Source organism: Mus musculus, chromosome 4 (assembly GCF_000001635.26).
Source record: "Mus musculus strain C57BL/6J chromosome 4, GRCm38.p6 C57BL/6J".
Taxonomy (NCBI): domain Eukaryota; kingdom Metazoa; phylum Chordata; class Mammalia; order Rodentia; family Muridae; genus Mus; species Mus musculus.
Genome location: NC_000070.6, coordinates 118,453,735 through 118,511,234, shown reverse-complemented (window position 1 = coordinate 118,511,234; position 57,500 = coordinate 118,453,735). Strand labels below are relative to the sequence as shown.

Sequence of the window (57,500 nt, the reverse complement as noted above, 5' to 3'; positions counted from 1 at the left end):
TACAGACTTGGTTTCAGAAGCTTGCTTGCTTTCTACTTTTTCTAACGAGGAAAACCACAATGGATTCAAATAATCTACAGTCCTTATCACAGCTTGTCATAAACACCTGCCTCATCTTTTCAGACCAGATGAACACAGCACACACACACACACACATTCACATATTCACACACACATATTCACACATTCACACACACATTCACACATTTACACACACACATTCACACACACACACATTCACACCCACGCATCCACACACACATTCACACATACACACATTCACACACACACATTCACACATTTATACTCACACACATTTACACCTTCACACACATACATTCACACACACACATTCACACATTTACACATTCACACACACACACACACACACACACACACACACACACACACACACACACTTTCTAACCTCAGAACACAGCCTCAGTCTGGAGTCCGGGGAATGTTTGCTGGCAAGCTTCCTCTCTCTACAGTTATTTCCTGGAAGAAAAACAAAACTAATTTTTAAAGTGATGCTACACCTCCAGATGCTGCTGAGATCAAGGAAAAGTCCCACTGTTACCAACTATTAACCTTAAAGAGAAAAGAAAGCTTTTTTTGAAAGTGCGTTCTTTTTCTTCTCATTTGACAAGAACGGTTGTGTTTTCCCTTTCTTTGTTGATCAACAAGGAAGGGTGGTTTATTGAAAAAGCTGATTTTCAGGCAAAGAGAGCACTTAGTCAACACGTTGTTTATTGTAACCTTAAAGTTGTCTGGGCAACATTTACCTTGCTTTGCTTTTCTTTCCTTTCTCTCTTTCTTTTTTTTTTTAAAGATTTATTTATTAATTTTACTTATATGAGTACACTGTAGCTGTCTTCAGACACACCAGAAGAGGGCGTCAGATCCCACTACAGATGGTTGTGAGCCACCACGTGGTTGCTGGGATTTGAACTCAGGACCTCTGGAAGAGCAGTCAGTGCTCTTAACCGCTGAACCTTCTCTCCAGCCCTATGTTGCTTTTCAAAATGAAGTTGTGAACTGGGCATGGTGACCTTCCATCCTAGCTCTTGAGAGGCAGAGGCAGGCAGATTTTGGCTAGTTCAGGGCCAGCCTGGTCTACAGAGTGAGTTCCAGGACAGCCAGGGCTACACAGAGATGTGTCTTTGCTTCGGGGAGAAGCTAGGGTGCGTCAACTCTGTTAAGTCAGCACGGGAAGCTGGATGCTGTTTTCTTCTGTTCCATGCTTTAAAGGACACACAAAGCTCCCAAGGTCCGTCGTCCCGTCCCGCGCCCCCCCCCCCCCCCCCCGCTCTCTCCAATTCCCCCTCTCCGTGTCTCAAACAACAAAGCAATTATGTAACTGGGCATGTTGCTTGGTGACAGAGCACTCACATAACATATATGAAGTACTGGGAGCACACACACACACACACACACACACTAGTTGTGGCAATCTGTATACAGAGTTAATACAAGGATGGAATATTCAAAAACATCAGCAGCTTTGGGTTTGTACACAACAAACAAATATCTTAAATACTTTTCTTTTCTTTTTTTTTTTTTGGTTTTTCGAGACAGGATTTCTCTGTGCAGTCCTGGCTGTCCTGGAACTCACTCTGTAGACCAGGCTGGCCTTGAACTCAGAAATCCGCCTGCCTCTGCCTCCGGAGTGCTGGAATTAAAGGTGTGTGCCACCACACCCGGTTTAAATATTTTTCAAAAGGCTCTAGAAATTGAAACACAAGGGCGTGCTTTAGGAAAAGATAAGAATGTAATTATATAATTGGAGAGGGGGGGGAAGGACCTTGGGAGCTTTGTGTGTCCTTTAAAACATGGAACAGAAGAAAACGGCATCCAGCTTCCTGTGCTGATTTAACAGAGTTGACGCAACCTAGCTTCTCCCCAAGCAAAGACACATCTCTTGCTCCATTTCTTTTGTAAAATGAATCCCACAGATGCCTGGGTGATCCGCCCCAGCCTGCCAGGTTTGCCTGGGAGGAGTCTCAGTTACACAGAAGAGATCTAATCTGACTCCAGCTCAGGCAAGGCTTTGATGTCAATCTTGCTTTGTTTTGGTGGTGCTGTGGATGCTGAGAGCCAGACTCTCACCCCATTCTGAGCTCATACGGAGCGGAGCCTCGAGTCCCCAGCCCTTTGATACCAATTAAGGAAGATCCCTTCCCTCCCCCTCCCCCCACATAGTCTCTTAACCCAGCTCAAAATTTCAACAACTTTTTTTTTTCTGCATTGTTTGCATAACAATTTCACCCAAAGGGCTCTCAGTTCAACCAGGAGCAAAACTTCATGCCTTCTCTACATGGAAAGTTAAATCAAATTCACAGACATTTTCCAAAATATTCGGTTGTATTTTAACAAGCGGTTTAAGGTCCAAGAAGGTACACAACAGATTGGAGAGATGGCCCAGAAGTTAAGAGCTCTTGAAGCCCTTTCTTGGGGCCACAGTTCAGTTCCCAGTATTCACATCTATAGCTACAAGGGACCTAAACCAATATGCTCTCAGACCTCCATGGGCACCTGCGTGCGTATACACACACATTAAAGAAAGAAATCTAAACACCATAACAAAAAGAAGGCACACAACAGACTATGTATCACTCTATCACTCATGTGTGTTCTCTAAGAATGGAATTCCATCTTTGGGTGCTCTCTGTTCCTACAAACGCTAAAGTCACTTGGGAAACAGTGGACTCAGACAATGGGCTTTTGCTGTTTTAAACTAGAAGAAAAAAAAATTAAGAAAATAATGTTCCGAAGTAACTAAATCCATCAGCATGCCTCGGTGTTCTCATGTGAAGTGAATACTTCTTGCCTTTTTTCAAGAAAATAAACATGGAAAGTGGAGTTGCCTTGTGAGTTTTACTTAGAAAGGTCTGCCCAGCCTGACGTCATAAGAGAACTGATCCGTGTTTTCTTCTAGCTCTTTTGTTGGATTTACTTTTATTTGTTTAAATTTCCAAAGTATTTGGGCTTTATCTTGCTAGGTGATATAAAGATTAAAAAAAAAAAAAAAGCAGAGACTTGAAAGGGTGTTGTGACACCTTTGTTAAAATGTCCAGCTTTGGGCCCTGTACCTCACCTGAGTAGAACTGCCCTGGGGTGGTGGTAGGGGGTGTGCAGGTAGGTGCACCAGCCCCAAGGCCTGAACAGGAGAGAGCTGGCTCCGCCCCTCATCTGGGGTGGATGGGTGAGGGAGAGATGCCCCAGCTCCTTCTGCAGTAGGGCAGTGGAAAGCTGGCTCAGTCCCTCACTGGCTGCAGCACTCTGGAGAGTGGCCCCTGCACCTCCCCTGGTGTCTTAATTAGGGTTTTACTGCTGTGAACAGACACCATGACCAAGGCAAGCAAAGTTTTTTTTTTTTTTTTTTGGTTTTTTGAGACAGGGTTTCTCTGTATAGCCCTGGCTGTCCTGGAGCTCACTTTGAAGACCAGGCTGGCCTCGAACTCAGAAATCTGCCTGCCTCTGCCTCCCGAGTGCTGGGATTAAAGGCGTGTGCCACCACGCCCGCCTTTTTTTTTTTTTTTTTTTTGGTTTTACGAGACAGGGTTTCTCTGTAGCCCTGGCTGTCCTGAAACTCACTTTGTAGACCAGGCTGGCCTCAAACTCAGAAATCTGCAAGGCAACTCTTATAAGGACAACATTTATTTGGGGCTGGTTTACAGGTTCAGAGGTTCAGCCCATTATCATCAAGGCAGGAGCATGGCAGCATCCAGGCAGGCATGGTGCAGGAGGAGCTGAGAGTTCTACATCTTCACCTGAAGGCTGCTAGAATACTGACTTCCAGACAGCTAACATGAGAGTCTTACAGCCCACTCCCACAGTGACACACCTACTCCAACAAAGCCACACCTACTCCAACAAAAGCCACAGCTACTCCAACAAAGCCACACCTACTCCAGCAAGGCCACACCTCCAAATAGTGCCACTCCCTGGGCCAAGCGTATACAAACCATCACACCTGAGCAGCACAATAGAACATTTTATGAACATTGAGTTTTTGCCTTTAATGCTGCTCACTTTTGTATTTTCTCTTTGGCTCTCTCCACCTGTGTATGTGTGTGCCAGTATCAAGTTATCCTAATTATTAAGACTTTAGATATCTTTTATGTTCTGGCAAGCACTGATGAGAAATACCTCAGAAACTAGTTACTTAGACTCAGAACAACCATTGTTTGGCTAGCCTGGAAATGTATATAGACCAGGCTGGACTTAAACTTATTGCAATCCCCCTGCCTCTGCCCTCTAAGTGCTGAGATTATAAGCATGAACTACCAAGCCAAGCAATTGTTTTGTTTCTTTGGTTTCTTTGGTTTGGTTTTGGATTTTTTTTTGTAATGCTGGTGATAGAAAACAAGGTATTGCATATGTTGTGTGAGGGCCTTACCCCTACACCCCAGCATTAAAAAAAAAATTCAGATTTTCGATACAGGGTTCCTTTACCCTTGGCATGGACCAAGTTGACCTTTAGCTCTCTCCACAGCTCAGGAAGGTCTTGGATTTACAAAGCTCAGTCTCTTAAGTATCTGGGACTGTGGGTCTGCGCCACCAGGCTTCACTATAGCAATTGTCTTATAATGTCTTAGTGTTTGGAAGGTCTGGGATGGTTCAGAGTCATTCTGTACCACTCTCATGGGACCACTGTCAGAAAACAACTGGGAGTGAAACATTATTACAAGGTCTCTCTTTCTCTTTCTTTCTCACTCTCTCCCTCTCCTCTCTCTCTCTCTCTCTCTCTCTCTCTCTCTCTCTCTCTCTCTCTGGGCTTCCTCACAGCATGGTAGCTTCAGACTGTAGAAATAGCAGTCCAACGTTCCAGTGAAGTGCTTCTCTGATCAAAAGATACCTTGCCTTTCTGAAATACATCACACTGTCTTCACTGATGTGTGCACATGCTTATGGGTTCTGTGTGTGCACATGTGCCTGTGCGTGCACATGAAGGCTAGAACTGACATCACACATCTTCCTTAGAAGCCCCCCACTTTATTTTCTAAAGTTCCTTTTGAGATTGTCACTGATTTTAAAAAAAAAAGAAAGACTTATTTACTATTTTATGTGTATGTATTCTTTGCCTGCATGTATGCATAAACCCCGAATACATGCCCGGTGCCCTTAGAGGCTAGAAGAAGGAATGGGATACAAGAAGCTAGAGTTACAGGTGGCTATGAGTACCATGTGGGTGGCAAGAACCTCAACTCCAAGTCCTCTGCAAGAACAGTAACCACTCTTAACTGCTGAGCCATCTCTCTAGCCCCTTCATCTTAATTTTGGAGACAGGGTCCCTCACTGAACCTGGTGTCTGCTGAGTGGACTAGGCTGGCTGGACTCCAGGGCTCTGCCTGTTTTCACCTCTTTAGTGCTGGAACCACAACACATCTGCCCAGAGGTTTACCCGGGGGCTGGAGCGTCTCACTTCCTCAGGCCTCTGTAGCAAGTGCTTTGCCAGATGAACCTCCTCCTAGCCACTGTTTATATTCTTTTGATTTTAAGTGAGTCATAATCTCATCCAAACCCAAGAAGAGGCATGATTCCAGCTTAGTGGGACAAAGGTCAAGATTATGTTGTGAAAGAAACAGTTGTCAGGCGAGTAAGATCTGCCATATACATCTTACTTTCTGATGGTGACAGAACACACATATACTGTCTCTCTTAGTTACTGTCTCTCTCAGTTTTCTGACTAGTCTCCTTCTCCTCCTCCTTCTTCTTTTTGATATCTCTAAAAAAATCACACATATATGTGTGCTATCTCTGCATGTGTGCGTGTGAATACAGGTGCCCATGGAAGTCAGAGAAGGACACTGGATCCCCTGGAACTGGAGTTACAGCTCACAACCACCCAATAGGATGCAGGGAATTGGACTCCTATCCTCTCCAAGGCAGGTCATGCTCCTTTTGTTAGTTGGTTGGTTGGTTGGTTGATTTGTTTCGTTTTGAGACAGGGTTTCTCTGTGTAATCTTGTCTGTCCTGGAACTCACTCTGTAGACCAGGCTGTCATTGAACTCAGACATCCACCTGCCTCTGCCTCCTGAGTGCTGGGATTAAAGGTTTGCGCCAGGGCAGCCTCCCAAGAAGTCACGCTCTTAAACTCTAAACCATCTAAGCCAAGAAGAACAAGCACCAAGCACCACCCTCTAAGCCATATTACCCCGCATCTAAGCCAAGAAGAACAAGCACCAAGCACCACCCTCTAAGCCATATTACCCCGGCCTGGCTAGTCTCCTCAGGAGGAACTTGGCTTTTAAGTAGCCTTTCTCAAAAGTTGATGCTTCTTGAAGAGAGTCACTGGTAATTATATGCCAGCCTTTTCTTATTTCCACATGATATATTCAGCTCTAACCATAGATAAGTTCTTTTTTTTTAGGGGGGGGAGCATTTTAAGGGTTAGACATAAGGCTTCACCATGGTCAGGGCATGCTCAATATTCCTTTTTAGCAGAGTGGAACTGATTGTTTTTTTTTATAAATTAAACAGTGGGGAAGAATACTGTATGCAGAGATGTGGGGTCTCACATGAGAGACACTGCCTCTATCCATAAGGTAGGAGATCACAGCTAGAGACATCATTTTAAACTTATGTTTAGTTTAATATAATACAAATAATTCCATTCAGAAGTAGTGGTAGATACATATATATGCAGGAATTCACACACACACACACACACACACACACACACACACACAACCTGTCTTCTGTCAACTGAGAGAATCAGAAAACAATTGTACTGTCATAGCAATGAACATATCTGAGGCCAGAGTTTTGTGTCTGCCAAGGACTGAGTCCAGGACCCCACCCGTGCCGAGCCCAGGTTCTACCCTGAGTAGCACCTCAAGTCCCTATAGTCACACAACCAGGCCTTTAGCACCGGGTAGCCAGGCTACTCCAAACTGAAACTTTCCTGACTGGAAAGGAGACTTTCATGGGACTCAGGAGGTTCCAGAAGCAGAGGCACTTACAAGACACACAAAGTGGTCCCCCAAAAGTTACAAAAGAGTCAAAAATATAAAATAAATAGCTATGAGTTTGCAGTGCTGTAATTAAATGATAGATTAAACGCTTAAGTAGGTAGAAAAACTTCCAAGGCTGATGAGATGATTCAGAAGGTAAAGGTGCTTGCCTATAAGCCTGATGACCTGAGGTTTATCCACAGGACCCATGGTGGAAGGACTGACTGACTCTTACTGACACATGTGCCCTGGCACGCACACACTCTCTCATGTTTGGGTGTGTGTACGAACACACGTGTCAATAAATGAAGTCATAATTAAAAAAATAATAATTCCAAAGAATTAGAGTAAATACTTTCCCCTCAAGGAAGAAGTGCACAAATCCCCACTCCTTATGCAAGTATCCTGTAGTAGAAAACAGAAACTCGATTACAGTGGAGAAACGCAACGAATACTACCTCAACTCAGAGACCAAGGTCAGCGGGATCACTGCATTGATATTACGCACCTTGGGATCTCCTCACCCCCAGAAACTTGAAGATCCAGTCTAAACAAGACCAAAACAACCAGGGGAAGGACAGGAGAGACACATCCTATAAAACATTAGAGCAGTGCTTCTTAAAATTTGCCAAGGTCACCCGAGCAAGGAAATCCCGTGGAACTCGTATTTAAGAGGCGCTCGAAGGCACATGACAGCTAAATGTAATGAGGGAGTCTATGGAAAAGAGACATGGGGAGGAGGAGATCTGAATAAGCAATGGTCTTTAGCAGTTGGCATCAACAGGGGTCCATGAGGTGCCACACTAATATCGGGTGACATCAATGAGACAACCTACATGTCAGATAGACAGGAACTCTCTGTATTATCTAAAACTACTCTAAAAATAAAAATATTGGGCTGGTGAGATGGCTCAGCTGTTAAGAGCGCCGACTGCTCTTCCAAAGGTCCTAAGTTCAAATCCCAGCAACCACATAGTGGCTCACAACCATCTGTAACGAAATCTGATGCCCTCTTCTGGAGTGTCTGAAGACAGCTACAGTGTACTTTCATATAATAAATAAATAAATAAATAAATAAATAATTAAAAAAAAATCTTGTTTTCTTTTCTCTCTTTTTTTTTAAAAGCTTTTTAATGTGTCTGTGTGTGATCCCGTATGAGTAGGTGTGCCCCTTGTGTGTGCAGGAGCCTGCAGAGGCCAGAGGAGGACATTGGGTATCCTGGACCTGAAGTTACACGCAGTTGTGAGCCACTGTGTAGGTGCTGGGAACCAAACCCAGGTCCTCTGCAGGAGCAGTGAAGAAGCATTCCTACCCATCAGGCATCTCTCCCACCCCAAATAAGATCTCCCCGAAGTGTGATTCCTTTCAACATTGAATGACGTTCATAGAAGCTGATAGGTTGTGGCAGTTAGTAGTGTCAGTGATTGCCTCATTCCATTGGCCCACTGTCCTGGGTCTGAGGAAACCCATCTAGGCACTATTGTTGACATCTACACAAGTAATAAAATGAAGGCCAAGTAAACCTGAGAGATGCTCTCTCCTTTCCACCTGACATACAAACTCAACAAGCCGTTGCCAGCCATCCCTTCTTGCCTCCCTCCAGCATGAGCTCATCCCCAGCCCCAGTGGGGTCTTCTGGCCCTCCATTTCTCTAGTCCCCACTTACTGAGAAAGGAATATAGAAGTGACCAGATCAAAGGTGGAGGATGGTCTAACATAAAGAAAATTAGACTTAGCACCAAATAAACACCCTTACAGCAGACCTCCCACAATCTGGAGCCTCCCAAGTGCCCCAGAATACAGTAGGGCACAGAATGGTCACATCTCACGAAGAAAGCCAAAACTACAGCCGTAGCATTTCCAGGAATCTCTGTCCTTCCCGTCACCGCCTAAAGCTTGAAATGAGTCTGTAGGAAACAACTCCAGAGAGTCGATGGGTCTCCCGTGTTGCTATGGATACTGGTACACATCAGGAGGACCTGTTGGAATTGCCCATGCAGAGTCTCTTCTCTCTGTGCCACATGCACCTATGTAAAGATAGGGACCATCTCCGAGATCTTTCTTTCCACTTGCCTTACTATGTCACAGCCATGCTCCTAATACAATGGAGACTCCAAAAGCAAATTTAGCCAACTACAACTTCAGTCATTTACCTTACAACCCTCTGACCAATACCCTGCTAGACAAGTGCCACTCAAAATGCCATCCACAGTCCTGCCCCAGGTTGGGAAGCTACAAAGATGGGTTGAGATTTGGCTCTGCTGTACTTATCAATTCAATTCATCATTCAAATGCATGACCAACAGAACTATGCAGACAAGACCAGATATTTAAGAGTTTGAATGAGGCTGGACTTGGTGATCCATGTCTTTATCTCCAGCACTTGGAAGGCAGAGGCAGGTGGATCTCTATGATTCAGGCTGGCCTGGTCTACACAGTGAGTTCTAGGACAGCCAGGGTTACGTAGAAAGACACTTTCTCCAAAGCCCGGGTTAGTGCAGGGGTGAGGGTCAAATAAGTAGTCATTCCTCTCCTGGAGCCCCTCCCACTCTCAGGAGTTCTTCCTGGCTTTGTCTTAATAACTATGTTTGCTCTACTTAAAAACAAACAAGCAAACAAACAAACAAACAAACCACAGAGCTAGAGAGACAGTTCTATCATAACCTAGAATAAAATGACTCAGGAGAGACCAGAGAGATGATTCAGCAATTAAGAGCACCAGCTGGGACTGGAGAGATGGCTCAGTAGTTAAGACTGCTCTTCCAGAGGTCCTCAGTTGAGTTCCCAGTAACCACATGGTGGCTCACAATCATCTGTAATGGGATCCGATGCCCTCTTCTGGTATGTCTGAAGACAGCAACAGTGTACTCACATATATTAAATTAATTAATTAATTAATTAATTAATTAAAATATATTTAAAAAAAAAAAGCACCAGGTGCTTTTCCAGAGGACCCAGATTCATTTCCCAGCGCCCACATGGCATCTGTCTGGCACTACCACTCCAAGGGATCTGAGGCCCTCTTCTGGCGTCCATGGAAACCAGGCATGCAAATGATATATAAACAAACAAAACACTCTGACACTTGAAAATTTTTAAAAGAACAAAAACCACACGAGAGGGCTAGAGAGAGCTGGCTCAGTGGCCGAAACTTGCTGCATAGCATGAGAAGCCTGTGATCATATCCAGGGCACCCACAAGAGCCCAGAGTGCCTATACATGCGCTAGGAACCCAAGTACCTCGGGAAGCAGAGGAGACAGAGCGTGACTGGGTGTGCTGGCCACCGGCCTAGCTCTGGGATCAGTGAGAGACTCTCTGGAGTTAAGGTGGAAAGTGACAGAGCAGGGAATCTCTCATCCTCTGGCCTCTGGCTCAAGTGTATACCAGCACACGGCATACGTGTGTATGTGCGCATGCACACACACCACACACACAAGCATGTATAACACATGTGCAAACATGCACATATACCACATACACATGTACATCACACACACACACACACACACACACACACACACAAATAGATAATAAAAGAATTCACACAAGAAACCATCTGTGGCAGAAACATCCTATTCAGGGTGCACAGTAGGGCCACAGATTGGTCAGTGTGAACTGAGAACCAGTGTTAAACTGTTCTGTTTCTATTTTCAACCTTAAGAGGGTGTTTCTTGCTTCCTCATTACCCAGTCCTAGAGGAAAAAAAAAGTCTCTCCAAACCAAATGCATCAAAGCCCAGGCTTCGGCCACTCCCACAACCCCGCCCCCGCCCCCCGCCCACTCTGCTCCCATGACCTTTCCTGAACTCTTGAGCTAGAACCTCCAAGAACAGTCAGATCGTTAGTCTCTACCTGGAAAAAGTCCACTTCTATTTCAGGCTGCTAAACTGGGTTGGATCCTGGAGGAGGCGGGGGAGCATCTCTTCCTGAAATTGTGGAAACAAATTCATTTTCAAGGAAAACCTAATCCCTGAACTGGAGTGTGCCAAGAACCCCACCTCTGTCTGTGTCAGGCCAGGAAGCCTGGCTGGCCCTGCTCCTCATAACCCAGAAAGTCCACACCTCTCCACAGTGACACAAAGACCCCCAAAGTGTCTATGTGCCCACAGCTGGAATTTCCAGTTTGGGGAAGAGCAGCTTTCTTAGCAGTGAGCGCTCCACCTGATGTGGGGTTGGCCATGCCTTATTTTTTGGAAACAGTGTTTAACTTCTCTCTCTCATTAGTTTTGTCTGCAGGGGTTGTGGAGTTAACCTGACGAGCACCTGTTCATACTCTCATTTGGGGGGGGGGGGTTAATTTTCCAGAGGCCAAAAATGTAAACTATGCATTATGTTTTCACTCTTCCTATTGTAACAGCAGATGTAGTTACAACCCACTCAACATTTGTTTTCGGGGGTGATACTTCATTTGGCACTTGCTGTTTGTAAACTGATGGTATTTAGGTTATTTTCAACATATGTAAGAATATGTTTACACTTACAGGGCACTGTTTTATAATGCAAATTCTTTTTTTTAAAGATTTTATTTACTTTTATGTATATGATTACACTGTAGTTGTCTTCAGACTCACCAGATGAGGGCATCGGATCCCATTACAGATGGTTGTGAACCACCATGTGGTTGCTGGGATTTGAACTCAGGACCTCTGGAAGAGCAGTCGGGGCTCTTAACCGCTAAGCCTTCTCTCCAGCCCCCAGTAATGCAAATTCTTGTGTACACATTCTGCAACAGTTGTCTTTTGTTGATTGACAGACAATTATGACTGTGTTTTCCTTCCCAGTTCCAAATGGGGAGTCCAAGAGTCCAGAAGCTTTGCATGTGCTAACATCACAGCTTCTCAGACTTCCCCACTCAGAAAAGACACCTGTATTATATCTGCCATTTTTAAAAACAGCGTGTTCTCGGGGCTGAAGAGATGGCTCAGCGGCTAAGAGCTCTGAGAATCTGGGCATTTTAGAGAATCTGGGTTTGTTCCCCAGTACCCACACAAAGGCTCTCAACTGTCTGTTACTCTAGTCTCAGGGGCATCTGACATCCTCTCCTGGCCTCCGTAGGCACTGGATACACATGATACACAGACATGTATGCCGGCAAAACAGCCATACACATACCATAAAAATCAAAGTTGTCAAAAGAAAAGTGTTCTTCATACTTCACTACAATGACATCATCCTGAGCCTCCATCCTGCCAGGCAAATGGCCCCTGCGAACTCCAGTGACCAGCTCTTCCCAGATCAAAGGTACCAAGATGGACCGGAATTAAGGCTTCACTTTCTCCACTCTCACAGTCTATCCAGAAAACCCTCTGACTCAGAGCTAGCAAAGGCTACGGTTGTCTTCCTCAGTTCTACTTCCTGCTAGTCTATGAATCAAGCCAATAGAAGAGGGGTAACCCCGATAAATACCTCATAGGGACCCAGCTTCCCCAAGAAGGTAGTTTTGCACCTCCTGGATCCAGAGAACATAACCTTCACTGGAACTGACTAAGGAACAGAGTCCCAGCCCCAGAGGGAGGGCTTGGAACCTCCGAGTCAAGCTGATGCCAGATCTCAATCTTATTTATTATTGGGGGGTGAGGCAGATACAAATTTAACCAGTGAGTCCAGGCTACCCTGTAGCTTCTCCTGCTCCATGAAAGCACCAGCCTGTGGGTGCTCTACGGGGCATGTTCGGTCTGGGAACTAGCAGTGAGGACATGGCATCAAAATGCTGAGACAGGTCTAGGAAGTACAGCATTGGGGCTTTGGAAGCTAGACCAAGGGGCAGGGCTACAGCCAGGTGTGCTCAGCCTCTAAGAGTAGATGTGAGCTGATGAGATGCCTCAGTAGGTAAGGGCATTTGGCACCAAGCTTGATAATCTAAATTTGATCCCTGGAACCAAATGCTAGAAGGAGAGAGGTGACTTGTCCTCTGACGGGCACATATGCACTATAGTATGCACACAGGCTTATAATCCCAGGACTCAGGAAGGAGAAGTAGGAGGATCATGAGTTTGAGGCCACTCTGGGCGAACATAAAGAGTTCATACCAGTCAGAACTATAAAGTGAGTTCCATGCTAACCTGAACTGTGTAATGAGACTGCCTCGATTTCGAAACAAGAAAAAGCGGCTGCAAGTTCCTGGGTAGACATCTACTCCCCAGTGTCCAGGAGCACACATGGTTAGCTGCAAAAATGAATAACAGCAAGCCAACAATGAACTGAAGCCTCATAGGCAGCTGAGGGTGAGGACCATCCATCCCAGTCACAGCCCACGGCCGTGCGTTCCCCTGTACGCTTCAGTGTGTCTCTTGTGGAGCAATTAGCGTCAAGGAATCAACAACCAGACCAGAAGTTTTAAGTCCCAGATTTATCACAGTCCTGGGGGTCCCTACACACCACAGGTCTCCATTTCCCCATTTGTACAATGAGAAAGGCACATAAGACAGAGTAAAGGGTCGTCACGCTCCTAATTTCTTTTTGTTTGGGGGTGTCCTTGTACTTCTGTGACCTGCTCTCTAGGATCAGGGGTGTTCTGAAGAACGTGTTAAAGAGTCATGTGAGGGTTGCGAGCGGCCGGCGTGCTCTGATCGGTCAGAGCTAACTGCTGCCAGGCAGGCTGCCGCGGCCCTGGCAAAGATGTTGAGCAAAGATGGTGGGCCGGAACAGCGCCATTGCCGAGGGCGTGTGCGGTGCCCTCTTCATTGGGTACTGCATCTACTTCTACTGCAAAAGGCGGAGTGACCCCAACTTCAAGAACAGGCTTCGAGAACAAAGAAAGAAACAGAAGCTTGCTAAGGAGAGAGCTGAGTTTTCCAAGTGTAGTGGCTATTCCTGGTTGTCAACTTGACAATATTTGGAATGAACTACAATCCGGAATTGGAAGGCTCACCAGTGACCCTTATCTGGAGGCTTGGAGATCCTTATCTGGATCTTGGTTTGAAGATCTTGAGCCGTAGTGGCTATGGATTCCAGAAGATTGAATCTCCGAGTTAAGGAACACACCTTTAATCTGGGCTATGCCTTTCATCTGGGATTAAAGGTGTGGTGGAACACACCTTTAATCCGGGCTACACCTTTTGCTGGAGACAATATAAGGACATTGGAAGAAGGGAGTCTAGCTCTTGCTCTTGTTCCTTTGCCTGCTTGCTGCGTGAGACTGAGTAACTGCTAGATCCTTGGACTTCCATTCACAGCTGCGACTGAATCATTGTTGGGAATTGGGCTGCCAACTGTAAGTCATCAATAAATTCCTTTACTATCTAGAGACTGTCCGTAAGTTCTGTGACTCTAGAGAACCCTGACTAATACAGAAGTTGGTACCAGGAGTGGTTCTAGAGTAACAGAAGTACAAGGATGAATCTTTTAAAATACTGGAATTGGCTTGTTGATCCACCAGCACTTTCAACTATTGAAACCTCTCCAGATTCTCTCCCTCCTGGGAGCTCAGAGAATTTTGAAGACCCATGGTTGAAACTATATTCCGAACTTAAAGAAGCTAATGACCTTGATTTTCTTAATGAATTAGGTGATTCAGTGCACAAAGCTTTCTACAAGATGGGGAAAAAATCGGAAAATGATTTTACTGGCTGGCTGCTCTTAGTATCTGTGGAAAAAATGATGAATGAAAGGAAGGAGTTGTGTGATAAAATCGAAAGGCTCCAGACACAAGTAAACGATCTAAAAGTTGCTAAGTGTGTCCTTGAGGAGAATCTTCTCTCTTGTAGCAATAGAGCTCAAGTTGCAGAAAATCAAACAGAAACTCTCATTGTAAGGTTGGCTGAACTACAGCGAAAATTCAAGTCTCAGCCTCAGAGTGTGTCGACAGTTAAAGTAAGGGCTCTAATTGGCAAAGAATGGGATCCTACAACATGGGACGGGGATGTGTGGGAAGACCATGTTGAAACTGAGAATTTTGAATCTTCAGATTCTCAAGGGTTTGCCCCACCTGAGGAAGTAGTACCCTCAGCCCCACCCCTTGAAATAATGCCTTCCACACATGAGGAAATTAATTTTGCAGAGTCTGATAAACCAGCAATGACTTTCACTACTGATGTTTCTCAAGGCCCACCAATAGTTTCTTCTAGACCTGTAACCAGACTCAAAGCAAAACAGGCTCCTAGAGGGGAGGTAGAAAGTGTAGTCCATGAGGAAATTCGCTACACTACTAAGGAGCTTAATGAGTTTGCTAATTCATTTAAGCAGAAACCTGGTGAATATGTGTGGGAATGGATTTTAAGGGTGTGGGATAAGGGTGGAAGGAACATAAAACTAGAGCAGGCTGAGTTTATTGACATGGGTCCTCTGAGTAGAGATTCTAGGTTTAATACGGAAGCTCGCATAGTTAAAAAAGGTGTCAAAAGTTTGTTTGAATGGTTGGCTGAGGTGTTTATCAAAAGATGGCCTACTGGAAATGACTTGGAGATGCCTGATATTCCGTGGCTTAGTGTTGATGAAGGGATTTTAAGACTTAGGGAAATTGCAATGCTAGAGTGGATATATTGTGTAAAGCATAATTGTCCACAATGGGAAGGTCCAGAAGATATGCCTTTCACCAGCTCTATAAGACGCAAATTGGTGAGAGGGGCACCAGCACATTTGAAGGGTTTTGTTCTTTCCCTTTTCCTTGTGCCAGATCTTAGCATTGGAGATGCTTCTGCTCAATTAGATGAATTAAATTCACTGGGTTTAGTTGGATCCCGAGGTAACAAGGGCCAGGTGGCAGCATTGAATCACCGGAGACAAGGTGATCCTAGTTATTATAATGGACAGCGTAGACAAAAGAATGTTTATAATAACATACCCAGTAATGGTCAGCACAGGAGAGGTGAAATTTATAATGGCATGACTCGCTTGGACCTTTGGTACTGGCTAATCAATCATGGTGTTTCCAGGAATGAAATACATAGGAAGCCTACTGCATATTTGTTTGATCTGTATAAGCAGAAAAATTCTCAAACAAATGAAAGAAAGGCTACATTAGATCGTGGTAAACAGCAATCTCGGCCAGTGAATCAATTTCCAGACTTGAGACAGTTTGCAGATCCGGAACCCCTTGAATGAAGGGGTGGCCAGGTTCCTCTGAGGAAGGATCTTGATAAGACACTCAAAGGTTTTGCTGTTACCCTTTCTCCAGTTCTTCCCCAGAGGGACCTACGGCCTTTTACAAGGGTAACTGTACACTGGGGAAAAGGAAATAATCAGACTTTTCGGGGTCTGCTGGATACTGGTTCTGAGTTGACACTGATCCCAGGGGATCCCAAGAAACATTGTGGCCCTCCAGTTAAAGTAGGGGCTTATGGAGGGCAGGTGATTAATGGAGTTTTGACTGATGTCCGACTCACAGTAGGTCCAGTAGGTCCCCGGACACATCCTGTGGTGATTTCCCCAGTTCCAGAATGTATAATTGGGATAGATATACTCAGAAATTGGCAGAATTCTCATATTGGTTCCCTGAACTGTAAAGTGAGGGCTATTATGGTTGGAAAGGCCAAATGGAAGCCTTTAGAGTTGCCTCTGCCAAAGAAAATAGTGAATCAAAAACAGTATCGTATTCCTGGAGGCATTGCAGAAATTACTGCCACTATCAAGGACTTGAAAGATGCAGGGGTGGTGGTTCCCACCACATCTCCGTTTAACTCTCCTATCTGGCCAGTGCAGAAAACAGATGGATCATGGAGAATGACAGTCGATTATCGAAAACTAAATCAGGTAGTAACTCCAATTGCAGCTGCTGTACCAGATGTAGTTTCGTTACTTGAGCAAATTAACACATCTCCTGGCACCTGGTATGCGGCTATTGATCTGGCAAATGCCTTCTTCTCAGTACCTGTCCATAAGGACCACCAGAAGCAATTTGCTTTCAGTTGGCAAGGCCAACAGTATACCTTCACAGTTTTGCCTCAAGGATATATTAACTCTCCTGCCCTGTGTCATAATTTAGTTAGAAGGGATCTTGATCGTTTGGATCTTCCACAAAATATCACATTGGTGCACTATATTGATGACATTATGCTGATTGGACCAAGTGAGCAGGAAGTAGCAACCACTTTGGACTCATTGGTAACACATATGCGTATCAGAGGATGGGAAATAAATCCAACCAAAATTCAAGGACCATCTACCTCAGTGAAATTCTTAGGAGTCCAGTGGTGTGGGGCATGCAGAGATATTCCTTCTAAGGTGAAAGATAAGTTATTGCACCTGGCCCCTCCTACAACCAAGAAAGAAGCACAACGTTTAGTGGGTCTATTTGGATTCTGGAGACAACACATCCCTCACTTGGGTGTGTTACTTAGGCCTATTTACCAAGTGACTCGGAAAGCTGCTAGCTTTGTGTGGGGCCTGGAACAGGAGAAGGCCCTTCAACAGGTCCAGGCTGCTGTGCAGGCTGCTCTACCACTTGGACCATATGACCCAGCAGATCCGATGGTACTTGAGGTGTCTGTGGCTGATAGAGATGCTGTTTGGAGCCTCTGGCAGGCCCCTGTAGGTGAATCACAGAAAAGGCCTTTGGGATTTTGGAGCAAAGCTCTACCATCATCTGCAGACAACTATTCTCCCTTTGAAAAACAGCTCTTGGCCTGCTATTGGGCCTTAGTGGAAACTGAACGTCTGACAATAGGACACCAAGTCACTATGCGACCTGAACTACCCATCATGAGCTGGGTACTATCAGACCCTGCAAGTCATAAAGTGGGACGTGCACAGCAGCAGTCTATTATCAAATGGAAGTGGTATATACGTGATCGGGCCAGAGCAGGTCCTGAAGGCACAAGCAAGTTACATGAAGAAGTTGCTCAAATGCCTATGGTTTCTACTCCTGTTACAATGCCATCTGCTGCCAAGCATGCACCTATAGCCTCATGGGGTGTTCCCTATGATCAACTGACCGAAGAGGAGAAGACTAGAGCCTGGTTTACTGATGGCTCTGCACGTTATGCAGGCACCACCCAGAAGTGGACAGCTGCAGCATTACAACCCCTTTCTGGGACAACCCTGAAAGACACAGGTGAAGGGAAATCTTCACAGTGGGCAGAACTTCGGGCAGTACACATGGTATTACAGTTTGTTTCCAAGAAGAAATGGCCAGATGTACGATTATTCACTGACTCATGGGCTGTAGCCAATGGATTGGCTGGATGGTCAGGGACTTGGAAAGATCACAATTGGAAAATTGGTGAGAAAGACATCTGGGGAAGAAGTATGTGGATAGATCTCTCCAAATGGGCAAAGGATGTGAAGATATTTGTGTCCCATGTAAATGCTCACCAAAAGGTGACTTCAGCCGAGGAGGAGTTCAATAATCAAGTGGATAAGATGACCCGTTCTGTGGACAGTCAGCCTCTCTCCCCAGCCATCCCTGTCATTGCTCAATGGGCACATGAACAAAGTGGCCATGGTGGTCGAGATGGAGGTTATGCTTGGGCTCAGCAACACGGGCTTCCACTCACCAAGGCTGACCTGGCTACAGCTGCTGCTGATTGCCAGATCTGCCAACAGCAGAAACCAACACTGAGCCCCAGATATGGCACCATTCCTCGAGGTGACCAGCCAGCAACCTGGTGGCAGGTTGACTACATTGGACCACTTCCTTCATGGAAAGGACAGCGTTTTGTTCTTACTGGAGTAGATACTTATTCTGGTTATGGATTTGCCTTTCCTGCACGTAATGCCTCTGCTAAAACCACCATTCATGGATTGACAGAATGCCTTATCTATCGTCATGGTATTCCACACAGTATTGCTTCTGACCAAGGAACTCATTTCACAGCCAGAGAAGTACGACAGTGGGCCCACGATCATGGAATTCACTGGTCTTACCACATTCCCCATCATCCTGAAGCAGCTGGTCTGATAGAAAGATGGAATGGCCTTTTGAAGATGCAGTTACAGCGCCAATTAGGTGGTAACAGCTTGGAAGGCTGGGGCAGAGTTCTTCAGAAGGCAGTATATGCTTTGAATCAGCGCTCGATATATGGTACAGTTTCACCCATAGCCAGGATTCATGGGTCCAGGAATCAAGGGGTGGAAAATGGAATAGTTCCACTTACTATCACTCCTAGTGACCCTTTAGGAAAATTTTTGCTTCCTGTCCCCATAACTCTAGGTTCTGCTGGCTTAGAAGTTTTGGCTCCAGAGAGGGGAGTGCTCCTACCAGGAGCTACAACAAACATTCCATTGAACTGGAAGCTCAGACTTCCCCCTGGTCATTTTGGGCTTCTAATGCCCTTAAACCAACAGGCTAAAAGAGGAATAACAGTGTTAGGAGGGGTGATAGATCCAGATTACCATGGGGAAATTGGATTACCTCTTCACAATGGTGGTAAGCAAGATTATGTCTGGAGTGTAGGAGATCCCTTAGGGCGTCTCTTAGTACTACCATGTCCTGTGATTAAAGTCAATGAGAAACTACAACAGCCAAATCCAAGCAGGATGACCAAGGACGCAGACCCATCAGGAATGAAGGTATGGGTCAATCCTCCAGGAAAAGAGCCAAGACCTGCTGAGGTGCTGGCTGAAGGAGAAGGAAATACAGAATGGGTAGTAGAGGAAGGTAGTTATAAATACCAATTAAGGCCACGTAACCAGTTGCAGAAACGAGGATTATAAAGTAATATGAATGCCCATTGTAAATTTACTAATGCGTTTGCGATTGTACGAGGGATAGTTATATCATGTTAGGCGTATTTACAACCTTGTTATTGTTTCATGTGAACATGAGATGTTATTTGTGTCAAGTTGACAAGGGGTGGATTGTAGTGGCTATTCCTGGTTGTCAACTTGACAATATTTGGAATGAACTACAATCCGGAATTGGAAGGCTCACCAGTGACCCTTATCTGGAGGCTTGGAGATCCTTATCTGGATCTTGGTTTGAAGATCTTGAGCCGTAGTGGCTATGGATTCCAGAAGATTGAATCTCCGAGTTAAGGAACACACCTTTAATCTGGGCTATGCCTTTCATCTGGGATTAAAGGTGTGGTGGAACACACCTTTAATCCGGGCTACACCTTTTGCTGGAGACAATATAAGGACATTGGAAGAAGGGAGTCTAGCTCTTGCTCTTGTTCCTTTGCCTGCTTGCTGCGTGAGACTGAGTAACTGCTAGATCCTTGGACTTCCATTCACAGCTGCGACTGAATCATTGTTGGGAATTGGGCTGCCAACTGTAAGTCATCAATAAATTCCTTTACTATCTAGAGACTGTCCGTAAGTTCTGTGACTCTAGAGAACCCTGACTAATACACCAAGTTTCCTGATTTAAAAGACGCTGAAGCAGTTCAGAAATTCTTCCTTGAAGAGACACAGCTTGGTGAAGGGTTATTAGCACAAGGTGACTACGAGAAGGGTGTGGACCACCTGACAAATGCCATTGCTGCCTCCGCAGCTGCTGCAAGTGTTCCAGCAGACTCTTCCACCACCAGTGTTCCAGATGCTCCTGACCAAGCTTCCGACCGTTAGTCAGAGAACTGTAAGTGCTCAGAGCCTGGCTGACAATGATCTGGAATGAACCAGATAACAACATAATAAAATCTCAGTAAAATAATTTAACAGTTAGCTTGGAAGCTGGTCAGCTCTGGGGAAATCAGGGTAAATTGTGCTGTCATGAACTGTCCCACACTGACATCGGCCAAAGTGAATATGAACTTTGGTAGATCCAATGCCTGTTCTATTTATTTTTCCAGTGAAAAGTATTTTGATAGAGCTTTTCATTTTGTAAATACACTGAGTTAACCAAAATATCATGGATTTCCGTTTGTTCTTAAGACATGCAACTCGTCTACGGCTATACCACTCTGAACGCGCCCGATCTCGGAAGACATGCAACTCAAATGTAAATACAGTAGAATATTACTTAGGTAGAAACTCCTGGTGATTTTAAAAGATTGGAAAAGAATATGAGGAAGAGTTGAATAATGCAAATTCTAGTGTGTGTGCTACCGAAGTGAACACTTAATGCACAGTCTACAGACTAGGACATTTTATCGTGTGTTGTAAAATTGGGTAGAAACTTGTGTTTGTGAAAACTGAGCATTAAAACCTTACAGAGACCGTTTCTTGTTTACTTTTGAAAAAAAAAAGAGTCACGTGAGCCTCATTTTGTATTTGTGTGTGTGTGTGTGTGTGTGTCTCCCCTCCTCCCAGCGTGTGTGTGCTGGGAGGAGGGGAGACCCCAGAACAATGTCCTGCCTCCAAACCTTCTCAATAGGCGGAAGCCACTGGCTTCCTCCCTTTCCTGTCTCCCGTGCTCCAGCAATGCAGATGGAAGGGACCGAAGGGATGGGAGAGAGAGCCCAACCATCCCCAGATCTGTCCTTGTCACAACCTGCCTCCCACCTCTAATGCCCCCCCTTCCAGAGACTTCCAGGCCACACCCATCCCGGGCTTGTGGGGGCTGGACACGGGAGGACTACAGGCGACAACTCTTCCCACCCTCTCTCCCTGCCACCCCTCCTACCCTAACCATCATTTCCTCTTCCTCCCCAGCACCGAGGTGCACTGAGCTGGACAGGCTGAACACTCAGACCCACAGCAACTGACCCCGGGCCCAGCTGGCCTTGGCTGGCCCAGGGCAGCTTCCAGAGTATGGTCTGGTGGGGATCCTCTTTGCTGCTCCCCACTCTTTTCTTGGCCTCTCATGTTGGTAAGTCTTCCCTGGAGTGAGCAGAGCTCCTCCCTGACTCTTGATTTCAAGGCCTTAATTCCAGCCCCCGACCCCCAAGAAACCCTAGCCTAGCCTAGCAATAGACCTCACAATATGGTGGTGAGCATGGGTTGGGGGAAGGGAAATAGAGAGTTATTGTTTAATGAGTGTAGCATTTCAGTTAGGGTGTGGTGGTGGACTTCTTTAATCCCAGCACTTGGAAGGCCAGCCTAGACTACACAGAGGACTCCATGTTAGCCCCATAAAGACTTATGGAGACCTTACGTCAAAAACAAAAACAAGAGCTGTGGAAATGGGTGGTGATGTTCACATGAGGTTATGAATGCATTTATTAACACTGAATTGACTGTTTACAAGTGGTTCTAACGGTAGATTCTAGGGTATGTGTATTTTAACACAACTTAAAAATTGCAGGGACAAGCAGAAACTGACATCATCATCATCATCGTCGTCGTCATAGCGTCATGACGATTTTGATCCACCAAGAATGAGGTCAGGGTGGGGAAAACTCAGGCAGGTGCTAGGAATCACTGCCTGGAGGGGGGAGAGGTGAGTAGGGGCAGAAGTCAGCCATCAACTTGGACCTCACGAGTAACTGTGTTGGGCTTAATCAATAATTCATTGGACAGACAAGCATGGTGGCTTTAACTCCAGTACTCAGGAGGCAAAAGCAGGTAGATCTCTGAGGTTCGAAGCCAGCCTGGTCTACATAGCAAGTCCCAGGACAGCCAGAACTACATAGAGAGACCCAGTCTCAAAATAATAACAATAATAATAATAATAAAATTTATTTAGCACCAATGATGTTCCATTAGTTGAGAATATGGCAACACCTAAACCTATCATATGACAACTAAATGATGCTGGGCTCCCAAAGGTTGATACGTTTGTTGTTTAAATGGAGCTGTGTGTACAGAGGGCATGGAGAAGCTTCTGAATGCTGGTGGCAGGTCCTTTCAGTCTGCTGACCAGAGAACTAGAAGTCAGAGGCTGCCTTTGAGTGGTTCTGTCTGGTGGGAAACACAGGCCAGGAATGAGGGCCAGACAGAAGCAGACATCAAGAGCTTTTGAGAAGCACTGAGAAGAGAGTCAGCTTACTCTGCCACAGGACCAGAAAAGTCATGAAGGGTTTCCCTAAGAGAGGTAGTCAACAGAGTAGCAAGTGCAAGCTTGGGAGGTATGGAAGCCCATAAGAAAAAACTGTAGGCCAGGCAGTGGTAGTGCACGCCTTTAATCCTAGCACTTGGGCAGCAAAGGCAGGCGGATTTCTGAGTTCAAGGCCAGCCTGGTCTACAGAGTGAGTTCCAGGACAGCCAAGGCTACACAGACAGGGCTATACAGAGAAACTCTGTCTCAAGAGAAAAAAAAAAGAAAAAAAAGAAAAAGAAAGAAAAGAAAAGAAAAGAAAAGAAAAGAAAGACGAGAAAAAGAAAAAAAGAAAAGAAAAAGAAAAACCTGCAGAAGTATGTGCCAGCAGACTGGAAGCTAAGGGAAGAGGAGCCTGGGCTTGGACAACCTGGCTCTGCTCCCTTCTAACTGTATGACCTTAGGCAAGTTTTGAGCTTTTGCTCCCTGGTTATAAAACCATCATCCTGGAAGAGGATAACACTCACCTCCCAGGACAGTGTGGTCCTGAAAGGACGAGAGCATCACTAAAGGGCCCCGGCACATAATTGACATCCAATAAACATTAATTATTATGACAGCAGGAACACAAGATGACTCTGAAGTTAGTGTCTCAGGTAATGGGTGTTATCCTTTGACTCAGAAAGCTTGGGAGAGGTGAGGGTGTAGCTTAGGAAACACAGATGCAAATGCATTGGGAGCTGAAAGGCCACACCAGAGCTACTGACTCAGGGGTGACAGTTAATGCCGAGGGAGTGGATGAATGTGCTCCGTAGTTATTACAGCAAAGGATGTCAACTTCACTGGAAGCCATGAGGATGCCAGGGAGAAAGGGCATTTGGTGCCCGCGAGGTGGCCAAGAGATGCCAGCTTCTTTGGCTTACGATAGACCGTCAAAAATATGCTAAGTGGCATTTAAATGAATTGATGACCTGACAGCTAACAGGCAGGGAAGGGCCAGGGAAGGAGGGGCCTTGGAAGGTCTGGGGTCACAGGTCTGAAGCAGGCTGATCACATTCTTCTCCTCGGTCTTGCCCACTTCAGGGTACAGATTTTACGCTCCAGTTGCACTAGCCCGGGGCAGCTCCCCTCCCCACACTACAACATTTCTCATACTTGAGCGTAGGGTGGCCTCTCCCTACGCCTGACCTTTCGTTCCTCCTCACCCAAGCACCTTCTAATGAAGTTTGTTATCTGCATCTTTTCCTGTCCCCTTTCCTTCCCCCGCCCCCCTGCTGGTTAGATGTTCCTCCCTCTGAGCCAACACCTCCATCTGGGAGGGATGCCTGTGTCTGGTCCTCCAGCTTCCCAAGGTAGGGCCCAGACCCACCTGTGTCTGTGTCTCTCTGGCCCTAACCGATCTTCAATCCCAGCCAGTCAAATAGTCCTCAATTAGTTAAGCAAGAAAGAGGGTGTGCGTCCTCATGACACTCCAGTCTCAGCGACTCTTCTAACCTGCACCTCCATGATGGGGCAGGGACAGGTGGCTCAGGGATAGCCTTGGTGGGAATGGTTCACACAGGAGTCAGGGCAATGACCTGACACGGACAGAGTAAGGGAAGGAGACAGAAGCGTAGCTCATTCCCTGTCTGGACCAGAGAAGGATGTGTGCTTTTGTTTATGTTTTAGGACGAAGAGGCTTGCAGGTAAAGAGCGAGCACATGTGTAAGGGAAGGGAATGGGCGGAAATCTTTGAAAAAGTGAAGTCTTCTAAGGACACAGTGAAATATTAACACAAGTTACTGTTGGAGTCCCGGGCTCCTGGGGCTGCTGAGCTGGCAGGATCCACCATGGAGTCACTGTTGTTTGGTCCTAGGTGCGTCTGTTGACTTAACATTGCTGGCCAACCTGCGCATCACAGACCCCCAGCGTTTCTTCCTGACCTGCGTGTCTGGTGAGGCCGGAGCAGGGAGGAGCTCGGACCCGCCCCTGCTGCTGGAGAAGGATGATCGCATCGTGCGCACCTTCCCGCCTGGGCAGCCCCTGTACCTGGCACGCAACGGTTCTCACCAGGTCACGCTGAGGGGCTTCTCCAAGCCCTCGGATTTGGTAGGCGTCTTCTCCTGTGTGGGTGGTGCTGGCGCGCGGCGCACTCGAGTTCTCTATGTGCACAACAGCCCAGGGGGTGAGTCTGGCCTACCAGGAGATCGACCACCAGAGGGAGGGCTGTGTTGTAGATCGCTGAACTTACCTCTCATCCACAGCACACCTGTTTCCAGACAAGGTCACACACACGGTGAACAAAGGTGACACTGCTGTGCTTTCTGCCCATGTGCACAAGGAAAAGCAGACTGACGTGATCTGGAAGAACAACGGTGAGGGGCAGTTGGTGGGACAGGGAGACCCATGATGCTGACACCTTAGGTCTTCCATCCATGGCCCACCATATACTTAGTCCACCCTGACCCACCTGCCATCCTTGTGACCAACCTCTAGGGGCTTCCCTCTCATCTGTAGCTCTGAGCCACCCTCCTACTGTACTAAAAGGACCAGGAGCCTGCGGCCAGCTACCTCTATGTGCTATGTTAAGCCCTCATCTTTGACCCTCCCCTAGGAGTTAGCAGGTGCTGTCACATGACTTGCCTAAGAAAAGCAGCAGTCCCCATAGGAAAGAAGAGAGATGGTAACGTGTGCCCAGCACAGGCCAAGGGAAGTCTAACCTCTCTCAAAGACTTGCTTAACTCAGATCCTTGATGTCCAAGGCAGACATATGCTGAAGTCCACAGAGATCTGTGGGTCTCAGCTCTGTGCCTGCCCACTACCCTGTCCTTATCCACTCTGTGGAAGGACTCCTTTTTTTCTTGAGTAGCCCCCAAAATGTCTGCTTCACCCCCACAATCTGCTGGCCGCCTCTTGGATACTTGGCTCCTAAGGGAGGAGATCTTTTTCCTTAGGCAGAGGGAGCTGTAGAAAAGGGAAGGGAGGCCTGAGTCTCTGCAGTTTGTCTGGAGCTCTTATCAAAGACAGGAAGGAACAGGGTTGTATGCCTGACTAACAGTATGGACCCCAGATGAAGAGACTGGGAAAGAGCCCTGAAAGGCAAAGGAGCCAGACAGAGGAAGAAACAACTCGCCAGGAGACAGGCAGGGTTGACAAGAACAAAAGCAGGAGGGTCCGACATACCAGATGTTTCTAGAGGGCAAACAAGCTTTTAGGAATTCGAGAATGTAGGGGTCAGGCAGGGTGTGGTGGGGTACGGGGCTGGAGGATTGAGCAGGGACCAAACTGGTGAAAACAACTGCCAGGGGATTGGTTGTCATTCGGGTGCAATGGAGAGCCTCGAGAGCCTGCAAGAGTACTGGGGTACAGAAGAGTCTATTGTAAAAGCAGCCCCCTGAAGCCAGGCAGTGGTGGTAAATGCCTTTAATCCCAGCACTTGGGAGGCAGAGGCAGGTGGATTTCTGAGTTCGAGGCCAGCCTGATCTACAGAGTGAGTTCCAGGACAGCCAGGGCTACACAGAGAAACCCTGTCTCAACAACAAAAAGCAACCCCCTGTCTGCCCAGAAATAAAAGGCAGAAGAAAAGGGTTGGACTAGGAGCCGATGGGGGAGGAGAAGGTCTTGGTGGCTCAGAGAGCAGGAAGAGGATGTTCTCCTGCTTCCTGGCTTGGATCTGGTGGTGGTCCCAGGTCTGATCACTGTGGGCGGGCCACATTGGTGTGACCACGGCAAAGGGAGGTAACATCAGCCCTTCGTGTGATTGTGAGGGACCCTGATCGTGTTCCCCAGGATCCTACTTCAATACCCTAGACTGGCAAGAGGCCGATGACGGGCGTTTTCAACTGCAGCTCCAAAATGTACAGCCACCATCAAGTGGCATCTACAGTGCCACCTACCTAGAGGCCAGCCCCCTGGGCAGTGCCTTCTTTCGGCTCATCGTGCGAGGTAAGGGGCAGAAGGCAGGGGTGATGTGGGAAGCTGGGACCTGTTTATGTACTTCCTTTGGGTCTCAGGATCCACCAGGGCTCCAGGAGCTGTGGGCAGGTGGGTGAAGGTCAGCTATTGAGAATACTTCCCTCCAGGCTGTGGGGCTGGACGCTGGGGGCCAGGATGTGTCAAGGATTGCCCAGGCTGCCTGCATGGAGGTGTCTGTCATGACCATGATGGCGAATGTGTGTGTCCCCCAGGATTCACTGGCACCCGCTGTGAGCAGGGTAAGTGAAAAAGCTAGGACCTAGGCAGGAGAGGGTGCCTGGTCCGGAGAAGATTCTGAAACCATGGAGATGAAGCTTAGCATGTGAGGCCCGGAGGTGAGGAGCCTGTGTACCACACACCTTATTTTCAGCCTGCAGGGAGGGTCGTTTTGGACAGAGCTGTCAGGAACAGTGCCCAGGCACAGCAGGTTGTAGAGGTCTCACCTTCTGCCTCCCGGATCCCTATGGCTGTTCCTGTGGATCTGGCTGGAGAGGAAGCCAGTGCCAGGAAGGTATGGACTAAGCCACCTCCTGTGGGCAATAAGAGTGCCAGACCCTTCACTCTGACCCTGACTTGAAGACCAAACCCTCCAATCCCCTGACCACCACCACCACCACCACCACTACGCCAGCCAGTTGGATAGGCTTGTGCCTCATCTGTACTCTGCTAGGCCTGACCTATCCTCTGTAACTATATTGCTTCTATTCCTAGCATGTGCACCTGGTCATTTTGGGGCTGATTGTCGCCTCCAGTGCCAGTGTCAAAATGGTGGCACTTGTGACCGGTTCAGCGGCTGCGTCTGCCCCTCTGGGTGGCATGGAGTCCACTGTGAAAAGTCAGGTATATGCCGTTGAGACCCCCCCTCAAGACAGGTGATCTTTCATCAAGACATTGCTGCCCAAGTCCTTCCCTCAGGGAGTTCACCATTCAGGCACCCACACTGTGAATGCAAGCAGCCTAGGGTGACCCTGATCAGTGTGAGAGTCTTTGGAGAGGAGTCAAGATCTGAAATTGAATGTGGAAGACACAAGAGAGATGACTGGGGAAGAATGTGGAGAAAGTGCAGAGAGTTGAGACTCTGCTTGTATCCTGGGACAATAACATAGGGGCTAGGGGAAAGGTCAGCAGGGGTCATGTGATGACTTTAAATATAGGGCAAGGGGTTGCTGCTTAAATGTGAGCAGCTGAATAGAAATTGCTGAGGAGTGTGTGCTGGTCAGACTTGTATTTGAAGAAGAGTCTGCATGGAGTACAGAAGCCAGGGGGTAGGAGGTGAAGGAATTGACAGACGTAATGTCTCGAATCTACAATCTTAGCACTCAAGAGACTGAGGCAAGAGACTTGTCTGGAGTTCAAGGCCAGCCTGGGCTAGCCTAGGCTATAGTGTGAGACAGTCTCTCTCTCTCTCTCTCTCTCTTTCTCTCTCTCTCTCTCTCTCACACACACACACACACACACACACACACACACACAGAGGAAGGAGTCTGTTTGGGCTGGCAGAGTGGAGCAGTGAGGGTCTGACTCTGGGTCTTAGAACATTCTGAGAGATGTGATGAGCTGAACCCTAGATGGAAGAGCTGAACCCTAGATCTGACTGGATGTGGGGCACCAGGGCCTGAAGGAACCGTGCAGGACCTTGCTGATTTCAGTTTTAAGTGGCAGGGCAGACAGTAGGACAGACAGTAGGATCTTCACTGAGATGCAGAACACAGGATGGGAGTGGGGGGGCATTTTGGTGGTCATATGGCTGCCCCAGGATTGTTCAAGATGGCTGCCATCTCTTTCTCTCTCTAGACCGGATCCCCCAGATCCTCAGTATGGCCACAGAGGTGGAGTTCAACATAGGGACGATGCCCCGGATCAACTGTGCAGCTGCCGGGAATCCCTTCCCAGTGCGGGGCAGCATGAAACTTCGCAAGCCAGATGGCACCATGCTTTTGGTCAGCGCTGGTTACCCCAACCCACTGTCCACTCCCCCATCTCACCAGCTTGACAGTTCGTTCCTTGGATCCCTAATCCACGGAACTTTTTTATAGGCCCTGCCCACTGCCCTGGCCATGACTTAGATAGGGCAGGCTAACTGGTGAGGGGATGCCATGGGGGGTCTGTGTTCCAGCAATCGTCAGTACCGACTCATACCTGTCTCATGGAGCATACACTCTCTGTTCCCTGTCTCCTTGTCTCAGTCTACCAAAGTCATTGTGGAGCCAGACAGGACCACAGCAGAGTTTGAAGTGCCCAGTTTGACTCTTGGGGACAGTGGGTTCTGGGAATGCCGCGTATCGACTTCTGGTGGCCAAGACAGCCGGCGCTTCAAGGTCAATGTCAAAGGTGAGTGGTGTTCTAAGGTTTGGGGGATAGATGGTACCCAGAGTAGGCTCTACCAAATGCTGCTCGGGCCAGGGATCCCAGTAGGAAAGGCTAGGGCTTCCAAAGACAAAGCTTAGCCCCAGGCTAAGAAGAGGGCTGACCCAAGAGCTCATGGCAGAGCACCAGAACCCTCTCCACCGACAAGGCATCTTTCACTTCATCACTATAAGCCTGGGCACCCCAGTACCCCAAATGTTCCTCATGTTGTCTTGTTTTTATCTCTCCCTCCTTCTCTTCTTTTTTGTTGCTATCTTCTTCTTCCCAATCCCTCGCCATCTCCAGCCCACTTTCCCATCCACCTCTATCTGTTCATTCTTTTGTCAGAGCTTTGGACCCAGCCCTCCACTCACTTTGGATTCCACGCGCTCCTTACAAGTTCTGTCCCCCTTAAGCAAGTCATGGCGCTTCAGTCTCTCGCTGTGTAAAAGGAGGAGGTTAGCACCCACAGGGCCAGGCTGCTAACAAGACTAGATGATGCATTTAAATAGTTATCACAATGACTGATGGGAGGTATGCTCAATGTAACAGACAATTTTTATGTAAAATGACATCTAGTGCCAAGATGCCAGCCCTTCCCTGGCAACACCACATGTGTTCTGTAGTCAGGACCCCTCTCCTGATGCCAGCCTTGCATGGTGAACCTTCAGGAGGCAGGATATCTTCTGGGAAGGTCTGGTCCCAATGTGGAAATTGATGCCCATTGTATACCAGCCACTTCTCCCAGACTCTGGTCCTCTGCCTGAGCCACAGACACTGGGGACTCCTTAGGATCCAAATTGGATCCTCATCTCCCCCAGCTCTGTACCTGCCCCTGACAAATGGCTGCCACCTTACATACCTTCACCTCGCCACCCTGCGTCTTCCACACTCCACACCCCCTTTCCTTTCTCCTGCCTGCCTTTTTTTTTTTTTTTTTAATGCTTTCTGGGAAAGTCAGTCTGGTCTTCTTTTTGGAAGAAGTGAAGGTACCTATTTAGGCATTAATACAATAATCTAGAAAAAAAACCTAAGGCTGGAATAGGGGTGGCGACAGTGGAGGCAGCCAGGCAGAAACACAAATGCTGTTTTAGGGTAGAACTGACTGGTTTGTGGTAGCCTGATCAGACAGACCTAGTTCAAATCCTCCCAGCTGTGTATCCTTAGGCAAATTGCTCAATGTCTCTAAGCCTCGATTTCTTCATTCAAGATAAGAATTAGCAGCTATGCATAAGAAGCATCCACTGGGGAGCAGGTGCCTCATGACTGGCATGTTTTGTCTTAAAAAAAAAATCAACAGGTCGGTGAATGGTGAAGAGGAGGGGCATCGGACACCTAGGCAGTCTCTTGCCTGTGTTCCAGCTTCTCTCTCTACTGGACTCTGCAAGGACAGAGAAATGTTTCCCAACCTCTGTCTGGCCACACCACTCTCTCGCCTAGCATCTTTTGAGATACCTAAGTCCTTATGGCCAAGTCCCTGGGACCCAAGCTACCCAGAGCTTCAGAACGTCCTTCTCTGGGCCATAGCCATCCCAAGTGTCTGTTGAACTTGGTCTCCTCCGACCACGATAGATAATCCCCAGATCTGAATCAAGATATGGAGGTGCTTACTGTCCAAGCCCAGAGTGCTCCCCTCTCCATGAACCCTTACTCACCCCAGTTTTTTGGCAGTACCCCCAGTGCCTTTGACTGCACCTCGACTCCTGGCCAAGCAGAGCCGTCAGCTTGTGGTCTCCCCACTGGTCTCCTTTAGTGGGGATGGACCCATCTCCTCTGTCCGCCTGCACTACCGGCCCCAGGACAGCACGATTGCCTGGTCTGCCATTGTGGGTGAGTGGGGACAGAGTTAGGGGTTGGGGTGCTGTGTAATAGTGAAGGATGGGGTGGGAATGGAAAGGAGGGAGGGAATGGTACAAAAAGAAGAGGGGAGTAAGGGGGAGTGGTGGCTTCAGGACATGCTGGGGACCAAGCATGTGTGGCACACCTCACCACCCTCCCCAGTGGATCCCAGTGAGAATGTGACATTAATGAACCTGAAGCCAAAGACAGGATACAATGTCCGAGTGCAGCTGAGCCGGCCAGGGGAAGGAGGAGAAGGAGGCTGGGGACCTTCTGCCCTTATGACTACTGACTGTCCTGGTGAGAAGCCAAGATAGATACCTTTCTGTTCCCTTGGGGTTTCCTACCATGCCCACTCAGTATGTCTTGGTCCACCTCCAAAGACGACCCCCACCTTTCCCATGGCTTGTTCCAGCCTTGCCCACTGCCGATTATTGGCCCATTTAGTCCCAAGCTCCCATTGGATGGTTTCTGACTCCTCCTGACCTCTGACCGCAGAGCCTTTGCTGCAGCCCTGGCTAGAGAGCTGGCACGTGGAGGGTCCTGACAGGCTCCGTGTGAGCTGGTCTCTACCCTCGGTGCCACTGTCCGGTGATGGTTTCCTGCTGCGCCTGTGGGATGGGGCCCGGGGACAGGAGAGGCGGGAGAACATCTCATTCCCCCAGGCCCGCACTGCCCTCCTGACTGGACTCACGCCGGGCACCCACTACCAGCTGGATGTGCGACTGTATCACTGTACCCTCCTGGGCCCTGCCTCACCCCCTGCGCATGTGCACCTGCCCCCCAGCGGTAGGCCCACTCTGGGAAGGATGGGCTAGGGATGACGGGAGGTTACAAGAGACTGGGTGGACGAGGAGAGCACCCAGGATGAATGGGGAAGATAGAAGATACCAGGAGGACATGGGTCACTTAGAGCATGTGGGGTGAGGATACGTGAGGAAATTGTGACTCGTAAAGAACAGGGCCATTGGGGGCTCAGGGAGCATAAGCTACTGAGAGCATAGAGAGGCCTAGGGATGCAAGGTGACTATGAGAAGTGGGAAACCCTCTTGGGAGGGTTCCCATATGGGAGGTGGAGGTACCTTGGGGATGGAGATGAGTCCAGTTAGGGGCAACGAGGAGGAAGGAAGCACAAGGCTCCTATGCTAGGATCCACAAAGCAAATTATACTCTAGAGTGACTGTGACTGACCCCACAGCTCTATAACCCCATCCAATCTACCCCTTCCTCCCCCTTCCCATCTCCCCAGGGCCTCCAGCTCCCCGCCACCTCCATGCCCAGGCCCTCTCAGACTCTGAGATTCAACTCATGTGGCAGCATCCCGAGGCTCCGTCTGGGCCTATATCCAAGTACATCGTGGAGATTCAGGTGGCCGGGGGCTCAGGAGACCCACAGTGGATGGATGTAGACAGGCCCGAGGAGACAAGCATCATTGTTCGTGGCCTCAATGCTAGCACACGATATCTTTTCCGTGTGCGGGCCAGTGTGCAGGGTCTTGGCGACTGGAGCAATACAGTAGAAGAGGCCACTCTGGGCAATGGTGAGAGGATGGGGACTGTTCATTCCTAGGCCCCCAGGATTGTACTCTGCATGTGCCCTTCCACCTTACCCCCAACCATGGAGCTTCTTAGCAAGTAACATAAGCCTGGCTTTCCTACCTTGGAATTCCTTCCCCGCTGAGCTTTAGTCATCCATGAGGCCTCCCCATAGTGTGATACCAGGATGTCCAAACTTTCCCTCTGTGGGATCTCATGGTGGCCTCTGGGTTCCCTGACCCAGGTCATCTCCACAATCTGTCCCTCCCTGTGTCTAGGGCTGCAGAGTGAGGGCCCAGTCCGAGAAAGCCGGGCAGCTGAAGAAGGCCTGGATCAGCAGCTGGTCCTGGCTGTGGTAGGTTCCGTCTCTGCCACCTGCCTCACCATCCTGGCTGCCCTTTTAGCCTTGGTGTGTATCCGAAGAAGCTGCCTACATCGGAGACGCACCTTCACTTACCAGTCAGGATCGGTCAGTGTCCCATACCCACGGGGTAAATGGTTCTGTCTATTGTGTGTGATTGTATCCACATACATGCAAGTATATACATATATGCAAACGCCCGTGCATGACACAAGTTTTTTTTTTGTTTGTTTGTTTGTTTGGTTTTTTGAGACAGGGTTTCTCTGTGTAGCCCTGGTTGTCCTGGAACTTACAGACTATATTCATAAAGATTCCAGGGCCGGGCAGTGGTGGTGCACGCCTTTAATCCCAGCATTTGGGAGGCAGAGGCAGACGGATTTATGCGTTCGAGGCCAGCCTGGTCTACAGAGTGAGTTCCAGGACAGCCAGGACTACACAGGGAAACTCTGTATCGAAAAAATCAAAAAACCAGACCAAAAAAAAAAAAAAAAGATTCCAGGGCCTCTCTGGGAAACTGTCCTCCTGAGCTTAGCTGTGCTTCTCAAGGGGCAACAGTGTGTGGCCACACTGTTCACATAACTGCCTTTGACCCTCTAGAAGTATACAAGGCCTGCAGCCTCACCTGGGCTCCCATAGGAGAGAGGTTCACTCTATAAACTTTTCTGGCTTCTTAGGCTTCTTACAGGCTATGCCTCTGCCCTCAGGCCTATACAGACACGGGGTGGGGAAGGGGTACTGATACTCTCAGGAATCCAGACTCACCCTGTCTTGTCATGTTCACCCCTCCAATTGTTCCTGTCTCTTCTGAGAACTCCCCTCTCTTGTCACTTAGAATCAGAACTCTGGCCTTGGGCTTTTGCTATTTAAAGCCACTTAAGAGAAATTCAGAGCACCAGCAACAATGTCAGAAAGGAAGGAAGAAACAACACTTCTCCCTCTCCTCCTCCCTCTCCCTCTCCCCCTCCAGCCTCCCCACCCCTTCCACCCCCACCCCCATAGCGCTAACTCTTGTATAGAAAGTCCAGTGATCAAGGCTGGTGTCTGCTGTGCCTTTAAAAATCCCATCCAGAGTCCAGAGACTCAACTGACTTCTTTGTCTGAACTCTGTTGATCTTGCCTCCGAGGTCAGTGCACGCACAAAGCCATCACCGCCATGGGAGGCGGGGAGAGGATATCACTGCCAGATGCTGAAGCAAGGCAGGGAGAAAACGGCCTTTAAAGTGCGTCTGTTCATTACCTATATCCATCCGTATAGGCGCTCTTGCACACAGCTATCCATGCTCATGTGTGTGCCGTGTAGTGGGGCAGAAGTGCATCCCATGTATGCACGCATGTATCCCTGTGCTGGCACGCCTTCAGGCCCTCCTGTGTCTGTATGTGTGTCTCTGAATGGATGAAACTGTATGTGATGCAGCCACAGAACATACATGTGTGTTCTGTGTATACTTCAGCTGCACATGCTCCAAATGAACCCATGTGACCTGTGTCCCCAGCACTTACACATCAAGCTAGTCACCAGTTCACTTAGGGAGTCCACTGCACAGACCATCTGGACCTCGCTCCGGGTTCTCCAATTGCAACTCCTCCCATCAGTCCTGCCCAGGGTACCTCTGTTCAGTAGAGGGAGTTGGACACTCCTCTTTGTTATGGTCCTTGAATCCTGACCTGGGCTAAGAACTGTGTCTATACGCCAAGTAGAGGAACAGGGAGCATTGCTGCTTCTGCTACTGTGAAGAAGAAAAATCTGTCTACCAGCTTCCAGCAGCTCAGGGCTTAGCACATAATGAACGTTCAAGAAATTCACCCACTGTGGCATGAGTAAATGAATTAATGGAGCCTGGCTGTGGGGTTGGTACAAAGACAGGAAGCTTACTTTTCCCATCACACCTCATTTCAATTCTTTGCTTAAATATTAGAATTTTTTTTTTAGTCCATTGATCTATCCATGATTTGGCAACTTACCCATGAACCTGGGCTCCACCTTGCAGCAAACCCCACCCACTGCCCCACTGCCCCCCTGTCCCCGAATGATGCCCTCTGCATTTGTTTTCTTAACCACTTGTCCACCTGAAATATACCTGTGGCTGTCACCTGTGTCACCCACCAGGGTGCCCTCTGTCTGGCTCTGACTATCTGTCTAACCACTGGTCCCTCTCTCTGCATGCTTCTTTGCTCCTCCGTTTGCCCCCACATCCCTTGTGTGGACTGGCTGCCTTTTCATCCCGTCTCCCAAAGGGTGAAGAGACCATCCTGCAGTTCAGCTCAGGGACCTTGACCTTGACCCGGCGACCGAAGCCACAGCCTGAGCCCTTGAGTTACCCCGTGCTGGAGTGGGAGGACATCACCTTTGAGGACCTCATAGGGGAGGGCAACTTTGGCCAAGTGATCCGGGCCATGATCAAGAAGGACGGGCTCAAGATGAACGCAGCCATCAAGATGCTAAAAGGTCCTTGGTCATGACTCCAGAGCCCCGTTCCTTGCTCTCTCTTTATCCTACATATACCAGGCCCTACCTAGCTCTCCCAGCAACTGACCCCTCCCAGAGTGGTCCCTGGCAAAAATTGACACTGACTTCTTTACACAGAGTATGCGTCTGAAAATGACCATCGAGACTTTGCAGGTGAACTAGAAGTTCTGTGCAAACTAGGACACCACCCCAATATTATCAACCTCTTGGGGGCCTGTGAGAACCGAGGTGAGCCCTGAGTTCATTTGCTATTCCTTCTGGACCTCTGGCATCAGATAGCACCCGTGTCACATAATTGGCTTTCGAGGATCCCTACATTCCCTTGTCATCACAGGATTCTCCTGCACGCTGCAGCCTGTCTCTTACCATCGGGTACTGCTCATGGCCTGTGTATACACTGTCCCACTGTCTCCTTACCTCCCAGGCTACTTGTATATTGCTATCGAATACGCCCCCTATGGAAACCTACTGGACTTCCTGAGAAAGAGCAGGGTCCTGGAGACTGATCCAGCTTTTGCTCGAGAGCATGGGACGGCCTCCACACTCAGCTCTCGGCAGCTGCTGCGCTTTGCCAGTGATGCAGCCAACGGCATGCAGTACCTTAGTGAGAAGCAGGTGTGCGTGTGTGCACGTGTGTACCAGTAGGGAGCGGGGAGGCCACTGCATATACCTGCTTGCGTTGTCATTACTCAGGCTCTAATCAGGTATGGGAGGTACGGACAGTGAGAAGGAAGGACACAACCATAGGTGCTGGCCCTGGTGCCTAGTGACTGTAAATGCTACAAGGAGGGAGAAGCAGGTAGGAGGCAGATGGGGAGAAGATGATGGATTTGAAGTCTCTGTGGGACATCCTAGGTGGAGGTGTGCAAGTTGTGGGTACCAAGCTAGCACTCAGAAGACAGGCCTGGGCTGGAGCCGGTGTTGGGGCTGCCATGGCAGCACAGTGACTGCAGCATCCAGCAGGGAGAACATGAAGACCTACTGAAGAGGGTGCGGTGGGAGTCCGAGCATGATGGGGGTGGGGAGAGGACGGCTGCTGGAGGGACACTGTGGCCTGAATGAAGGCATTTTATAGGCAGCAGAGTTTGAGTCTTTGGAAGGAGAGAGAACATGGAAGTCACTTATGCACTTTCATCAGTAAGGAAGAGGGGACAAGACAGTGGGGAAATGGGACAGAGGACATCGAAAGAGGAAAGGTCACATGGGGCAGTGGCAGGTGCCTGTGATCCCAGCTCTTGAGAGATAAAGGCGAATGGGTTGAGAGTTCAAGGCCAACCTGGGCTACTTAGTAAGTTCCAGACTAGCTAAGACTCACAGTGAGATTCTATTTCAAAAGATGAGGGTAGAAAGTGGAAGGAGAGAGAAAGAGAAGAAAACAAGAGGGAGAAGAAGAAGCAGCAGGCAGCAAATGAATCATCCCCATCCCAGAAAGAGGGGTACGACCTGAACTTGTGTCCCAAGTCAGGGGAAAGACTGGGTGAGAGCCAGCAGTGACTTTTCTCGGACCTTAGTCAGCTGAGCCATGTCTGAGGCATATGTGGGTGGGAAGAGGCAGGGGCTGCTACTGGTCCCGTGCACCAGGGCCCTTCGTCCCTCCCTTCCCTGACTTCTGACATTGCCTGCAGTTCATTCACAGGGACCTGGCTGCCCGAAATGTGCTGGTCGGAGAGAACCTGGCCTCCAAGATTGCAGACTTTGGCCTTTCTCGAGGGGAGGAGGTGTATGTGAAGAAGACAATGGCAAGTGTCCTTCAGTGTCATTTAGGCTTCTCCACTCAGAGCTCACACCCAGACCTGCCCCTCAAGCCCCTCAGAAAGCCCTTTCTTTCATCCCGGCCCTTAGACCCTTTCCTTCACAGGGCCGTCTCCCTGTGCGTTGGATGGCCATTGAGTCCCTCAACTACAGCGTCTATACCACCAAGAGTGATGTGTGAGTATGGGAGGGCGGGTGCTGAGCGCTTGGTCCTCAGGACGCACTCGCGCGCGCACACACATACACACACCATGACCATGTTAGCACACTTCCCCTATCTCCAGGGATGTCCATCTCAGCCAGCCCTGTCTCCTGAGCCGCTGTTCCTGGCCCTGAGCGCTTGGACTGCCCTCTGACCACCACCCTCTGACTGTTTCTATCCCAAGACTCCCTAGAGTCCCCTTCCACCAGAACTCCCTGCCCTGGCCTTAGGCCTGGCATGCCTCTTCCCATGCAGGATGCACAGAACAAGAGAGCTGTAAAGCCAGAATTTGGATCTTTTTCTTAGCTCTGTGACCTTGGCACAACAGCTAACCTTTCAGTCCTCAGTGTTTCCACCTGTAAAATAGTAAAATGGTAAAGCCCAAATCACAGAGCTGTTGTGAGTTAGGTAATCAGTGCTCAGACCATAGCAAGTGCTCAGTAAAAATGTCAGCCAAAAATATTCTCAGTACGGGGCTAGAGGTGGCCCTGTAGTTAAGAGCAATGGGTACTTTTCCAGAGGAACTGAGTTCAAACTCAGGACCCATGTGGTGGCGCACAACTGTCTATAACTCCAACTCCAGGGGATACAGCACCTGCTTCAGAATTCTGTGTGCACCAGAGGTGCACATGTTGTGCATATTCATGCACACAGACAAAAACCTCATTCCTGAAACTAAACTTAAAAATACTAAAAAGAAAAGAGAGAAAAATTCTTTAAAATGTTAGTTGTGAAGACTGGGGAGATGGCTCAGCCGGCAGAGCGCCTGCTCTGAAAGCATGATGGCTCAAAGTCAGATCCAGAGAGAGAGAGAGAGAGAGAAACAGAGAGAGAGAGAGAAACAGAGAGAGAGAAACAGAGAGAAGAGGGGGAGAAAGAAATACACAAAACGTTACTGTAGTTAGTTGAGTCTGGGGACCAAGACCTGTGAAAGGGCTTCAGTAGAATGGGGACAGTAGCTGGGCAAAGCTAGATGCTAGGAGAGACACACGAGGGGCTGGGCGTGGCTACACAGTCGCTTAGGTAGACATTAAACTGTCTCCCAGGAAGTAACTGAGTGCATCTTCTCATTTCAGCTGGTCCTTTGGGGTCCTCCTCTGGGAGATAGTGAGCCTTGGTAAGCCCACACCCAGTTCTCCAGGGCATTCCCCCTTACCGTGGGGCCTTGGACTGAGGGGACCTTGTACCTTCTGCAGGAGGCACGCCCTACTGTGGCATGACCTGTGCTGAGCTCTACGAGAAGCTGCCTCAAGGCTATCGCATGGAGCAGCCTCGAAACTGCGATGACGAAGTGTGAGTTCACTTCCCTTGGAGCTCTGGGAACTCACCTCTGAGATGTAGCCTCCGCTCTGAAGGCATGACCTTTCCCCCAGTCAGCCCTTCGCCTCACAGCACCCCTACTCCCGCCCACAGGTACGAGCTGATGCGGCAGTGCTGGCGGGATCGGCCCTATGAGCGCCCCCCCTTTGCTCAGATCGCACTACAGTTGGGCCGCATGCTGGAAGCCAGGAAGGTAAGAGGCTGGGGGCGGGGGGGGGGGGGATGGGCATCGTCCAAGCTCCCAGGGGGCACCATCTCATAGACGCCACACATGAGGCCACTGTGTCTCCCAGCCTCACCACACTGTTACCCAAACTCCCTCTGGCTGGAGCTGTCACCACAGCTGGGTTGGCCTTAAAATGCAGCCCGTGCTGGGTTCTCACACTGGGACCACATATAGTCTTCCAGAGAAGTTACTATCAACAGCAAATCCCTCCCCTAAATTCCAAACTCCTTGTCTGTCTTCTTCCAAGTCATTAACCCATTCTCTGCTGGTCTAGTGCCAGAGGAAATGCACGAATGGACCCCAAAGGAGGCGTGGCTGAGCAATGCAGGAAGGGCTGAATATATAAGCATAATTAGTGATGCAGTAATCATGAATAAACACAGTAACTGAGTCAAATAACCATGTGAATAGATGGATTACCCAACAGAAATTAAAGAAATATAGCAAAATGCGGAAATCTGAAAATGAGTTTCTTAGCTCGGCAGTGGAGGTACACACCTTTGTACCCAGCACTCGGGAGGCAGAGGCGGGCTCATCTCTGAGTTTAAGGCTAGCCTGGTCTACAGATGGAGCTCCAGGACAGCCAAGGCTACACAGAGAAACCCTGTCTCAAACAAACAAGCAACCCCCCCCCCCAAAAAAAAATAACAGGAAAGAGAAGAGATGGGGAGCTGAGAAGAAAGGGAGGGGAGGGGAGGGAAGGGAGAGGAGGGGAAGGGGAAAACAAAGAATCATATACACAAATGACTGGATAATCAAGAGCAGCCTTATGAATCATGAATACGTGATGGGGGGCGGGGGGGCAGTGTCTCACTACATAGCTTTGGCTAGCCTGGAGCTTGCTTACTGTGTCAGCCAGGCTGGAGCTTGCTGTGCCAGCCAGGCTGGCCTTTAATTCTCAGAGCTCTGCCTGCTTCTGCTCCACCAAAACTTGCTCTTCCCACAGGCCTACGTGAACATGTCGCTGTTTGAGAACTTCACCTATGCGGGCATCGATGCCACAGCTGAGGAGGCCTAGGCTGCCCCCCACCAGCCCCTGGCTCTGCTGGCCGGAGCAAATTGCTTCCACCTGTGACTTTGGACCCTTCTCACCTCTGACCCAAGCTGTCTCAAGAAAGTCTTTAATTTAAAGGAGGAAAGAAAAGATCCAGGAAAAGGGGGGGAGGGGGGAGGGAAACAGGCATCCCCTTTCTTGCCAGCTGTTCCCATAGCTACCCTTCCTCTCTGCGGCTCCCCAAACCCAAACCCCACTTCTGATCCTCCACCTAAAGCAGCATGCATGTTACTAACACCCTGTTTAGCCCCCGACTCTCTGCTTATACTCAGAAAAATAAATGCTCGGAACAGCTGTATGGGTGTGTCTGCACTTACAGACCGTCTGTCCAAGGTGGGAGTTAGTCCCGCCAGCAAACCCTGGACTTGTGAGGAACTGAGCCATCAAAGGAAAAGCAAGTCAGAGAGGCCACACATCACAGGGAGTGTGGGTGGGGATGAGGGTTGGGACTCCCTTTCAGCTAGGAAGGGAGCACCTCCCCCAACACCAGTCTAAAGGAATCTACCTCATTTGGCTGAAGATGGAGGGGACTCTGCCTCCCTCCTTTTAGGCCAGCTAGCTGGCTGTAAGATGGTGACTTGCCAGGGAAGGGCTTCCTAGAAACCAAGATCGAGCAGGATCCTCCTAGTCCAGCCACCATCGCTCTGGGGCAGAGTGTCACTTCAAGCTCAAGTGGCCTTCAGCCAATCCTGGCATAGACTGTGTTGGGGCAGAGCAGACTCTGAGGCTGTGGTGACTCCCAGGAGATGCCGGGAGACAGCCTAGAGAGGAGGCTGGGAAGCAGGAAGGGGACCAAAGAGAAACTGTCACGTGATGGGACTAGAGGTGGGGACTGGTAACGTGTGTATGTGGCCAAAGGGTCCTCCGGAATACCTAGTACCCTGACAGAAGGGCAGGGTTAGGCAGTGCTCTGCGACAGAGGACCCATGACCCTCTTCTGGCCTCCACAGAAATTTATACATACATAACACACACACACACACACACACCTTTTAAAAAAATAAAATATATCTTTTTTAAAAAAGTTGTCCAAGGCTGGGGATGTAGTTCAGTTAACAGAGTACTACCCTAGTGTGCACAAAGCCCTGGGTCCAATTCCCAGAACTGTAGAAACTGGGCATAATATTATAGGCCTGCAATCTGAGTACTGGGGGGAAAATGGCAAGAGAGTCAGAAGTTTAGGGTCAGCCTGGTCAGAGGTCAGCCTGGACTTCATGAAACCCTGCCTAAAATAAAAATAAAAGTAATTAGCTCTATGTCAGATGTGAACTTGGTGAAGGTCTTCTCCAAATCTGTAGGCTTCTGTTTTGTCCTATTGGTGATGTCCCTAGCCTTACAGATGCGTTTCAGTTTCATGAGGTCCCATCTACAGATTGTTATTCTTAGTGCCGGTGCTAGCAGTGTTCTGTCCAGGAAGTTGTCGCCTGTGCCAATATATTGTAGGCTATTGCCCACTTCCTATTCTATTAGGTTCAGTGTATCTGATTTTATGTTGAGGTCTTTGATCCACTTGGACTTGAGTTTTAAGTGAGATAACCCAGACCCAGAAAGACAAACATGCTACCTACCTACTTTTACATGGAGGTTAGCTGTCAAGTAAAGGACAATCATGCTACAATGTGCAGACCAAGACAGCTAAGTAACAAGGAGGGCTCAAGTGGATCTCCCTGAGAAGGGGAACTAGAATAGATTTTGCAGGTGGGCTGGAGGCAGGGAGGGATGGGTACAGGAGGGATCAGGTGAAGGGGTGGGGAGGGAGGGACAGACGACAGGAGCTGGGGTCGGGGGCTTTGGGGAGGCAATGTAGAAACCTAGTGCATGGAAATGTCCTGGAATCTATAAGAGTGACCCTAGCAAAGTCTCCAACAGCGGGTGATACAGAGCCCGAACTGGCCGTCTTCTATAGCCAGGCAAGGCTCCTAGCAGTGGAGCTGGGACATCAGCCCGGCCACAAAACCTTCGACCTACAATCTGTCCTGTCTGCTTGATGTGCTGGGTGATGGTGGCACAGGACTTGTAGGAGTGGCCAGCCAATGACTTGTCACACTTGAGGTCCATGCCTGACACTGCCTGGATGCCCAGGAACCAGAGTCAGGACAGCCCAGAGACTCAGGATAGAACCAAACAGGACTGGTGGGGGGAGGGGAGGCCAAGGAGATGACTCCTAATGATATTCTGCTCGATTCATAGACCAGTGCCTAGCCCAGTCACTCATCAAAGAGGCATCATCCAGCAACGGATGGGAACAGACGCAGAGACCCACAGCTAAACACTAGGTGAAGCCAGGGAATCCCACGGAAGAGGGGGAGGAAGGATTGTAGGAGTCAGAGGGGTCAAGGACACTACAAAGAACACGGCCCACAGTATCAACTAAGCAGGGCTTACGGAGGCTGAAGGGACAAACAGATTTTGTATAAATCTGAGCTAGGACCTCTACATATATCTTATGATTGTGTGCCTGGGTGCTCTTGTGGGACTCCCAACAGCGGGAGTGTGGGGTCTCTGACTCTTTTGCTTTTGCCTGCACTTGGGACCCTTTTCCTCCTACTCGGTTGCCTCGTCCAGCTTTGATATAAGGGTTTGTGCCTAGTCATATTGTATCTTGTTATGCTGTGTTTGATTGATATCCCTGGGAGGCCTGCTGGGGGGAGTGGAGGGGGGAGTTGAGGTCAAGATGTAACGTATGAGAGAAGAATAAATAAAATAATTTTAAAGTCACCTGTAGACGAGAATGTCCTTGACAGGTAAACAGACATGTAAACACAATAAAATCCAGAGGTGGGCAGTCCATGCTGTAAGGGGACCTGGACTGTATGGGGACAAGAGGAGGTATCAGGGAAGCTTTTCCTGCAAGAGTAATGTTTTAATTTGGTCACAGAAGAAAGCAAGAGTTCCCTGGAAAAAAGAGATCTTAGCACCAGTGTCCGATGTGTTCAGGATGAGAGCACAGCGTGATAAGGCTGGAACAAAGAAACTGTTCTTTCATGAACATCATGACAGAGTCCAGGCCAGCCTGAGCCTTAGAGGTAGTCTTAATGCATGGGTCATTAATAAAAGCAGCTGTGGGGAAAAAAAAAAAGAATGGAAAGAGAAAAGAGGGCTGGTGAGATGGCTCAGAGGACCTAAATTCACATTCCCAACACCAACACGGCAGCTCATAGCCACTTATAATTCCAGTTCCAGGGAATTCAATTCCCTCTTATGGTCTCTGTGAAGCACCCCCACACACATGACTTACACACACATGCACATAAGACTAAAAAAAAAAATCAATTCAGGGAATTCAATTCCCTCTTATGGTCTCTGTGAAGCACCCCCACACACATGACTTACACACACATGCACATAAGACTAAAAAAAAAAAATCAATCTTTAAGAGCTGTCAGTAAGTGTGTGTCTGGATCAGATTTGTATTTTATTCATTTTATTATTATTATTGGGTGTGCACACGATATGTGTGTGGGCAAGTGTGCCACGGTGAGTATGTGAGGGTCAGAGAGCCATCTGTGGAGTTTGTTCTCTCTTTTCACCTTACATGGGTTCTGAAACTGGGATGTGCAACAAATGCTTTAACCCATTTAGCTACCCACTGGTCCAAAACAGGCATTCCTTGTTTTGGAAGCATCACGCTGGCTCCACTGTGGAGCATGGACTATACAGGGACAGGGTGAAAGTGAAGCGCATGCCTGTCAGATGCAGTGAGCCATTTCCTAGGAAGATATCAAGCACAGGATTATAACAAATAATGTGATCTAATCAGTAATGAAGAAACGTCCCCAAAGGAGTGGGGGTGGGGCGTTCTTCTCAGGATTCCCAGCCTCGTTTTTTTAAAGTACCTCTGATTAACAATCTGGAAGACAGGTAATATTGGTATCTGATGAGATTTCCCAAGTGATCCACAGACCTAACACCTCTGTCTGGGTCCCAGTTGATGAGATTTCCCAGGTGATCTGCAGACCTAATACCCCTATCTCAGTTGCTTGTTTCATAGAAATGGACAAATACAGCCTAGAGTCCATGTGGAACTGCAAGAAATCCAGAATGGCCAAAACAATAAGGAGGATCAACATTGGTAGGTTCACTTTTTCTGATTTCAAAACTTACCACAAAGCAACAAAACCCAAGACAATGTGGTACCAATACAGGGGCAGGCAGGGTACGAAGCTAAGAGTCCAGGGAGCTTGCTACACAATTGTGAGGACCTGAGTTCAATACTCAGTAGCCACATAAAAGCCCAGGTGTGATGGTGTTTGCCCATAACCCGAATGCTGGAGAGGCAGGGACAGGATGATCTCTGGGACTTGATGGCCATCGGGCTAGTCTTGTTGAAGAACACTAGGTCTATCCAATTAGAGAGTCTGTCTCAAAAATAAGGTAGAGACGACCAATCAGGCGACTTAATGGGTAAAGGCTCCTGCCACCAATGCCTGGCAACCTGAAATCAACGCCTAGGTCTCACTCAGTGGAGAGAAACGACTCCCAAATTTCTACACGCACACAGTGGCACACAGTGCATACACACACACACACACACACCACAAACAAATAAGTATTTAAATAAACGTAATTACAAAGAAGTTAAAGAGTGAAGGCAAGATCAGCGCAAGCCTACTGCAAGTGTGCAGGTGACATGATAGCGTGGAGATGATGAGCCAGAAGCAGCAGCTATGGAGGGGGAAGGGGAGGGACTGGTCATGGGAGTGGGAGCAAAGGGAAGAGTTTAGGATTCTTGCAAACTTCTGTCTCTATGATTGGTTCAATGTCTACCACTAAAAGAATGAAAATAGGGTGCTGGAGAGATGGCTCAGTGGTTAAGAGCACTGACTGCTCTTCCAGAGGACCTGAGTTTAATTCCCAGCAACCACATGGTGCCTCACAATCATCTGTAATGGGATCTGATGTCTTCTTCTAGTGTGTATGAAGATAACTACAGTATAGTCATATATATATATATAATCTTTTTAAAAAATAAACAAAAACAGAGAATGGTTACATGATGTTTCAATGCCAGATACTATTCCTGGCACTTTGCACACATTAGGTCTTCCTATAATTTAACATCCCTACTAGGTGGGTACTGTCATTTCCCTTATATAGAAGGTTCTCAGAAAGGCTAAGTAGCTTGACTTAATGTCTGACAAGAAGTGGCAAGGCTGTCATTCCAACATGGATGTCCTGGCTCCAGAGTGTCTCTTAGCCACAGTGTAATGCTTCTTTTTCTGGCAGGACAGGAGAGAATTGACGTGAGCAGTCCCTTTACAAATTCAACGTAAGTACACCAAGCCCATAAGTGGCAAGAAGGCACCAGTCTCCAACAGGAGATTCCCACGTCGCCACTGTGGACTGTAAGGACTGCAGCCTCCACTGTGAGCTACAAGCACAGAACTCAGCCATAAATCCTCAGTGTCGCCTACCCCGCCCACTCTAGCTTCACATCTCTCTGCTTCCCTCTTAGCCCTGTTTTCCTTGGACATGGCCTGGGCAGGAGTCGGAGCAAATGACCAGTCCAATGGCGCTCACTTGATTCCACGGAAGCAATGGAAAGAGCTGGAAGAAAAGCCTTATTAGGCAGACTCCCGGGAAAGGCCAAGCTGGAGGGCACCTGGTCAGAGGGGCCTCACCGCAGTCCTGGCGTAAAATATGGGAAGTCACACCACTTTACCCTGAGTCATTCGCTCCCTCTAACCCTCAGGGAAGGGGGTGATTTCCTGCAAGGCCTTCTGGGCAGCAGTGCAGGCTCCTTCCACCAGGAGTGTATCTCTTATCTCACCCAGGCCTTCTCCCATTAGCAACCCAAAGCTGCTAGAGGGGGGGGGGGCGGGGGGGCGGGGGGGGCGGAGGGGGGCGGGGGGGTGGGGGGGGCGGGGCAATCTCCTTTTTCTTTGGATCTGGGCCTTCAATTCAGAGGCTGGAGGGCGTCTGCCTAAGTAGGGCAACTCAGGAGCCAGGATGTCTCATGGAGGACTGGAGACAGAGCAGAGGACTGTCCAGGCTGTCCCCGTCCAGCCATCTCCCACGGGGATGCTTCTGGAAAGCGGCTGCTCTTTTTCCCACTTACTAGCATTGCAACCCTTTTGAGATGGGTTTGGGAACTCAGTCTCTGACTTTGAGAAGCCCTCCCCTCCACACACACACACACACCCATGCCCAATAGGCAATTCTTGATAAGTAAAGACAACAGAGGAAAGCCTACAAGGTGATCTTTGCCAAGGGTAGGAGTCTTTAAAAATAACCTTTAGGGGCTGGAAAGTTAAGAGTGCTCGCTGTACCCAGAGGAGCGGAATTCTGATCCCAGCATCTGTGTCAGGCTGCTCAGAACTCCAGTTCCGGAGGATCCCATGCCACCCTGAACACCTGCACCCACCCACACATATCCACATGCAGACACATACACCTACACATAATTAAAAATAAATGTAAAAAAAAATAGCCTTTAAGGACAAACAGATCTCAATACAAGTCTCAGTTCTTCCCTTTCAGAGAGACTCTAGACAACTCCTTCACTCCTCCTGAGCCTCAGCTTCTCTTCTGGAAGGACAAGGACTCAAGGGCACACAATAGAGCCATGGTATAGCATATGCATTACCACGGTGCTGGCAGGGAGCAAGGGTTTACTTTTTTTAATAAGAGAGGGAGTCACCTGGAAGAGCACCCACCCACCTACTCTTTCCCTGGGATAGTTCCTTCTTAGGACCCGTACCTCCTCTAGCTAGGGTAGAGACACAATATGGCTACTCTCATATAAAAAAAACACCTCAACAGACAAAGGTCCAATTGGTCTATATGCCAAGGAACACCAAATCTCAAAGACAAACGCCCAAAATAAAAACGGGGGACACATGCTTCCCCACAGGGGCACGAAGATTTGTGTGGACAGAAAGGGAAGAGCTGAGCGTAGTCAACCCAAACTTCTCCTTGCCATTCTTGGGAGTTAGTTTTAAATTATATCTAGGGCTGTAGTGGTGGCTCAGTGTTTAAGAGCACCTGCTGCTCTTATAGAAGACAACCCAAGTTTGGTTTCCGGGACCCACAACAGGTGGCTTTCAACTGCCTATAACTCTAGTTCTATCGGATCTGACACTCTCTTCTGGACTTCTTGGGCACACATACACATAAATTGTTTTAAATTTATATCTTATTATATAAACAAGCTAGCCTCAAACATGCTATGTGATCCAGACTGGCCTCCAAACTCAGGATCCTCCTGCCTGACTCTCTGGAGCCCTGGGACACCATGCATGAGTGAAGTGCCACTCCGTGCCTCTCCACTTTTACCAGAGCCGTTCCCGGGCTCACATCCTTGCCACCTGCCAATCTGAACGCGTGTTCTTGATGGTTTCCACGATACCATCTACTCTCGGCTCCATGGGTGGCGTGATCTTTTCTGTTGTCCCCAAGCTGCTGAGGATGGAAGGTTTTGAACACAGGGTCCTCTCACTGTAGGGAAGCTAACATTGACAGGCTAGAGAGAGAGCTTAAGGCTGAGGGACGGGGCTCCTACTGGAATGTCTTCTTGCTGGCCTTCCTCCTCAGCCTGGCACTCCTTCTCCTCTGTCCCCAGGTTTGGTAAAGTTACCTCTCTTATTGTCTCATATCAAAATCATGCTGTTCTCATTATAAAACAAGGCCCATTGCACGGACTGTTCCTGATAACACAGAAAAGGGGGCCTTTGAAAGGTGTGTGAACTTGAAAGGGTGTGATTCATTTTTAAAAGATCTTCTTCTTCTTCTTCTTCTTCTTCTTCTTCTTCTTCTTCTTCTTCTTCTTCTTCTTCTTCTTCTTCTTCTTCTTCAATTCATGCGTATGTAGGGGGGTTGCACTCAGAGGCCAGGTATCAGATGCCCCAGAACTACAGTTAGTGAACCATGTGGGTAGTGGGATCTGAACCCTGGTCCTCTGCAAGAGCAACAAATGCTCTTAACTTAACTGCTTACTCACTCTGTAGACCAGGCTGGCCTTGAACTCAGAAATCCACCTGCCTCTGCCTCCCAAGTGCTGGGATTAAAGGCTGTGCCACCACTGCCCAGCCCTGGCCCTCTTTTTTAAACAGCCTCATTATAAGTAGCTGGAACATAAGAAAATGACTCTCAAGGAAGTAGGACTTGAAACCAGGTCTAGAAGCACAAAGGACTCCTAGTAGTAGGCTGTTAAGTTGGGAAGGCTCTTTGACTGGAGAAGCCATAACAGTGGGGCTGGGGGCAGTCCTTGTTTTGGACTGGATTTAGAGACTAGAAAACAGCACCTTCAGAGGGAGAGATCCCAAGTACAGAAAGTGTAAAGATGAGAAGGGCCCTGGGTTCTAGCACAGAAAGACAGGTCTAAAAACCATGTAGAGGTCTGAAAAAATTCTAAGCAAGGGAAGAATAAAAGGCTGTTTGAGCATCAGATTAGACACCATGTAAGGAGATACCATTTGTAGATTAGCAGAACGGCAAACTTGAAATGCTCTTGACAGGACTAGGGAGATAGCTCAGTGGATTAAAACCCTTGCTGAGGATCCAAGTTCAGATCTCCAGAACCCATGTAAGAGCCTGGGCAGGTGTGGCTGTTGTAGTCCCAGCATTTATGAAACAGAAGCAAGGGTTCCCTGGGGAAAGTTGCCTAGCTGGATTAGCTGAAATTGGCACGCTAGGGGTTTATCTAGAGATCCTGCTTAATAAATAAAATGGAGAGTGACCAAGGTAGATACCCAACATCAAGTTTGAGCCTCTCCATGCTCACATATGCAGCTGTACACAGAGGAACATGCATGCACATATGAACACAAGGCAAGCAACAATTTGAAATCAATAAAATGACGAAAGGGGAAGATACAATGTTCTGATGTGCTAATATAAATGGACTCGTTGCAGAAGGATGTCTGACAATATTGGGAAACAGATGGAGAGATAGAGAATTCTGGAGCCTAGAGCTACCGACACTTAGACTTTCTGATTCGATAAAACTGCCCGAGGTTGGGAAATCTGGACCGATAGGGAAATAAAGAGGGCTCAGAATTACAAGAGCCAGTTCTCTTCCCAGCCCTCTATTTAATGGTGTCTTCTTTAGGAGCTTGATGTGCAGGTACACATTTGTGTGTGCACTTGGAACCAGGGAACAACAACAGCAAAACAAAAACGAAACAACAACAGCAATAATAACAAAAACAAAAAAAGTGTCGTTCCTCACATGCTGTCACTGTTTTTATTGAGACAGGGTCTAGCACTGGCCTGGGACTTGCCAAGTAAGTTAGGCTGGATCGCAGGGATCTGTTATCAATATGTCTTTGGTACTGGCTTTACAAGCATGCACATATACCATCTCACCTGACTTATTAAGAATCTCTCTATGTAGTCCTAAATGTCCTGGAATTCACTATGTAGACCAGGCTGGCCTCAAACTCATACAGAACTTCCTGCCCCTGCCTTCCAAGTGCTGGGAATAAAGATGTGTATCACCACGCCTGGCTAGACAAACCTTTTTCACATGGAACCTAGGGCTCAACTCAGGTCTCCAGGCTTGGCAACAACCTCTTTACTCCATGAGCTATCTCCCCAGCTTGAATACCGGCATCTGTAAACCAAGTCTACTGCTTTGGATTGGACCTTGGGGTCTGCAGGACTTTTTAACCAAAGAAACCTGAACCACAAGGCTTCTGTCCCCTGTGCCAGTTCCTGCTTGATTTTCTACAGAAATAAAGAACTGGAGACAGTAGCTCTTCCTAGTTGCATAAATGCAGAGGAAACTGAACAATGACAGGGACAGGTAGCTGAAACTCCTCGGATGCAGGAGCCAGAGGCACCCATCTTGGCCCTGTGACAATCATAAAGTCCCTGTGGACTCTGCTTAACCACTTCTGCACTGCCTCCCTTAGAAGTCGTAGAACTTGGTAGGAACTTGGATGCTGGAGTAGAGGGAGAAGGAAGATTTGAGAGTTGCCCTTGGGTTTCAGGTTCAGATGCCTAGCCCATGTAAGATGCAGAAGATAGGAGAAGATGGTCCACAGGGCATCTGAGGGTAATAGTTCTGCTTGGGACATGATGGATTTAAAGTTCCAAGGAAAGACAAACCAAGAGAGATGTTTAATAATAACTAAGATTGATGAGGTCTCGGGTTTATAGAAGAGTCAAAAGCAGTGTGACTCAGACAGCACGGAGGGCTAAGAATGGATGCATGGGAACTGCAAGACTTAAGAGAAAGAGAAGTCACAGGAGACTGTGGAGACAATGTTACAGCAGACATGAGGAAACGGAGAGAAGCTGCCACTGTGAACTAGGAGGAGAATGGGTTGATGGCTGCAAACAGCTTGAGACTGAACAAGGTAGGGTGAGGGACACAGTAAGGTTGTCATGGCTGCTGAGAAATGGAGGGAGGTAGAGTTCAAGGCTGCATGTGCTGGTCAGGCAGGAGGACCTCATGGGCCACGAGGAGGCATTTGAGTTCTATTCTAAATGCTATGGGACGTTGTCCAGGGATGTTAGCGGGAATGAAGATACAGCGTTAAACATACCAGTGAGATGGAAAGAATAATTCCTAGCCAAATGGATGGACCTGGAGGGCATCATCCTGAGTGAGGTAACACAATCACAAAGGAATTCACACAATATGTACTCACTGATAAGTAGATATTAGCCCAAAACCTAGGATACCCAAGATATAAGATACAATTTGCTAAACACATGAAACTCAAGAAGAATGAAGACTGAAGTGTGGACCCTATGCCCCTCCTTAGAATTGGGAAAAAAACACCCATGGAAGGAGTTACAGAGACAAAGTTTGGAGCTGAGACGAAAGGATGGACCATCTAGAGATTGCCATATCCAGGGTTCCATCCCATAATCAGCTTCCAAACGCTGACACCATTTCATATACTAGCAAGATTTTGCTGAAAGAACCCAGATATAGCTGTCTCTTGTGAGACTATGCCTGGGCCTAGCAAACACAGAAGTGGATGCTCACAGTCAGCTATTGGATGGATCACAGGGCTCCCAATGGAGGAGCTAGAGAAAGTACCCAAGGAGCTAAAGGGAACTGCAACCCTATAGGTGGAACAACATTATGAACTAACCAGTACCCCGGAGCTCTTGACTCTAGCTGCATATGTATCAAAAGATGGCCTAGTCGGCCATCACTGGAAAGAGAGGCCCATTGGACACGCAAACTGTATATGCCCCAGTACAGGGGAACGCCAGGGCCAAAAAAATGGGAATGGGTGGGTAGGGAAGTGGGGGGGAGGGTATGGGGGACTTTTGGGATAGCATTGGAAATGTAATTGAGGAAAATATGTAATAAAAAATATTAAAAAAAAAAAAAGAAAGAAAGTTTAGTGACCTGGCCCTGAACGGCAGATCCCGGGGTAGAAGGAGAGAACCAACTCTCAAAAGCTGACCTCTGACCTCTGACCTCCACATACACACTGTGACATGGGCACCCTTTATACTCATGTAAATAGAATAAGATATAAATTACTTTTTAAAAACATATGTGCCTGCTGTGCAGGATACAGGGGAGAGGACAGAAAGATGGGGCCGAAGAGCTAATGGAAGCCAGTGCAGTGACCAGAATGTAGAATAGAATGGGGATAGGGGTGGGGGGCTGGAGGGGATTAAAGTGCAGACTCAGGCTGCAGCACTTGCTAAGCAATTGGATGTAGGAAAGATAAGAGAAAGATAGCAGTTGAGGAGTACTAAGGTTTAGGGTTTAAACACTGAATAGGTAGAAGTGTTGGTTACAAACACGGCAAGATGGGAAACGAAGGAGATGGGTTTAGGAAACCAGAATGCAAAATCCATCCTCTCTCTCTCTCTCTCTCTCTCTCTCTCTCTCTCTCTCTCTCTCTCTCTCTCTCTCTCTCTCTCTCTCTCATATGACTAGGTCTCTCTATGTAGCCCCGCTGGCCTGAAGCTTGCTTGTAGAACAGGCTGGTCTTGAACTCACAGAAATCCACCTGCCTCTCTCTCCCAAGTTCTGGGATTAAAGGTGTGAGCTATTACACCAGGCTCCCCACCCCCACCCCCTTTGATAAGGGTTCTTTCACTGTGTTGCCAAGGCCAATCTCAAATTCATGGGTCCAAGTGATCTTCCCTTTTCAGTTCCCCCCCACCCCCCCCAAGCGGCTGGGATTTGAAGAAAGCAAGCCCATGGAGCCTGGCCGTTTGTTTTTGTATTTAGCTTTTTGAGACAGGTTGTCCCTATGCAGCTGAGACTGGTCTAGAATCCCTTATGCAGTCTAAGCTGGCCTCGAACTCACAATCCTCCGTGCTTCCACCTTCTGTGAGCTGGGCTTTATGGGCATGCAGTGCAGCTTGGGAATCTTTTTGTTTGTTTGTTTTTTTGTTTTTCGAGACAGGGTTCTCTGTGTAGCCCTGGCTGTCCTGAAACTCACTTTGTAGACCAGGCTGGCCTCGAACTCAGAAATCTGCCTGCCTCTGCCTCCCGAGTGCTGGGATTAAAGGTGTGCACCACCACCGCCTGGCAGGGAATCTTAAATATTAAACACGCAAGTAGAGAAGCCAAGTGAGCAGTTGACTACCCAAGTCTGGAGCCCAAGAGTGAAGTCATCACTCCCTTTGAAGTCATCAGCATTACCTCACGCTAAAGCCTAGGGCTACACGAACACAGAAACTGTGTGTCCCCTCTCACTCAACTTGATTGAAATCGGGTAGCTCTATATTTGGGAAGAGGTTAGAGGGCATTTAAAGTGTGACCTCTGGTCTTTGTTACCTGAGAGTTAGTAGGACTACAGACCAGACTAGCTGACTCCCTACAACTGGCAAGGAAGTGGAGCCAGAATAAAAAAAACGAAGACTGCAGAGAAGGCCTGAAAGATTTCTCTCTCCCCATGCTCAGTTCCTGGAATTCTGTTTGAGTCAATTACATCACAAGAAGGAAGAAAGGAAGGTGACACTGAGGCCATTTAGTTTGCAAAGCCACCACTGGGAGCCCCCAAGGAAGCTAAAGGGAAGCTAAATTTAAGGCCCCACATACTCCTCTTTTCAACCAAGAGTCAGAGCTTTCAGAACCAGTATAGGAACCACCCACTGGTCCAGGACAGCTAGGAGGAGGAGGCCTGGCTCCCATGAAGAGATCATATACCTTCACACACACACACACACACACACACACACACACACACACACACACACACACACACACACAAGCACACACACACACACACACACTGAAATGAAGCAGACACAGTCAAAGAGCTGGGACCCAGCACTCCTCATTCTGAGCGAGCCAGACAGAAACGCCGAAGGCCGTGCCTTTCGACTTTTACTCTGTCCTGAATCATATGGGGAGTCTGGTAAGCATGCTTGTGTGAGTGGGTCTGGGAAGGGCTTGGGATCCTGCATTCGGTCCCTCTGCCACTGCTGTCTATGGAGCACACACCAAGGTTGCTGAGAACGCCCCCGGTGATGGACAGAGCGTTCCTACCAGGAGCGTGCATCTGTTTATATCCAGAGCCCCAGAACCTGTTAAGCTGGAGAGAGCCACCATCAGGCACATCTGTGAGTGGGACAATGCTTCATGACAGGTCACTCCAGGAGCGTGGCATGACTGATGAGCACTTGCCTTCTGAGGCTTGATCTCCTGAGCCTTTCGTCTTTCTGGGCATGTGACCTTGAACAACCTTTAAACTTCATCTTCCCAATAGAAATAAGACTACTGGACAGGCGTTTAGTCAACACATGTAGCGTGGTTAGCACTGTTCTGACAGCCATATGCTCTTCCTCAGTAGTCCACACACCCACAGGGTGTCTCCATTTGATTCACAGGCGAATATATACCTCTGTGTCCCTGCCAACAGAAGGCTCATGGCTTCTCTTTCGAATTCCTCTCACCCTCCTGCCCATTCCCCCTCCTCTGGCCCCTGGCCCCAGTGTGGTCTGGATGGGCCCCAGAGGGGCAGAGACAGGGACAGGACGTGGGGCTGTATCTGACAGGAACCTGAGGGGCTGGCCCCGGGGGGGATTGGGGCCCAGCTTCCTGAAGGGAGGATGGGCTAAGGCAGGCACACAGTGCCGGAGAAGATGCCCTCTTGGGCCCTCTTCATGGTCACCTCCTGCCTCCTCTTGGCCCTTCCAAACCAGGCACAAGTCACCAGCCAAGGTGAGGTGGATAGAGGGTGGATGTTACCTATTCACAGGCAAAGGGAGCCCTGGGAGGGGATATGGGGTAAGAGACTCTCACTGGTTCCCTTCTTTTACCCAACAAACATGACTGGAATGATCGAGAGCCCAACTCACCATCTCTGTTCTCAGATGTCTTCTTGCTGGCCTTGGGCACAGAGCCCCTGAACTGCTTCTCCCAAACATTTGAGGACCTCACCTGCTTCTGGGATGAGGAAGAGGCAGCACCCAGTGGGACATACCAGCTGCTGTATGCCTACCGAGGGTAGGTTCTGGGCTGTACCCCAATCCTCATTTATCTGTTCTTATATTTAGCTGAGTCACATTCTTAGCTTTCCTGTCTTTGGCCCTATCAGAGGATTCCTGTAAATGCATGCTCAATACATAGCCACCCTATAAATGGTCCCGCTCAAGCCCCTACCTCCAGCAGTGAGAAGAAAACGGCAATGATGGAGACAGAAATTGGGCATGGTTTCAGCCTGGGTCCTCAGAGCTGAACATGATGACTGTACCAACAGAGAGAAGCCCCGTGCATGCCCCCTGTATTCCCAGAGTGTGCCCACCTTTGGAACCCGGTATGTGTGCCAGTTTCCAGCCCAGGATGAAGTGCGCCTCTTCTTTCCGCTGCACCTCTGGGTGAAGAATGTGTCCCTCAACCAGACTTTGATCCAGCGGGTGCTGTTTGTGGATAGTGTGGGTAAGGGCATCTCTGCCACACTGCCTCTCTACCTGCTCAAGCTCCCAGAATCAGGCTTACCTGTAGTCTTTCAGGACGATGTGGGTACCCTTCTCTCTCAGGTTCCCAGAGGCACCTCAGAACCCAGCTTATCATTCATCCTAGCCTTGGCATCTGGAACTAGACTTTTCCCCTAAATCATTTCACATCAAGGACAATTTGCTCCTCTCATTAACATATACATGTACTCACCCACCCAACCGTCAGGTCGTTGACGTGTGCTGGGCAACAAGGAAACAGAGATGAAAAGAGTGTCTGTTTAAGAAACCAGCTGGAGAGATGGCTCAGCGGTTAAGAGCACTGACTGCTCTTCTGAAGGTCCTGAGTTCAAATCCCAGCAACCTCATGGTGGCTCACAACCATCTGTAATGAGATCTGACGCCCTCTTCTGAAGACAGTGTACTTATTTATAATAATAAATAAATCCAAAAAAAGAGAGAAAGAAAGGACTTTAGAAACTTCATACACACACACACACTCACAAGCATTACACATAGTGAGCTCATTACTCTCAAGAGGATAGGAAAACAGGACAGGCAACCTTCCTCCTCTTCCCTCCCCTCCATGGAAATGAGAACGGCATCTTCGGGAGTTCAGAGTTGCTCTCTACAGCCTTCGGCACCTTCTCTGTAGCCCATGGGTTGAACCATAGCTTGGCCCTTGGTGATTTGATGCGCCTTGTTTTGACCTCAGGCCTGCCAGCTCCCCCCAGGGTCATCAAGGCCAGGGGTGGGAGCCAACCAGGGGAACTTCAGATCCACTGGGAGGCCCCTGCTCCTGAAATCAGTGACTTCCTGAGGCATGAACTCCGCTATGGCCCCACGGACTCCAGCAACGCCACTGCCCCCTCCGTCATTCAGCTGCTCTCCACAGAAACCTGCTGCCCCACTTTGTGGATGCCGAACCCAGTCCCTGTTCTTGACCAGCCTCCGTGTGTTCATCCGACAGCATCCCAACCGCATGGACCAGTGAGGACCTCCCCAGCTGGAGAAGTACCCTCCCCTTCTACTCTCCCCTAATACATCCCCTGGAAAAGAAAGGCCATACTTAGGGGATCCCAGACTGGGTTGATTTGAAGAGTCAGTGTAGACTCTGACTAGCTTTCAGGAGCCCCATTTAGGGATCTCCCACTTAGGACTATTCACACCAAGGTAACTGAAGGCTTTCAGGCTTCCAAATTGGGACTTTGTAAGAACCCCTGAATACAACCTGAAACTCATCCACGTAGGTCCTCATCTATGTGCATACCTATCTAGCAAGGAGCTGAGTTTTGCACAGTGGTTCAAATGCTAGGTGTGTAGGCTGTCCTAGCTGAAAAGCAGGCCTAGTTTCCCATGCTGGGATTTTTCTCCCCAGGCTCCATTTCTGACAGTGAAGGGTGGAAGCTGTCTCGTCTCAGGCCTCCAGGCTGGCAAATCCTACTGGCTCCAGCTACGCAGCCAACCCGACGGGGTCTCCCTTCGTGGCTCCTGGGGACCCTGGTCCTTCCCTGTGACTGTGGATCTTCCAGGAGATGCAGGTAGGTCAGTAAAAGAATAAGAAAATTTTAAGAAAGAAAGAAAGAAAGAAAGAAAGAAAGAAAGAAAGAAAGAAAGAAAGAAAGAAAGAAAGAAAGAAAGAAAGAAAGAAAAGAAAAGAAAAAATGAGGGGCTGGTGAGATGGCTCAGCTGCTAAGTGCACTGGCTGCTCTTCCGGAGGTCATGAGTTCAATTCCCAGCAACCACATGGTGGTTCACAACCATCTATAGGGGGGATCTGATGCCCTCTTCAGGCAGGCATATGTATATGCAGCACAGCACTCATACATTAAATAAATAAAATTTAAAAAGAAAAAGAAAAAAGAGAAAAAAATGTCTCCATGGAGGCTTAGGTGGGATGTAGAATCCCCGGGAAGTGTGGTCATTTCTGATGACCTCAGACCTGTCATTGTGCAGGACAGCTATGTTCAGGAAGAGAACGGAGATAATAGTTGGGGACATTCTGCTGTGGGGGTAGAGATGGTTTAGGGACTCCCCCGAGTAAGAACTCGTGGTCCTCTTCTTTGCCCACAGTGACAATTGGACTTCAGTGCTTTACCTTGGATCTGAAGATGGTCACCTGCCAGTGGCAGCAACAAGACCGCACTAGCTCCCAAGGCTTCTTCCGCCACAGCAGGACGAGGTGCTGCCCCACAGACAGGTAAGGCTGGAACAACGCTGACTGTGTGAGCTGCAGTGTGGCTGTGGTTCCTCTGTGCTTGCCTAGCCTGTCCTTTCCAGGCTCTAGCCTCTGGTCTCTCATGCTCCACTATTTCCACTGCCTCGGCCTCTTCGTTTCTGTTGGGGATGGCTTGGCTTCATGGGACTTAATCTGGACCTTTTGGGAAAGTCTAGCAGGCATGTCCAATGTAGAGCCCCAAGGCTACATGTGGCCAACAACAATGCCTGTGACCCAACACAAAATTGGAAACTTAAAACCTGCTGTTTTAAAACCCAACTGTGGAGCCGGGCGTGGTAGAACACACCTTTAATCCCAGCACTTGGGAGGCAGAGGCAGGCGGATTTCTGAGTTCGAGGCCAGCCTGGTCTACAAAGTGAGTTCCAGGACAGCCAGGGCTATACAGAGAAACACTGTCTCAAAAAACCCTGTCTCAAAACAAAACAAAAGCCCAACTGTGTGGCCAGGTGGTGGTGGTGCACACCTTTAGTTCCAGCACTCGGGTGGCGGTGGCAGGTGGATCTCTGCAAGTTCAAGGCTAGCCTGGTTCCACAGAATGAGTTCCACAACAGCCAGGGCTGTTACATCAAGAAACCCTTTCCGGAAAAACAAAGACAAAAACAAGCCCCAAAACATGTACTTGCTTTGTGCAGGCATCAGTGGCACATGTGTGCCACAGGGGTCAGAGGACAACTTGAGCAGGTTG

The 57,500-nt window shown here is 48.4% G+C and overlaps 2 protein-coding genes and 1 pseudogene across 7 annotated transcripts in view; all 3 read left to right on the top strand.

Annotated features, from left to right (window-relative positions):
* Positions 1–13,592: 13,592 nt before the first annotated feature.
* On the top strand, positions 13,593–20,492 carry Gm12859 (annotated as a pseudogene).
* An 893-nt stretch (positions 20,493–21,385) lies between these two features.
* Tie1 (tyrosine kinase with immunoglobulin-like and EGF-like domains 1) lies at positions 21,386–40,044 on the top strand. Its single transcript, NM_011587.2, has 23 exons — positions 21,386–21,587; positions 24,550–24,858; positions 24,938–25,048; positions 26,463–26,618; positions 26,756–26,887; positions 27,019–27,159; positions 27,360–27,488; positions 28,443–28,588; positions 28,835–28,979; positions 30,666–30,824; positions 30,996–31,133; positions 31,332–31,622; positions 32,083–32,373; positions 32,647–32,837; positions 34,965–35,175; positions 35,314–35,424; positions 35,621–35,811; positions 36,822–36,935; positions 37,055–37,125; positions 38,227–38,267; positions 38,347–38,443; positions 38,564–38,663; positions 39,643–40,044. Exons 1-23 carry the CDS (start codon positions 21,530–21,532, stop codon positions 39,712–39,714), a joined length of 3,405 nt encoding a protein of 1,134 aa, NP_035717.2. The 5' UTR covers positions 21,386–21,529; the 3' UTR covers positions 39,715–40,044.
* Positions 40,045–53,546: 13,502 nt separating this feature from the next.
* Mpl (myeloproliferative leukemia virus oncogene) overlaps positions 53,547–57,500 on the top strand; it is a 15,277-nt gene continuing 11,323 nt past the window's right edge. For 2 of the 6 annotated variants that reach the window (NM_001285497.1, NM_001122949.2), the window contains exons 1-6: positions 53,722–53,842; positions 53,995–54,127; positions 54,381–54,559; positions 55,292–55,590; positions 55,955–56,117; positions 56,650–56,776. In NM_001285497.1, the coding sequence (NP_001272426.1) occupies positions 53,764–53,842; positions 53,995–54,127; positions 54,381–54,559; positions 55,292–55,590; positions 55,955–56,117; positions 56,650–56,776 (980 nt within the window). In that variant the 5' untranslated portion in view covers positions 53,722–53,763. Of the gene's footprint in view, positions 53,843–53,994; positions 54,128–54,380; positions 54,560–55,291; positions 55,591–55,954; positions 56,122–56,649; positions 56,777–57,500 lie in introns of those variants that run through there. The other 4 variants (NM_001285496.1, NM_010823.3, XM_030253295.1 and 1 more) reach the window with 4 other exon arrangements.

Excerpts from the sequence above, each read along its gene's own strand:
- Tie1 (NM_011587.2), top strand. The coding sequence starts at position 21,530 with ATGGTCTGGTGGGGATCCTCTTTGCTGCTCCCCACTCTTTTCTTGGCC. Across the intron at positions 27,489-28,442 it reads AGTCCACTGTGAAAAGTCAG|ACCGGATCCCCCAGATCCTC; the intron begins GTATATGCCGTT and ends TTCTCTCTCTAG. Across the intron at positions 38,444-38,563 it reads CGAAACTGCGATGACGAAGT|GTACGAGCTGATGCGGCAGT; the intron begins GTGAGTTCACTT and ends TCCCGCCCACAG.